Here is a 53623-nt window from a genome sequence, read left to right on the forward strand (position 1 = left end):
CATGTCATACGATGCATCTTATCAACTAGTTATTAAGACAGTTACCAAGTTATAGGAATGTATAGGCATGCTCATATCATACGCTTGTTTAGTAAACTAATATATCCCACATTTTTAAGAAAAGTGGTCGTAAGTGTTTACTTACCTTGTGCGCTTCTAAGTGACATAAGAAGCCCCTACCTAACTGAAAGGGGTAGTTAAAACCTTAAACTCTCATATTTGGGTTACTGGGCGTGCGTCCTTCTCTCTAGACGAATGCTCGGCCCCATGGGTGTATGTTCGGCCAAAGAGTGAAAACTCTTGGCAAGAAGCCCCAAACGTGGTCTTATGCTTCTAGGGTGTGGTAAATCTCATCCTAGGCTTTAAATGGACACATGCAAAGTACAAACGTGCTAACATGCAAACTTTAAAGAAATCAAAGGAGGGTTTAAAGCTTTTCAAAATCATTCTTGGTTTTGTAAGATAATGGGTGAAAGGACTTGCCAAAGCTTATTTAAAACTTGTAATCTAAGAAAGCAGTAATAACAACATAAAAGACAAAAGGGAAAGGTCAAGAAGTTACCTTGATGATGGAAAAACTCTACCAAGGCTTCCTCCTCTCTCAAAATCACTCATTACTCTAGAGTTAGGGTTTCTTGGTGTAAGGAGAGGTTGAGGTCGAAGAGAGAGGTTTTTAAACAGGGTGGAGGTGTGCCTGGTTCTAAAAAGGTGGAGAATTGGTTAAAATTGATTTTCAAAGTTGTCAGCGAGTGTTCAAGTACTATTACACAATGGATAAAAGGGTTCAGGCATACGTTTGAGGTATTGTCCAATGGCTTAAAGACTGGTAAATGAGCGCTCGTGGTGGTCCTCCTAATGTACGTTCGCACTCTAGGTCAAGTGCGTACGTTCGGGTTATCCCCTAACGTGCATTCGGTCAGTGAGTGGGTGTTTAGGGTTTTGCTAAAAAGGGTCCAAGGAGTTGGACTACTCATAAGGGGTTTGGGTCTGGGGTTATGTAATCTTTCTTTAAGGAAATATTAGATGCTTTGTAGTAAATTATTAGACTTTTAAAACTTGCGTTTTATTGGGATATTACACTTTCCCTTCCTTATAAAAATTTCGCCATCGAAATTTCAGGTTTCATAAAATCAAGGTCCTCCTTGCAGGGATGGTTTCAAAATAATTGAAAAAAGTCAAGATAGAAGTAAGTTTGAAAACATGCAAAAGACAATAATTAAGCTGAAACAATCATAACTACACCTAAAAGAAAATAGCCGCATACATACAAAATTGCTACCACCAAGGTGGACTTATAATGTAACAAATATATATAAAATACAGAAAGAAATCTGAGATATTGCTCTTAAGAGCGGGACCGTCTCGTCCTCCGAGGGCTATGCTCTATTGATCCTTGACCTAGGGTGCCTCGTGCTCTAGGGTTCCCTCTACCTAAGTTGATACTCGGGCTTTGGATGCTGTAGTCCCTCACATTGAGAGGGGGTCCCAACAAGTGGCTCTAGATCTGCAAGATTATGGCATGGTCTGCTGCTTGCACCGACTACGTCCCATGGACTGTAGTCGTCAAGTTCCTTATTGCTGCGGTGAGGCTCTTTACGGATTGATGGAGTCCATTGAGTGTACCTTGGATGCGCTCAAGAGTAGGGCCACTCGCTGGTGTGGATGAGGAGGCTCCATTAACTGCGCATCCTCTGGATGCTGCCTTCAGTGCTCGTGGTGCCCTCGGCCTTGGCTCGGCTCCAGGAAGATGTGACTTGCTTGCATTGAGGAATCGGGAGGTGATTCCCATTGGCTCCAGAAACTTATGGCCCTCTAGAGATACCTTGGTGTGCTCCGCTATCCGATTGATCAAGGCCTTGTATGGTAGGGAGGTGACCTGATTCGTTAGCCGTACTCCCATCATCGTCGAGAGTACAAAAGAGCCGAAGTCGATGGAGGTCCTCGCCAAGATGGCATAAAGGTAGAGAGCCCTCTCCTGGGTGACGGTGGCAAGACTCTTCAACGGAAGAACCAAATTGATTATAATGTGGTAAATGAGCCGGTCATCATTCTTAAGGGCATTGATCTAGAAGCTCCCTCTCCCTCCATATCCATTTGATGGGGGCACCCGTCGACGAAGTGCTCAACCGTATACCTGCGGGTAGGATTGCCGTCAATCGGCCATGGAAAACCTAGGTCGGGTACCCATGGCACCCTAGTGATGCTGCTTGTCTAAAGTCACTGTGATCAGCTTGCCTCTAAACCAGGTTCTTAAGGAGTTGCCGTCCCATTCATGGAGGTTTGTGTAGAACTCATAAAATAGGTCCATCAATGCCAGCCAGCGGTCCTCAACCATTGCTAACCAACCTTGAGCGTCAAGCAGCTCTCGTATTTTTGGGACGTGGTTGGCCACATCGGGCACATCCACACCCCTTTCAACTATAATCTTCTGACCTTTGTAGATGGATAGGAATTGGCGCACCGCCTTGTCGACCTTGAAGCGGTCGCTGTCGTAGATGTAGCTAGCACCTTCCCTATCGGTGTCGATGCTAAACTCGATGAAAGGGGTACCGCGATCGAGGATGCTGACTGGAGACTCATCAGAGGCGGCCTCCTCCATCTCGTAGTTGGAGTCAGTGTCGGGATCCTAGGCCTCCTAGATAGGGGCTCTAGCCCTACGGGATCGAGTCAGGTAAGCAAGAGATGAGGCTGTAGTGCTTGCCTTGGTCCTTGCCATCATCTTGCAATAGACAAAACATTAACATTACTATCTCTATGTGCAACCTATGAAATGACCTACCCTACCTCTAAAAAGTAGCCTAGTCCTAGGGACTGAAATTGCACCCCCTCTACCCCCCCCCCCCCCCCTCTGAGTATCAGGTAACATGCAATATGGTAATGTGAAGTATGGGGATGTATGAAGTTTAATGAAAGTTCGAGTTCAGTTGAGTTACGGGGGTTGGTTTACAGTTGGAGACACAGTCATGGAATAAGGTCAGAACATAACTGATGGATTAGGTTCTTAGGGCTATTTCAGTCATTTCTGAACTTAGTCAAAATGTCTAAGTCCAATTGGGTAAAAATGACGGGCTTTGGATGTTGGGTTTGGCCTACATTTCAAAATCATTTAAGGGGTCTCGATAGTTGGGAACAAGGAGCAGGTGAGAGGTGGGCATGGTTAGGCTATTTAGGGTAAGGGTATCTTCGTAAATTTTAGAATTTGGACCAAATCTCGAAATTCGATCTGGTTGAGGTTGATGGTACAAGGTGTTTCGCACCGCCCCAAGGGCAATTCCTCATAGTGGCGACCTCAAGGTGCGAGGTTACCAACATAAGAAAAAGTAGGGTTCTAAGGCTAGGGGCATTTTGGTCATTTTAGGGTTCAGACAAAAATGGCAACATTCAACTAGCTAGGTATATAGGTTAGGCTTTCAATTAAAGGAATTGAGGCTCAATTCTATAATTAAACCCAACCTATTAACAAATTGGGTAATCTTTGGATTAGGGCAAAAATTCCCCAAATCAAAACTTAGGGCTTTTCTTGGGAAATTTTGGATTTGGGAATTTTTTCCCAAATCCAAGTGGTCAAAAGGTAGATTGGGTCTCCAATTATGAGGTTTCAGTCTCAATTGGTTATGGGGCCCAATTGAGACCAAAAAAACTAGGAATTTCGAATTTAGGGCAAAAATATATAAATTCAAAAGCTAAGGTTTTGGGTGTGCCAAAATTGGCCAAAGAGGTTAGTGGGTTTGTTCATAGGCCATCATAGGGGCATTTGGGTCATAACCTATGCATCAATTGCATGGTGAGGTCAAAAAAATGCAAGGGTTTCAGATTTAGGGCAAAAATTTCCAAATCCGAATAGGTAATGATTTGAGAAGGAAAAGGTGTTTTAATACAACCACAGCTATTCTAAAATAATAAGAAAACACCTAGATTCTCAATCTGAACAAAAAAATGAAAGAAGAACGAAAATCCCAAATAAAAAATGCTAGAATCATAAAAACTGAAAATCTCGAATTTGAATCGGTTAAAATCACATACCTTGTTCAAAATGTGGGATTGGAACTTTGAAACTTGGGGAGACACAGCCGAAATGAGCTATGGGAATTTTTATGGTGTGAGAAAACGAGAGAAAATTGGAATGAATAGGGTTTGAGAGCGTTCGGCTGTTTTTAAAGAAACAGGGCATGGGGTTTTGGGTGTACATTTGACCTCGGGGATGAGCGTTCACCCACTTCAGTGCAAGCATTTTCCCTGAGCATACGAGCATTCAGCCAGAGGCGAAAACTTTTTCTCCTTTTCTTGAAATCAGCAATTTTAAAAGACAAGGTATTTTATCAAAACAAGTGGGGAGGAATCAAGGCAAGGCTTTTTGGAAATGACATGAAAATCGACTTTGTGAAATTCATTTTTTCTTTCTAAATTCATTTTGAAAAAGGAATGTGACAAGTATTTGCTACCCGTGTTTCGGTTCCTTTTTTGATTCAACTAATCTTGTAAGGGTTCGAATGCTTTTCTATGTTCAACTACATGGCTGCTACAAGAGCCTTGGAGACTATGTTCTCGCAACTCTCATTGTCAATGACAAGATTACACACCTTCTCGTTGATGGTAAAACGAGCTTTGAAGATGTTGTGCCATGGCATCTTCTCCTCTTGCTTCGGAGTTAGTAACACCCGTTGGACAATACAATTGACAAATTCCTCATCTTCACCTTCTGCAAATCCCCACTGTCATACTCTCCCATGTCCTCTTCTTTAACCTCGTCGACCTCTTCTGGCAGGTCTCGATGTTCATCTACCAACTCCACCATGTTCATTTGCCACCGGGTAGGGCATTCATTCGATTGATGGCCCGGTTGACCACAACAAAAACAATTCCCTACCATTGGGCGCGCATAAGGGTTATTGTAGTTAGGACCCTTTCCTTAAGATTGGCCAGTAACTCCCTTCGGCAACTGGGGATTGCTACTTTCACATTGTGACTGCCAAACTTGTTGGGATGGCTGATGGCTCGGTGGCATTTGAGATTCAATGGTCTTCATTGCTTGTCTGAATGGTTGTGGTCATGCAGGTTGTCAGGACAACTACATCTCAATCTCCATAGCTATATTGACCACCTCTAGCAAGGTCCAGAGGTGTGTAGGCTAACTTGGTCTTCAACGGCTAATTGTAGCCCACCGACGTACCGGGCAACTTGCTGCCCTTCTATCTCCGAAAGGTTATTTCATGAATCTAGCCGATAGAACTCCTCTATATAATCGGCAACAGACCAAGATCCTTGCCAATAGTTTTGATACCATTGGTAGAAAATTTTCTCATAATCCAGTGGTAGGAACCGAGTCCTCATCAACCTTTTCATCTTGAGCCACATACGGACTGGTTGCTTCCCTTGCCTCCGTCGATTACTCTGTGTTTGTTCCTACCAAGCTAAAGCACCACCGCATAGTTTGTACGCTACTAGCTTTACTTGCTACGCCTCAGGAGTCTGCATATAATCGAAGAAGTTCTCTACCTTAAGAAGCTAATCAAGAGAATTCTCAACGTGAAGATTGCCATTGAAACACGGAAGGTCAATCTTGACCCAAAAGTTGTGGGGGTTTTCTTGCCTTCTTTGACCACCATCATCCTCCTCTTCGAAGTCTTCAAGTTCATCCTCACTGGATAGCTCTTCGAAAGCTTGGAGACTTCGTTAAGGTGTAGGGCCACGATCTCCACGTGGATGGCCATGAGCCCCTTCATTGGCGCAATTTTGGTTGCGATTATGGTTCTCGTTGCTGCTAATCTCAAGCCAAACATTGGCTTGCTATATCTGCTGTAGTGAGCATTCAATACGTTCGAACCACTGTTCATAAGTACGAATGGCTGTCCGAAGAGGCTGCAGTCCACGCTCTTCGTCATCGGAGTGGTTGCCTATGTTTCCGTTGTTTGCCATCAAACCAAGATAGTCAAGGCATAGATACCAATTCACGTAGCTGTTGATGCACAGTTTTCCTGCTGGTGACGTGGCACACCTGCAGAGACTGAGTTGACTAACACTCAAGAGATTTGACTGCACAACAAAGACAAAGAGAAGGATCAAAGAGACTAGGGGTGAGCCGAAGGGGAGACTCCGATACCTAAGTTAGAATTTGAGAGAGAGAGAGAGTATAAGCAACAAAGGAAAGTTTAAGAGCCAAGGTTGCGCTTACCCAAATGAGTGGTAGTGATCTGTCTTTTATAGGCATGAAGTAGTGGAAGTCCCCTAACCAATGACTTACTCTTCCCTGAGTTTCTGCGATGTAGTTACTAACAAGGGATTTGAATGTTTAGCCTTACCGAGATCTTAGGGGATTAAGATCGTAGGATTTGGTGGTTACATGTATCATTTGATTTGAATATTTGTATGCGATCATTGGATAACATATCTAATTTGAATTTTAAATTGATGTGATAGCTTTTGTATAGATAAGGTCGTTTATCTATTAACAGCTGTATCTCCCAAGATATCCAAGTTATCCTTGTTATCGAGACTTGTGTGTCCTGAGTTAGTCTCAGACTTAATGGTCTCGGCTTAAAGGGTCTCAGATCTCATGGGTGTCGGATTTGAAGGTCTCAAATCTGTAGGTCTCAAAAATAGGGATTTTGGGCCTGGTTACCCAGAACCTTACTAGGCTTGGACCTTTCCATGCTTAGATTGGGCCTGAGGATTGTTGGGAATTTAATGGGTTGATTTATGACCCAACAGTTATCCCCCCAATTTTCATGCCTGCACAACTATGAAAATTTCATGTTTGAAGGAATGGGTCTATCTTCCGAGGCTCATCTCTGCATGAAAATGTCTGAGGTGACGGATGACCTTCCAAATCCCGTCTCTACGTGAAAATATCTGAGACGACTGATGATCTTCCGAGTCCCGCCTCGGACGATTGAAGTGGGAAAATTTTTTGAAAATTTTTGAAATTTGAATTTCAAATTTTGGGTGGAAAAATTTTTAAATTTCAAATTTTTGAGGGAAAATTTGAATTTCAAAATTTGAGGCGGCGTCGATTGGTATTCCTGAGACCCCATCGACTCATTAAGTCAGGTACTCGAGTACCTCCACGTGTCGGCTGCAGAGAAGCGCCCATCTCGGCGCATTTATTGCGCATGTTTCCGAGACGAACCTTTATAAAAGGTGGTTTCTTCTCTTTTTCCTTCACTTGATTTATTTTTTAGTGAGAGCATCTGCTTCTAAGTTTCCTTCATTCTCTGAAAGTTTTCTTCTTTCCCTTTTTCTTTTTCTTTCTTTCCAAAACCATGTCTGGTGACGAGGGATCGAGCTCAGATGATCTCGGTGGTAATACTTGTTGTTACAAATATCTACCTAAATTAATAGGCAAATAATTATATATTTTACCCGCAAGTGCACGAGGTCAACATAGTAGTATAGGTGCAAGTACGAGGTCATTCCCACGAGGATTGCTAAATTTTGCTTAAAATTAATTCCAAAAGTAAAACGAGACAACGATTGAATTTGGATTTGATGATAATAAAAAGGTAGGGCTTTGATATCCACCACTAATTATATTTAGATAACATATCAATATGCCAATGCTTTGATCATGTAATGAATATCTAATGTTTGTCACCCTAAGGGCATGGGTGTCTACTCCTTAAGCTATTGATTTCCCTAAGCAACGAATTAGGCATGGGTGTCTACTCTAATTCTTTTCTTTCTTAAAGGATTTAGCATGAGTGTTTACTAAGTTGTTCTTTAAGAAAGCATAATTCTGTGGAAATCGACAAACACATGAGGCCTAGGGCATGGGTGTCTACTATCGGTTCCCCATGTTGATTAACCCAAGAACTCGGTGTGGATTTCTTTTATTACTTTTGTTAAAGCCAGGACTTGGTCATCCAAATTGATTTAACTAACTAGTCCATACCACATGCATATGTTGATCAGGCACACACATATGAGGAACTCATGAAAGCAGGAATTAATCATGTTAAATACCACAACATGATCATCACAAAGGCGCCAATATTAAATATTAACTAAACATAACTAGGGCTTCATTCTAGCCCTACTAAATAAATTAGTTACACATGAGTTTGATGTTAGACATCTTCATGAAATACAATAAAAGAAAGGAAAAGAATAAACCCGAAACTTGAACTTGAAGAGCTCCAATTCTTCTCCTTGGAAAGTGTGTCTATTATAGAGGCTTAAGGGTCTATTTATAGGCCTTAGGAATACTCTAGAAACCCTAAAAATTGTAGGGTTTGAACCCTAGTTCACATTAAGTTACAAAACCCTAAAAGTTGCACTTTCTATAACAAGGCTGGTGGCTGACTTGCCCATCACGCACAGGTGCGCTCGATCGCAGCCCGTGTGCGATCGATCCTCTTTGTGCTGGCGCTCGATCGTGGATGCCTTGCGCATTATGGTCCTCACCTGTAGTGTGCTCGATCGCAGCTCCCTTGCGATCGATCGCACTACCAGAGCCTCTAAAATTTTCAAAATAGCTATTTTAAGTCCAAAACTTCTGAGATTGCTTCTTTTTCTTCCAATGACCTACAAAAGCAAGGAAAACACATAAAAGAACTAAAATGGCATAAATTAACTAAAACTAAAGGATCAACACATGCAAGTTAAGGTCTAAAAATATGAATATTTTAGCATTTAACAATACTTACCCAGCCTGCTGGCGGCTGAAGTTAACCAAGGTTGATGAGAGCAGGATCCGGGAAGAATGTTTTATTCCCAAGTCGGTGAAGCTTCGGTTTGATGACGAAAAGATGGGTGCTATAGTGCATGCTGATGTGCACGAAGTTAGCCTGTACGAGACCATGTTTCATGCTGGTTTTCGATTGCCCTTCCTACGGGTAGTACGAGAGCTCCTGAGCCATGTGAACTTGGCTAGACATCAAATTGTGCCCAACGCATGGAGGCTGTTCTATGCTTGCCTCATACTTTGGCGCATGGCTCTTGGACCAAGGTAGTTCCTCTCGGCACAAGAGTTTCTATTGGTATATCGGCTCCAGAAGAACTCAAAGTGTGAAGGCCTGTACAGCTTTCAGTCTCGGGAGGGAAAGTTTATCCACATGGACGGCAAGTATTTCAGCAACCATGGGTGGAAGAGTAAATACTTCTTTGCTACAGGTCAATGGGAGTTCTATCCCACTGAAGTTGCCAAAGGTCTGAGAGTGCCTTGAAAAACATGTGTTTCTACGGGAAATGCGGCTAGAGAACCAATCCTTACTGACGATAAGCAGCGCCGTGTGAACAAACTTTTGGCGTGGGGTCAGAAACATGAGAGTCTGATGAGCTACACCAGACTAATTAAGACGGCCTTAAAAGGAAAATGCCTCGAAACTCTTGAGAGAGGTGCTGGCAGAACAAAGAAAAGACTCGCTGCCGTGGTTGTCCAGGATCCAAAGTATGTCGCCTCAAACCCTCTAGCAGCAAACACTCGAAGGGCTACCCTTCGAAAGCCCATTCTTAATAAAGGCAAGAGTAAGATGGTTGAAATGCCAAAATAGAAGAATATTCCGCTTCGTACAGGTGGGCCTTCAAAAATAAGTGGGGGACCGGCCCAACTTGTGGCTCCACAACTGCAAACTTTGGGGCCTCTAAAGGTGGATGCCAAGGTCAAAAAACCCAGCACTCCACCTCTTCGAGTAGCCAGGGTTTTGCAGTTGGTAGATGAGCCCGAGGAGCCTGAGGCTCCTCAACTAAAAAAGAGGAAACTGGTGAAGGCAGTAGAAGCAAAGGTGTAGGATCAGTTTGTCAGCTTCTTGGCTGCTAGGAGGAGGACTGGTCCTAAGCCCGTGGTTAAACCTACAGCAGCAGAAGTCGAGGCCTTCCTTGCAAACAAGCCCATCCCGGGGCGGCCGTTGAATGCTACTCCCTTAGTCTAGGTTGGTGCTGTTGTCGGGACCGCAATCCCCATCGAGTCTGTGTCATTTCAAACCTTAGGCCCAAACATCCAACATATCTTGGATGAGATAAAGCTAGAGGAACACTCTGAGAGCTCCGTTGGGATGGTGCGTGAAAGGGCCGAGGGGCATACTGCAGTAGCGAAGGAAGGGTTAGGGCCTCAGCCTCTGTCTCCTATTGCTGAGGATGAGCCCATAGTTTAGGCTTCGAAACCTGCAAAGGCTCAGCTACCGACACCTTCCCGTGCTGAGAGGGCTTCTACTGTAGAGAAGGCTTCTGCTGCCGAGAAGGCTTCTGCTACCGAGATGGCTTCTGCCGCCGAGGCCTCGTCTTCTTCCGACTCGCTAATAAGGCCTCAAGGGGTGGATTGGATTGTCGGTGGGCCCCTTGCTAAGTTCAGTGGTGATATGAAGGGCAAGCCTTTCCAAGCCTTGGTGGATTTAATTCCCCATGAGAGCCTAAGAATGGAATGTGACACCTCTGCTCAAAGCATGACTGAGCATATGATTTTCTTCCAACTTTTTGTCAGTATATTATGTTTCTCCTCTTTTCTCTTATATATATATATATACTAATCAAATTTTGTTGCAGAGCATCATGAAGTCGTTGGTCTTGTACTGCTACTTCCGAAAGGTGGCCAAGGATTCGACTACCGAGAAAAACAACCTCAAAGACAAGGTTGCTGAGCTGGAAGCCGAGAATGTCAAGTTGAAAGAAACTGTGGCTAGACAAGATAAGGAGCTGCTCTGCTCTCGGGTCGACAATAGTCTATAATACAAGTTGAGGCCTCCGAGACTATTGCGGCTATGGCAAGAGCTAAATCTAAGGTCAATGAGTTGTCGACTGAGATTGAAGGTCTCCTAGCTGAAGTGAACCTACATCAGGAGGACAACTCTATGACTAAGGAGGACCTGAGCCAACTGGAAGAAACGCATGCCGGGGTCTCAGATCAGCTGAAATTGGCACAGGATAAGGTCTCGGGTTAGGAAGCCTTAGTGGTGAAGGCGACTGAAGCCAAGGTGGTCACCGAGGAGAAACTCAAATTCTTCAAAGGCAAGCACGTCCAGGTGAGGGCTCAGCTTAAGGAAGCCAAAACCTGAGCTGCCAACTATCTGAGCAGTTGTCCTTTACCTCATGGGTTTGAAACTCTGCCTGGGCCAACGGGCTTATTCTGGGCTTCTAAGCCTTCCGAGCCTGAGCTAAAGATTCGACATGCACAATAGATCTCGACAAGGTGAAGATTGAAGACATCCCTTGTTCAGATGCACCTATGGCACAGTTGGTTAACCTTGGCCAAGAACAAATGCCCGATGCAGAAGGCGTAGAAGAATTTTTCTATGATCCTTTCTCGGATCAATAGTGCCAAGGTACCGAGACTGTCCCGGGTAATGCAGAATCTGCCGAGGCCGACATTCCGAGTCCACATCTGCTGAGGCCCCCGATGTTGTTCCTGCTTTTGACCCCAAAGAGGGATAATGTATAATCCTTTAAGGATTTTTTGTATATATCTCAATTCTCTTAATGAAATGAGTTTTTGTATATTTTTTGTGTTAATTGTTTGAAAAATATCGTAAGTCTAACATCAGGTCTCGGAATAATAACACTTTGACGTTTGCTTTTTGGTTAAGGCTGTTAAAAGAAACTATAATTATATTTCTTCAAGTTTGGTCTCGGGAAAGCTTTTAGTCTTTAGTTTTTACTTAGATTTAACCATAGTTATGTTTCTCCGAGTTGGATCTCAGGAAATCTCTTTAGGTTTTTGACTTAACCCTAGATTTAACCATAATTATGTTCCTCCGAGTTAGGTCTCGTGAAATCTCTTAGGTTTTTGAACTCTGGGTTATGTTAAGCTTAGAGAGAGCTTTTTTCAGCTGCATCTCTTTAGGACTCGGAAAAGTCTCTTCAGCTGTACTTTTCGAGATTTATCTTTTTATTAGTAAAGCTTCTTCAGTTGTACTCATGAATTTTGAATGCTGCTTAACTCCGAGATACTTTATTCATTGGAATGAAAATAACGAAATGAAAAAGAAATCATATTACAGCATCTTAGGCATAGTACTTTTTAAGGTGCTCAGCATTCCATGGCCTCAAAAGAGCCTTACCTTTGGAATCTTCCAAGTGGTAAGCTCCTGCCCTTTTGCACTCAATCACCCTGTAGGCTCCTTCCCAATTAGGAGCCAGCTTTCCCTCAGCTGGGTCTCTAGTTGCCAGCGTGACTCTACGTAGAACCATATCTCCAACTTTGAAGCTTCAAGGCTTGACCTTTTTATTGAAATACCGAGCTATTCTTGCCTGGTATGCTGACATAGTCACTTGGGCTTGATCCCGTTTCTCTTGTAGCAAGTCCAGGTGTAGCTGTAAGCCCTTGTTATTGGTCTCGAACTGAAAGGTCTCTACATGATAACTGCCCAAGCCTACCTCGGCTAGAATGACAGTCTCGGTTTTGAATGCCAAGGCATATGGTGTCTCCTTGGTTGGAATTCTTTTGGTTGTCCGGTATGCCCGTAAAACTTCTGGAAGGTCTTCCGCCCAATCCCCTTTGCGATCATCAAGTTTTTTCTTCAAGATTTTGAAGATCATTTTGTTGGTGGCCTCTACTTGCCCGTTAGCCTGAAGGTGCCCCAGAGATGAGTAGTAATTCCTTACATTGAGTTTGGCACACCAATCTCGGAATGAGTCATAGTCGAATTGCTTGTCGTTATCCGTAATGAATGCATGGGGAATGCCATACTGGCATATGATGTTCTTCCATAAAAACCGTTCTATTGCATTGGCTGTGATATTCACTAAGGCTTCAATCTCTACCCATTTGGTGAATTAATCCACAGTGACAACTGCAAATCGTAACCCCCTTGCCACGAGGTAATGGTCCCACTATGTCTACCCTCCATTGTGAGAAGGGCCAAGGTGAAGAGATAGCACTCAGGTCTTCAGGGGGTCGGTGGGTAACATTAGCAAATTGCAGGCACTTGTCACAATCTCTGACTAATTCTGCAGAGTCTAAACTCATGTTGGGCCAATAGAAACCTACTCGGACTGCATTGTGCGCCAGTATTCTAGCTCCTGCATGGCTTCCGCAGATCCCTTCATGGATCTCTCTAAGGATATAATTTCCTTCCTCTCTTGAAACACATTTCAGGAGTGGTAACGTGAAACCCCTTTTGTAAAGAGTTCCATTTACCATTGTAACTCTTGCAACTCTTATCTTCAATTGAGTAGCCAACTTTCGATCTGAAGGAAGGACTCCCTTTTCCAAGTATTCCATGATTTCCAGTTGCTAGTCGAGGTCTTGGTTGCCGAGACTGACACCGTCTCGATAATGGATGACTGTGGAAGAATTTGGATAGGTGTTTCATCTTCAGTCTCCCCATCTACTGTCGAAGTTGCTCGAGCTAATCTGTTCGCTCTTTCATTCTCTAGCCTAGGAATTTTTACAATGCCGAACTTCTGAAACAACTCTGCATTTCCTGCACTTTAGATAAGTATAACTTCATCTTTTCTCTTTTGGCTTCAAATTCACCTCGAATATGTCCGATGATGACTTGGGAATCACTTCGTACCTCCACGAATTTGGCTCCCATTTCACGAGCTAAACCGAGTCCTGCCAGAATTGTCTCATATTCGGCCTCATTATTTGTAGTTTTTAATTTTAACTTCAAAGGACTACACAACTCTTCCCCATCGGGAGTAATTATCACTATTCCAGCTCCACCGTGCTTTTTCGTAGATGACCCATCTACATAAATTACCCACGTCTCATCACTAGGCCAGCTAGTGACATCAGGCAAATTAGTGAACTCTATAAGAAAATCAGCCAGCGCTTGACCTTTGAGAGAATTCCGAGGGAGAAACTCAATGTCAAATTCTCCTAGCTTAATTGCCCAATTAGCTAATCTTCCTGATAGATCTAGCTTTCTTAGTAGTCAAAACCATTATAGTATGAGCTTGAAAGTAGGGCCAGAGTTTTCTGTATGCTATCATCAAAGCGAAAGCCGGTTTCTCTATATGAAGATATCTTTCTTCGGCTCCCTTTAACGTTCTGCTAATGAAGTACACAGGCCTTTGAATTCCTTCTTCTTCTCGCATTAATGCTGCACTGACAGCTGTTGGAGATACAGCTAAGTACAAATACAACACTTCTCCAGATATTATCTTGCTTAACAAAGGTGAACTCATCAAATACTTTTTTAGTTGCTCAAAAGCTTCTTCACATTTATCAGTCCATTCAAAAGCCTTTTGCAAGATCTTAAAAAATGGAAGACACTTATCGGTTGATTGTGAAATGAACCGATTTAGTGCCACGATCCTTCTTGTCAACTGCTAGAGCTGTTTTAGATTCTTCAGAGACTACATATCTAGGATAGCTTGTATCTTGTCGGGATTGGCTTTTATTACTCGCTCGACACCATATAACCGAGGAATTTTCTTGACAAGACTCCGAATGCACATTTTGAGGGATTCAGCTTCATCCTATACCTCTTCAAGGTTACGAACGTCTCTTGCAAGTCAAGTGCATGGTTTTTGCGGCAACACACTTTTGACCAACATGTCATCAACGTAGACTTCCATATTTTGTCCGATCTGGTCTCAGAACATTTTGTTAACCAGCCTTTGGTATGTTGCCTTTGCATTCTTCAAACCGAAGGGCATGACTTTGTAATAGTACAGGCCTCGGTCAGTTATGAACGCAGTTTTCTCACGATCTTCTGGATGCATGTATATCTGGTTATAGCCAGAGAAAGCATCCATGAAGCTGAGTAAGCCATACCCAGCTGTCAACTCAACCAACGCATCGATGCGGGGTAATGGAAAGCTATCTTTTGGATAAGCTTTATTGAAGTCTGTGAAGTCTACGCACATTCTCCACTTCCTATTAGATTTTTTGACCAATTCTACATTGGCTAACCAATCGGGGTAATAGACTTCCTCAATGAACCGAGCTTTGAGCAGCCTTTCTACTTCTTCAGCTATAGCCATATTCTGCTCAAGAGCGAACTTTCTTCATTTTTGCTTCACCGGCTTCACACTCGGATCCACATTGAGTTGGTGGAGGATGTCTTCAGGACTGATTCCTGGCATATCATCATGAATCCTTGCAAAAACTTCCAGGTTCTGTCGAAGGAAGGTGACGAGACCTTCTCGGATCTTGGGACTCATCTGTGTCTCGATCTTCAAAATTCTGCCTTCACCAACCGCCACATCTTCCAGTGGCTCAGCTGGCTCACCCTTTGGCTCATTCTTGCCTTTACCACCTACTATACCGATTACAATAGGAGTCAGGTTCGAGGCTTTCTTGAGAGATGTATTATAACATCTTCTCGCTTGAGTCTGATCTCCCTTCACTTCTCTAACTCCCTCTTCTGTCGAGAACTTCATCATCAAATGGTAAGTTGAAGTTACGGCCTTCAACTTATTCAAAGCAAGACGACTGATGATGGCATTATAAGCACCGGGTCGGTCAATGACCAAGAAATCTACCATCACAGTTTTCTGCTTGGGTGCCGTCCCTGCTGTTACAGGGAGAGAAATAAGGCCAATTGGTTGGACTTTCTCCCTTGCAAATCCGACTAGGGTAGAACCAAATGGTTTGATCCTATCACGATCAATACCCATTTGCTTAAAATCCAACCAGTACAGGACTTCGGCCGAACTTCCATTATCTACCAAAATTCGATGTATCATATGGTTGGCCATTGTTACTGTTATTACTAGTGGATCATCGTGTGGCTGCATTACCCCCTGGCATTTTCTTCAGAAAAAGAAATGATCATTGAGTCTTTCCTTGCAACCTTAGAAGGTCTTTGCAACGAAAATACCTCTTCAGTCTGCGTTTTCCTCACGTAAGCCTTTCTGGCCGAGTTAGACTGTTCTCCACCAGCTATTCCTCTAGAAATAGTGTGGATTTCACCTACTACTCTTTGGTCCCGAGGTGCTCTCGGATCATTGTCCCGATCACATCTCGGCTCTCTTCCCTCTGCGCCTCGGTTCGCATCCAACATGAGGGGCTATTGGTGAACTGCATCTCGATTCCTCTCTCTTGCAAGGAATCTCACAAGCCTCCCATTTCTGATGAAGGTTTTGATTTCCTGTTGCAGGGTTACACAATCTTCTGTCAAATGCCCATGATCATTATGATACTCACAGAACTTCACTCGATCTCGCTTCCTTGGATCACCCCTCAACTTATTCGGCCACCTGAAAGCTAGGTCTCTTCTAATCTCCTCCATGAACACTTCATTGACGCCGATATTCAAGGACGTGAACCTTCGATCTTCGCGTCTCTGGGATTCTATCTTCAGGAAGGATGGTACAACCTTCTTACCCACTTTCTTTTGGAGTTTCCCCTCTTTTGGAGTGGACGTTGCGGGTAGTTTCTTCTTGTTGTCCTTTTTTGCTCGGTCTTCCTCCTCTTGACCCTTCATTAGAGCCCCAATCATTTCCTCCTGATTGGTGTACTCCTCCATCTTATTGACGAATTGGCGAAGAGTTATTTCCGTCAAACTCTTTGATATTTCAGCCATCAGAGGCCCATTCGGCCTGACTCTGTGCCATAATGCGGGTAGTTTCTTCTTGTTGTCCTCTTTTGCTCGGTCTTCCTCCTCTTGACCCTTCATTAGAGCCCCAATCATTTCCTCCTGATTGGTGTACTCCTCCATCTTATTGACGAATTGGCGAAGAGTTATTTCCGTCAAACTCTTTGATATTTCAGCCATCAGAGGCCCATTCGGCCTGACTCTGTGCCATAATGCGGATAGTACAGTTTGGTCATTTGGGCTCTCCACCAACAACTTCTCTCTATTAAACCTGAGCATGAAATCCTTCAGGCTCCCTTCCTTTCTCTAACGAAGAGATAGGAAGCAAACTGGGTGCTTCTTCGTTTTTCGAGTCACCAGGAATTGGCTTAAGTAAAGGCACCCGAGTTCGTTAAAATCATCTACCGACTTGGCAGGCAATCTGGCGAACCAATCCTTGGCAACTCCTGCCAAGGTAAGGGGAAATATTCTGCATGCAATTTCATCTGGAGTTCTATGAAAGGAAAAATGAGTGCGGATGCTTTCCATATGTTCAGCAGGGTCACCATTACCGTCATACTTGTCGACACGAGGCATCTTGAAGTTGACTGGCAAAGGGAAGCCCAACACTCGATTAGTGAAGAGCAAGTCGGTATTGTCCATAAGCTCTGCAGCAGTGCTTTTATCCTCCTTGATAGCCAACTTGCGAGTTAGCTCCTCATACTTCTTCTTGAGATCCTCCATATCAGCATTAACTTGGCCCACATTCCGCCCATCATTGTGTTTTTCTTAGCAAGATTGCTCTTGCCCAGGCCTAGTATGCTGACCTCTCCGGGTTCTCCTGCTCGCGATGTTCCTCATTCTGGATAGTCGTATGATGGCTAGCTTGAACTGAACTCGCATCCTCTTCGCGATGTTGGTCTGCAATCAGCTTTCCCCTGCAGATCTTAGCATGCCTCTCCTTCTCACGCCTCTCTTCACGCTTCTTTGCCCGCCTTTCCTCACACTCTTAGTCCCTCCGGCTATTGTGGCCTTTAGCAACCGTGAGCCTTGTGGCCAGGTCTTCATTCTGCTTCTTCAGGGCTTTCATAGATTCGGTCATCTGCTTCATGAACTCGGCTAGAGTGGGAGCCGGCGCGCTAGAGGCGCCTGCTTAAGTGGAACGGGTGGTCACCATGGTGGATTAATGGATGGTAAGAACTGATGAAAATCGAGTTCCCACAGACGGCACCAAACTGTTGATGCACAGTTTTCCTGCTGGTGATGTGGCACAGTTGCCGAGTTCGAGTCGACTAACACTCAAGAGATTTGACTGCACAACAAAGATAAAGAGAAGGATCGAAGAGACTGGGGTGAGCCGGCGGGGACACTCTGATGCCTAAGTTAGAATTTGAGAGAGAGAGAGAGAGTATAAGCAACAAAGGAAAGTTTAAGAGCCAAGGTTGCGCTTACCCAAATGTGTGGTAGTGATCTGTCTTTTATAAGCATGAAGTAGTGGAAGTCCCCTAACCAATGACTTATTCTTCCTTGAGTTTCTACGATGTAGTTACTAACAAGGGATTTGAATGTTTATCCTTACCGAGATATTAGGGGATTAAGATCGTAGGATTTGGTGGTTACATGTATCACTTGATTTGAATATTTGTATGCGATCATTGGATAACATATCTGATTTGTATTTTAAATTGATGTGATAGCTTTTGTATAGATAAGGTCGTATATCTATTAACAGCTGTATCTGCCAAGATATCCGAGTTATTCTTGTTACCGAGACCTGTTTAGTCTCAGACTTAACTGTCTCGGATCTCATGGGTCTCTGATATGAAGGTCTTGAATCTATAGGTCTCAAAAATCGGGGTTTCGGGCCTGGCTACCCGGAACCTTACTGGGCTTGGACCTTTCCATGCTTAGATTGGGCCCGAGGATTGTCGGGCATTTAATGGGTTGATTTATGACCTAACAGTAGCGAAAGCGATAATTGTGAAAGAGAAGTTGCGTCCTCAATGCACACACAATCACACACGTTGAAAGAGAATAGAAACCGATAATATTATTGATCAAAAGCTATTTATTCTATTACAACTGATACTAATTTATAATTAAACCCTAAAACTATTAAAAGATAAAATCTCCCAACAAAGGAAATAAAATAAAGAATATTAATATAATAATTATGGGATTACTTGGGCACAAAGGATTTCCAAATATATGGAAATACTTGGCCCCAAAGAAAGACTAATAATGGGAGTCTTCTAGATGGAAAATCATGAGAATTAAAGAAAGATATTATGCAGAATATATTCTAAACACAATCTGTCAATTAATCTCTTCTTTCTTTATTGGACTTCATTCTTGATGAGTAATTAATTAATTATTGTCCAGCCTATTGACTTGTCCTACATCAGTTGCTCTTGTTTTTTAGTATTTGGGTATTTTGATTATGTTGAACTTCAATTCAAGCCTTCTTCAATTTTTAATGGAAGAAGGTTTGAATTGTCAATTGGTTTAACAAAATGGGTGTTATAGAATCTCGATGGTTGATGAAATATCAGTTGTGAATTGGCTGAATGGCCGATTATGCAAAGCTTATGTAGGATAGTTTGCTAGGGTTTTCTATTGTGGAAACTTGGATTCTGATGGTTGATGAAATTGATTTGGCCGAAAATTTGAGTAGTAATGGCTGTGGGTTTTTGTGGTGATTTTGGAAGCTAACTGATTGGGGAGAAGGGGCAGATTGGCAGCTCTTTGTTTGGGTTGTGCTGTGGACAATTTCCTAGATTGGAAGAAAGAAAAAAAAAAAAATAATGGTTTTTTTTTTTGGAAAATTCATTCCATTCATCAAGAAACATGTATTGAGGGGAATATTACTTATTTCTCTTCATAGAGAAATAGCTACGAGAAGGAATAATGCAGACCCAAACAAAAGAATAGATATTTCATAAGAATAATTATTCTATTCGTGGGCCCTATTCTGCATACCAAACAAACCATACTTGGGTTACAAAAAAATTGAACATAAGATTGAGTAGAACGAGTGCAGAACTAGAATTTTAGAAGAGATGAGCAAAACTAAGAAAATAAAATTTGGGGGTCCATTTCTTAAAAATACTTAGCATTTAGAGAGAGAGAAAAAAAAAAATTCAAGCATCTGTGACTTTTTTTAAAAAAAATTGGGAGGGCGGGGACCTTCGAAAAGTAGGGCCACTGAGAAGGATAGTATGCTATACCATTAATTTAACCATTGCAGGACAAAGATGAAATTAGAAACCCCACGAATTAAATGAGAAAAATATATCATATAACCCTTGCTTTACAAAGATGAAATTAGAAACCCCAAGAATTAATTGAGAAAACCCAAACCATACGGGCCATTTTGATATATATATATATATATATTTTCATTTTATTATTCTAAAACGGGAACAAGACCCATAGCCAAAACAATTAACCAACATTATCCAAACTGTTTTTCGCACTCAGACCGGGACAGGTGTCACACCCACAACGCACCGTCACGTTTCCAAGTGCCCAACACAGAAACTAAAGACAAGCTTGGGAGAGCGTCTCGGGCTCAGCTTGAGATGAAGAAATCTCTGATTCACACAACGTGTCTGACTCCCTTTGCTTTGCTTATTAGCTTTTGTCATATAATTTCGTTCCTCTTCCTCGTCATCCCCATCCCCATACACAAACATTTCCGACCAGATATAAACCAGACACACAGAGAAAGTAAGGCCTGCCCTTTCTCTCTCTACCTTAGTACTACTATATTGGGTTGCCTTTTTTAACTTATTTTTATGTTTTGTTATTTTAGATGTATATTTTTATTATTTGTATGAATTGGGTAGGTGAAAAATGGCGAGCTCAGTAGAGAGGGAGGGTGCAAGAGAGGAAGTTGTTTCCGTGGAACTCCCTGCACCTGCTGGCTGGAAGAAGAAGGTCTTTCCCTTTCTCTTTCTCTATACTTTGTTCTGCTCTATTTTGCTTTATATGAATTTCACAGGTCTTCGTTTCTTGAATTTTTTGTGACTATTCTGCTTCAATTGATGTTTATGTGGAAATATGACGTGGGTTGGGTTTATTTTGTAAAATTGTGTGCTTTTGCGGTGGAATTTGGGAATGCGGGGATGGTATGCTAGCTAGGGTTTGTGGGTTTTTCATTAAATTGTTGGCAATTATGAGCAATTATACTTCCAGAGTTTATGTTAAATCTTCTGCGAGTTTATATGCTCCCAATTTTGTGGGAATTCCTGGTTTCATGTTCTTGTTTTATTTTGTGATGTATTCGGTCACTCTAAGTTGGTCCTTTCTGTAAGGTGTTGCGGAAACGTCCCAAAATTAAAAAGCTTTTTTTTGTTTTTTTTTAAAAGTCCTGTTGAAATCCTTTTTTTAAAATATTCATTATTCTTACTAGTTTTTTTATTTCCTTTTTTGGGTGGGGGCTTTGACAACTGGGCAGTGGTGTATTTGAAATTCTGCTCTTATCCCATTTACGAATTTTCATGTTTGGAACTATTTATGCATTGTTTTTTTGAACTGCTGCTTTCTGGGATTCTGTTTTGGTTCTTTTGAATAGGAAGTGCTGCATTTAAAAGCCTTTCGGATAACGTTTTTCTCAAAGTATATTGTTTATTTTCCTTTTTGAACTGATAGTTATGTTGAAAAACTTGCTTTTATTAACTATATATGGGAATATGAGCTGGTAATACTATGGTGCTCTCAGTTTCTTTCATGTTATACATTTGACTATTGGAATAAATGGCACTGATGCATTTGCAGCATCCAGTTGTTTAACATACTACATGTAGAACTTTCTGTTTCTTGGATAATCATGCCTAGGCTTGGGTGCTTACATTTTGGTATAGCTACGTGATAAAATAAGTGCTAGTCTTGTTGCTTAGATTTATTCTTGTGTGCTGGGGTTTAGTCTAATTTGTGAGAAAGATCACTGGACTAGTTTATCTTTTATGACAAAAGATGAAACAGACTTGTATTCATCACTTCATGCTTAAGAATTATTCCTTCCCCACCCCCTCCGAGCTTTATTACATGGCTGACAGGATTGACCTCAAGCCGACAAGAACCCCTCACGCTCAAGTTCCATTTGACTCTTTTGTTAGTGTATTTAATTCAAAGATTTGTAAGTTGGTCTTAACCCTAAGAGTGATGGTTTCCATTTGGATACATCCCTCTCTATCTCTCTCTCTCTCAGCTTATCAGTTATAGTTGATAAGCTGTGCTGAAATCTGTTTAAGAATTATTCCTCCCCCACCGCCTCCCAGCTTTCGTATGTGCTTGACCTCAAGCCGACATGAACCCCTCACACTCAAGCTCCATTTACCTCTTTTGTTAGTGTATTTAATCCAAAGATTTGTATGTTCGTCTTAACCCTAAGAGTGATGGTTTCCATAAGGATAAATCTCTCTCTCTCTCTCTCAAATTTGTTCTAGGAGGAGATGCGCGCCAATGAGCTTTGAAGCAAATGGTATCTCCTAACCCCATAACTAAGGGGTGGAGGATAAGGTCATGGGTTTAATTGCATATAATTGCATATGGGTGGATGAGCTATGCTTGCTTCTTTGTGTTTTTTTTTGTTTTGTTTTTTTTTTTTGTTTTTGTTATTGCAAAAAGTTGGTACTAATACAGTTGCGTGTGAGAAGAGTTGCATTTGAGCTTGAGCCCATATTAACCTCATTCTCAAGGTCAGCTTGAGCCATTCAGTTTGTTGCAAATATGAAACATTTCGTGTATATTTGTTCAGTCATAGTTGGTAGTAGCCAGTGTTTCAGGGTGAGACACTTGATCAAGTCCTTAAGAACAATTTTAGTAAAGTTTTTGCCAGTTTCAAATCATAGCCAATATTATGGAATGTAATTGATTTATTAATCTAGTTGGCCTTTTAATAATCCATTTGCTTGCTTCATGTTTGTAGTATATACCAATACTTCATAGCAATTGATAAAGGTATCAGTGGATGGAGAACCAACACTATCATAGCCAATTGATATAGGTATTGATGGGTGGAGAGTCTTGGTTCAACCCTTACCATTGATCCCAATGTGATGGGAAGGTCAAAATGTTGTGTATAAATCAGAATTTTAACTGCTCTTAAATGAAATTCACATTTCCAGACTTGGTGTGAGCTCATATATATTGTTCTGCACATATCATTGCCATAATTTGATTTGATAAGATTAGGTTGGATTGTGCTGCGATGAACATTTTTGAGATATTTAGTTTTTCCAAAATGTTATATAATTACTTGGCCAAAAAAAATGTAACTTTGACCTTTTATTCTAGGTCTGATGTATGTGATAAGTTTCATTTTGGCAATATATATATTGAGCATGTAAATTGCTATACAAGATGTGACGCAATTGCTTCAAATCAGAAGATCTTTTCCTTATTGAATAACTCATGGTAGATTTCATAGAAAGAGGGGATGCCTTGTCCATGGGCACTTCATAGAGATTGTACCACCTTAACCTTCCTTATTGACCAAAACAAGTTGGTTCTGTCCCTTATTCAATTCCACATATATGGTTCTAGCCCTCTAAACCATTGCAGAGCTGAATCAGAATCAAGTTAACATTCTCTGGCTGAATGAGCTCTTAATTTGAAAACGGGTGTAGCCTGCTTGACTATCATTGACATTGTTTACCATCTTCTGAGTATGATTTGGGCGGTTGGCACAACCATAAAATAAAATAAAAAGGAGTGTAATGTGGTGCGTGGAGGTTTGACTGGGATGGTTAACAACCTAACCACATTTGCACTATCACTCTAAAATGACTAGTCAAATTGCAATTGGAGCTCCCTAGAATCGCTCAGTTTCACCTAATAAAAAATCAACGTGGACTTAGAACCGATCAACACCTTTATAATTTACCAACTCAATGTAGGTAATTCATCGTCTCAATGTGGGACTAATTGCACTTTGCATTTTTTTTCTTCTAATCCACTGTTAGGTTTCTGTGCTAGTTAGTACGTGGTGCTCTATGTTCAGCTGCAGCATCGTTGAATCAGAATATTTCTGTTTGAATTTTAAGTGCATGAGCAATGGTCTATACTATAGTTTAAACTTTAAACAGCAGTCTAAATAGAACTGTCGATCAACTATGATATATAACAATCAATGAATTTAACTCCACCTCTCAGTAGATATTTTGAATTTGATCTATAATCCGCAGTTGTTTTAGCAATTTCTGTATCTAAGTTTTTATGTGCATGTTTGTCCAATGCGTTATTAGTTCTTTTTGTTGGTCTGTTAATTTTCTTTTTTCTGAGCTGTTGGTGTTTTAATTGAATGTAACATACAGTGGTCTGTGTTCATTTGCAGTTCTTTCCCAAGCAAGGTGGAACCCCCAAAAAAAATGAGATCATATTTACATCTCCAACAGGAGAGGAGGTTGTTAGCAAAAGACAATTGGAACAGTACCTGAAAGCACACCCTGGTGGTCCAGCAGTTTCTGAATTTGATTGGGGCACTGGTGAGACCCCAAGGAGATCAGCAAGGATTAGTGAGAAGGTCAAAGCAAGTCCCCCGCCAAAAAGTGAGCCACCGAAGAAACGGAGTAGAAAATCATTAGATTCAAAGAAGGATAACGAAGACAAAGAAGCTGCACCTGAAGGAGCTGAGGAGACAAAAGAAGTTCACACTCAAGATGCTGAAAGAATTGAAAAGGCTAATGCAGATACCAAAACAGAAGCTGCTCGTCCTAAAGATGGTAAAGTTGGAGAAGTTATTATACCTAATGATGCTGAAGAAAGCAAGAAAACTGCTGAAGCAGAGCTGGAAATTTCAAAAGGAACACTTGGTGGAAAGGAAGCTGAGGTTTCTGAAGTAACTCAAGATGAAAATGAGAAGTTGAAGGGTGCAAATGTTCAAGAGAAGGACCTGGAACCACAAGTTGAGGCGGAGAAAGAAGATGGGTCTCGGCAGCAGGACAAAACTGACACGGCTGCTGCTGGTGAGGGAGAGTATGAAGTGAAAGAAGAGGGCAAAGAGAAAGATAAGATAAGTCCTCTTGAATCTGAAGGAGAAATCAAGGAGAAATCAGTTACAGGGAGCAAGGATGAGCACAAAGCAGTTGTTAATGAAAACAGCAACAAGGTTGAAGAAGTTACTGAAAATGGCAGCCACTACACCAAGGCACGCGAGGTCAAGCCTTGAATATAAAGTTGGCTAACTGGATGCTGGCTTCTCTTCCCCTTAGATCTGCGGGAAGATAACTGTAGCTTAAATGTTGTTAATGCTGTTAATGCTGTTAATGTTAGTGATCTCATTGTTCATTGAGACATCCATCTATACATTCGTAGACTAGGCCTATAATGTACCATCTGTTGTTGTACTGGGAAACATGTAGCTTGCAGTGACCTTTTGTAACATTGTGTTGTAAAAATAATTGTAATGTGATACTGTTATGCAGTCTTGTATTAATATTAATGTAGATCCTGGAACCGTTTCTTCTGAAACAAGTTAGTTTAACCTGATGGGTGAGAATCTTCCACATTTTCAGGTGATTTGGCTGATGACTGGTGCAGGTTCAGGCTTCATAGGCAAGACAAGCAGCAAAATACAATGAGAAATGCTGCATAGACTGCATACTTTCAAACGTGGTAGTGAAAATTATTATTGAATTCATCTAAAATTCACTGTCATGTTAGACAATATACTTGGGAGTGCATGTAGTATTTCTCAAAGTGCTTTCATGTTTATTTTTGGATGAAGTTAGAAGTAAAGTAAATTATTTCTGTGCCTTCTTCTATGCATGAGAAGACTGGTTCAGCAAAGGGAGTCATTGTAAATTGCCTGATCAATCAGAACAAAGAAGACGATCTGGAAAAATGTAGACATATTTTAAACCGTTTTAACCCTAAAGTTTTATTTAGTAGTAATTTTGAATGGCCTTCTTCTGTTTTAGACAGCCTGCAAGTTTATTGGACAAGTATTTTCATTCTCCCCAAGAAGATTATAAAGGCTATAGAGCAGAAATTTAATCGGTTTATGTAGAATGGGAAGGATGTTGAGGCTGCAAAAGCAAAAGTGGTTTGGTCTGATGTTTATTTTCCTAAGAAAGAGGGTGGTTTGGGGTTGAAGTGTATTGATGTCTAAAATAAAACCTCTATACTTGGGCACATTTGGAGTCTGTTTGCTAGATCATGCTCTTCATGGGTGGCCTGGGTTAAGGAAAATTTTTTAAAACATAAAAGTTTTTGGAGTGTTAGTATTCCTCATAATTGCTCTTGGTGTTGGAGGAAACTTCTCAAGTTGAGGGATACTGCAAAGAAGTTCTTGAGATTTGAGGTTGGGGATGGAAAAATTATCCTTCTCTAGATGGATTTTGGTACCCTGTTGGCATTCTTCTTGAGAAGTTTGGTTTTAGAGTTGTTTATGATGCTCAAAGTAGTGTAGATGCAAAATTATCTTCTTTTATTCATAATGGAGATTGGGTTTGGAGGCCTGCTAGGTCTGAACCCTTGGTGGATATTCAAACTCGGCTTGCTGAAATCAGTTTGGGATCTTGTGATAAACCCATATGGACTGCCTCTAGGAAAGGAGTCTATGTCAGTTCAGATACTTGGGAGGCTCTTAGGGATAAGAGAGATCAAATTGAGTCTAGTCTGGTTTTCTCTAGCCATTCCTAAGCAAGCCTTCATCTTATGGCTTGCCATGAAGGATAGGTTGGTTACAAGAGTAAGGCTACTGAGTTGGGGTTATAAGGGAGATGTTAAATGCACTTTTTGCAGAAAATCAACTGGAGCGCCGCAAACATTTGTTTTTTAAATGCAGTTTCTGCTATAGAATATGAAAGTTTTGTATGACCAGATGCAAAGTGGCTAATCCTCCTATTATATGGGAGGATATCATACAGCTGGGATGTGATTCTTGGAGTTGTAATACTCTTAAAGGCTTGCTTTGACGGCTAGTTTTTGGTTCTGCAGTGTATAACATTTGGAGAACTAGAAATGATATTAAACATGCAGGTCATCCAAGCATAGAGGAGCATATTTTGAAGAAAATAGTGGGAAGTTCTTGCAAGAGTTGTCGGGAAAGGAAAGTCCCAAAGACTAGGGAGAATATGGTGCTCTGTTCCTTATGGAACTTGCCTGCAATTTTACTTTGTTGATGCAAGTTGTTGCCGATTCTTGTGCTTCTGGACCTTGCCTGCAATTTACTTTGTTGATGCAAGTTGCCTGCATTCTTACCTTTTCTGGTCTTGTTGTTTTGCTTCTGTTTTGAGGCTTTTGTTTAATCCTCTGTAAGGGCTTGGTTCTAGTCTGTTTCTGGGTTGCTGTTAGGGTTTATGCAGCTTGTGTTTTTTGTTTAGTGTGTTTTGGTTCTTTGGCCTCTGTGTAGGCTGTTTTAAGCCTGTTTAGCCAGGCTTGTTTTAGGTGTTGATGTGTAATTGGTTTTGTTTGTTCAATGAAGTTGCTTATTCATCAAAAAAAAAAAAATTGAATGGCCTCCATGATTGCAGATTTGTGTAGTTGGGTGGTCAGCAAAACCAACAAATTACCCTTTAATTAATTCCAAGTGTAAAGGATGATGATGTCAAAATTTGAAGAATAAATTACACTGAGCAATAAATTATATTGATCAGGAATTGTAATTAAGGACTAACTGATCTGACTTCATTACTTCCTCTCATTAAAATGAAAATTTGTGGTGTATCCCTAATCAAAGACCCTTAAGCTGTCCGACAAGCCCGGTTAAGGCTGTCCATTTCTGAAATGCGCTTGCTGACGACACAAAAGCAAGTTTGGAGGACTCAACATCATTACGAGTCACTGCAAAGCAAAGGCATAGGTTAGCACTGATCTTTTGTTAAAGAGATTCTAACACACCCATCTCATGTAAATTCAAACTATTTCTTAATAAGTGAGGCTTGACACGTCGAATATTTAAGTAAAATATAGGTTAAATTGATGGAGACCAAGTTCAAACTTAAGACTTCTGCATTGATATCATGTTAAATCATCGCTTATCTCAAAAGCTCAAGACCATATAGAGTGAAATTCATACACTGGTGTTTTGATGTCACCTAAAAGACTGCAATGGAGCATGTGAGAATGTAAGGCACATTTCATTGAAAGATAAACCCACCTGATGATATCAATGAAGATAGTGAAGAATTAAATGAATCCACTTGAGATTTCTCTTCGGGACTAGAGCTCAGCTGTTGGGAAGGTACAAAAAGCAAATAATCAGAAGGCTATATAGCATATAGACACCACTGGAAGAAGAGATCATGCTGTCCTTCACAAAAGATTCTCACCCTGAAAATCACAAACTTTGTGACAGCATTGCAATTTTGCAAGCAATTGAAGAAGGGTTGGTCATTTGGTTTACAGCTTGAATAAGTAACTAAATCGTCCACATGATTTGTGATTTTCATGAATGGGGCTTTTGTGAGGAATAATAAAGTTCTTGTCTAGACTACTGCAATTTAGTAATGCAATAATTCAGGGTGACCTTTCTGAAGGCTATATTGGCCTTCTTAACCCAATCTGTATCAGTGCTTCCCCCAAGAACTGAACTAGCTGTAGATAGATCGTTGTTGTCAATGGCTTGACCAACTTTGCTCAGCTTGTACACCAGATCCTGCAGAAACCCTGCAAAACATCATTTTCATCTGATTTGTTAGGAGTTGAAGAAGTAGTGGGGCACTCTTTGCAGCCGAATTTGATACCATCATGCAAAAGAATGTATAACCAGGCTCCATTAAATCAATGAGGTGAGTTGATTTACTTTGCAAATTTCACACCAACATTTTAATAATTACCATTTATCCTAAACGCTTAAGCCGATAGAAAATGGTAGATTTAATCAATACTTTAACAGTTTCCTCAATAATTAAAGTATTCAATTGGAATAGGATGTGAATTATGAAGATAATATTCGAACTCATAACCTTTGCTCTGAAACCATATTAAAACCACAATTTATTCCAACAGAGATAAAAAAGAATAAATTAAACCATACTTTATCACAACATAATCACTTTCTAGTTCTTGAGTTTACTTAGTTAGAAAGAAACCAACCAGGTTAATTCTATGCCAGATTGTCAAATTACTCCATCTTTTAGTGGAGAGAGCGCAATTCAATGGTGAATTAAATCATTTAATCAATTACCAGTTCTCGAGTTTACTATAGTTAGAAAGAAACCAAACAGGGTCCAGCTTAATTCTATGTCAGATTATCCAATTACTCCATCTTTTAGTGGGCAGAGAGCAATTCAACGTAGCGCACACAGTTTCAAACAGTTTTGCATGTAAATGTAATAGTTTCATTTCGATTTCTGAAAGTTATAGAATTAAATCCTTGAATTCAACAAAAACCCTATCCAACTTTCTTTTCCCTGAATTTAATTGTTAATAAATTAACAGCAAGTTATGCAGATAATGAGAGCTTTCTTGAAAGATAATAAATTTACAGAACCTGTTTCTTTGTTGGATGAGCTAATGACCCCTTGCCTTTCAAGCCTCTTCTTTCTGTCCTTCTTGACCTTCTCCAAGAGCTCCTCATCATCCTCAGCCTCCAGAATCGCAGCATTAGCATTGGAGCAGCCTTGACCAGCTAACAAGAAGGAAAAGCTGGTGATGAAGCAGATTGAAAGGCCTCGTTTGGTAAGATTTGGAGAGAGTGGTGTTGAATCGTTGACTGCCCTGCATATTGCTAATTTTCCCTTTGCATTGTGTTTGCAAGGGAAAATTAGTGATGGGGAAGAGGAAGAAGAAGATGCTGGAGAGGATAGATGAGATGGAAGGAAGGTGCTTGCAGTTGGGAGAAAGGCTGTTGCCATTTTTTTTCTTTAAATTTTACCTTATTTTCTGCTACTTTTGGTGGGAAACATCAGAGGTATTTGCAGTTTGGAAGTTTTGAGGATAAGGTTGCTGGATTCTGTTATCTGATCCAGTCATTGTTTGATTGCTTGAGAGCTTAATATTCATCTGAAAAAGAAAGCACATTAATAGTCATTTTTTAAAGTATTTTTTTTGATTGAGAAGTGTTAAAAGAGCCAAACAAATGTACGTAGAAATATTTTTAAACTAATGTAGCAAGGGTTTTTAAATTAAAAAAAATGTAATTTTTTATCCCTTGTCTACGCCTCATAGTTTGCCATGTTAGTTTGAAAATTTTTCTTAATTCATTTGTTTGGCTCCCTAGTACTTCTCTTTTTCATTTGTAATACTTTTACAGAGTAATTATGTTCAACTTAGGGTCTTTTCAAAATGAGAAGTGTTAGAGAGCCAAACAAATAAATCCAGAAAAATTTTTAAACTGATGTGGCAAGGGTTTCTAAATTTAAAAAAAAAAAAAAAAAAAAAAAAAAAAAAAAAAAAATTCTCTTCCTTATCTGCGACTCACGGTTTGCCACATTAGTTTGAAAATTTTTCTGAGTTCATTTATATGGTTCCCTAACACTTCTCTTTTAAAACGGAATTTTTAAAATTTCAATTAAGCATTTAATAAAATTGTAATTCGATCTCTAAAAATTATAATTTATCCTTTAAAATAGTGCATTTTAAAACATTCACCCATTTTGTAGTAATTTACAAACACATATTTCTTCTACATTTTCAAATTACAATCTTTTAAAAATACATTTCCAAATGATATATTTGATGTGAGTTGCCTTAAAATCACACTCTGGGCTCAAGTTGGGCAGGCTGGTTTAACGAATTAGTGGGTCAGTTTGAATTGCTGGGCTGGAGGCTGGAGCTTTGTATATAAGGAGTCTAGTCTTTCACTTGTATTTATTCAGACTTTTGGTATCAGATTAGTTCATTAGATAGAAACTTTGAGTTCTGTATAATTGTGGGTTGATCATCCTAGAAATTGATCCATTTTTTGTAATCCATCTTTTACATAACAAATCACCTTGATCATCGTCATTACATAATTCATCCATTCCTACAAATAAACCCAAAAAAGCAGAAACGGTACCAGGCATATTACAAGTGGTATCAGAGCACACGCTCAGTGCTTCCCACGTGGGGACCAGTTTCGTGCTCTGTTTGAACGAACTCGCCCCGGCTTGAATTATTTCAATAAAAACAAACACCTAAAAGCCACACAATAGGGTCAAGTCCTCTTAGATGAAAAGTAAAAGGGTCCCCAGAACTAGAGGGATATCAAGAAGCCAACCTGATCCAAAAAGAGAGCCTTGCTGTGACTGTTGTGGATTCAACAAACGAAAGATGTAAAAGTAGATTCCTCTATACGTGGATCTCACCATTTGGTGTGGAAAAAGCTACAACTTTTCTTAATCTTAATTAGCAAACTCTAATCTCTTGATCAAGCCAGCTCTAAAGAGAATCCTTTTAAGACAGGTGCAACAGAAATTTTCACAAATCCTTCTAGCATCATTACAGGTCCAAAGTTTCTTTTAGTACTAGCTTTTCACACCTTGTGTGCCCTTCCACAACCAAAGAAAGAACCTCCACCTCCACTTTTCACTGTCTTCTTCTACTACTTTCCTCTTCATATGTCATGACCCTTTTTTTTTGTTTTTTTGGTCCCCCATAGCTATCTATTATTGTTACTTTTGTGATCAAACTTGCTACTTAATTAATTTATCATGATTGTTTAAAGATGTTGAGTTGCAATAGTATCTTATGTGGGCGATTCTTAAAACATGAATTGTGGAGTACGATTTTGAACGCCATAAAAGGCTTTAGCTTTCTTCACTGGACACCAATTGATTTTCAAATAAGATGATCACAGGCATGATCCAACAAATGGTATCAGAGCCAAGGTCATGGATTTGAGTCGATGGAGCGTCACATTGAGGGATGAATTGTCGAGGTGCAACAATGTCACTCTGCTCACGTGGATGACTCTAGAACATGCATTGTAAAGTGCAATTTTGATTGTCATAAAATAATTTGACTTTCTTCATTAAACACTATTTAATTTTCAGATGAGATGGTTAAAGACATGATCCAACAAAAGAAATAAACAAACAAGACATAGCTTGATATAAAAGGCCTTAATAGTTTATTTCTAAATAGAAAGCTATGAAAAAAAAAATAAAAAATTGTTAGTTGAGGCTAAGAAGAGTCTTGCAGTCTAAGTTATCCCCATTTGCTTCCTTCATTATTCTATATCATTAGCCTTAGTGTACTATCATAAAGCAAGGTTATTAATTATAACTCAGGAGAGAGGAACAGGAATTTCTTTTTACCATTGCCCTAACAGAACAGCTCATAACAGCTAATTTATGACAATACTTCTAAATAATTAGCTATAGAGTGTACTTATTACTTAAGTATTATTTGCTTCTTTTCTTATTACTTAAACTTGTTTGTTACGGTATAAAATATTTTTTGGAAAGTTTTTTTCTTATATATTTTTTATTTTGGTTGATTAAGAAAAATGACATTCACAATGTGTAAAATGATTTACGCTTCTCATCTACGTAAACTATTTTTCGCCGCTCTCCCACACTCTCGATTCTCGAACATGCAATTGTGAGAAGGCCTTTTATGGGATCTATATGCCAAAACATGTTTCGGGCTACCCGAGACAATTGCACTGGATCCCAAACCCACCACCGAAAGCCTTCTATTCTCACACACTCTCTTTCTCCACAGTTCATCTTCGTTGTTTCTCTCTTCCTTCTAGCTTCTTAGATTATATGAAAATATAAAATCTATTTAGCAATTTTTCATTAGAGTTAAACACTGAAAATTATTTTTATACTACAGAGAGTGATTTGTAATTTAGGCCAATTACATGGATCTATAAATTATTTTTTATACTATATAGAGTAATTTATAATTTAGACCAACCACAGAGACCAATTTTACATTTATGCCTAAAATAAACATAACCAAATATCTATATTATCTCTCTATTGCTAATCCATCATTGCTTTTCATTAAATATCAGAATAAATATCAGAATAAACAAACAGAGCCAAGTAAACTTTTATTTTTTTATTTTTTTGCTTTTGTTTTTATTTTTTTCTATTTAATATGAGAGAGGGGAAAAGGGGATATCTAGTAATAAACTTGTTTAATCTGCAATCATCTTGCTTGGATTCAATAATTCAACATTCAAAAGTAGTTTCGCTTACGCGTCTTTTCTTTTTGTTTTATGGTTTACGTGTAAGATCGACTCTCAATAATTGACGACTCCCAAAGTCAAAAGTGATACTTCAAATATCTTCCCTTTTTTTTTTAAAAAAAAAAAAAAAACTTTATTTCTATTGAAATGCAAAACGACGGGAGATTAAACGGTGTGTTTCCTTTGATTTCCAACTCCTTCCAAGCAAGTCCCAAAGATTATCTTTTATATGACAGAGCTAGCTATCTACGAACAGCTTTTTTCTTTTTTCCTTTTTCAAAAAAGAAAAAATGTTCCAAAAGTTAATCAAAGGGCATTCACACTTGTGCTGAGTTTTGCCTTCTTGTCTTGTTCACAAATTAGATCTTGCTAGAGATGTACCCATACCGAAGAGTCCTACATCAAAGCAAGATAACAAGTTGCGATTAGATTCAAATATTGAATATTTAGATAAGCTTATCGTTCTTGCTCATCACAAACACTATTGTAATTATCTTGTATAACTGAATACGTCATATATACAAGTATCTTTAGTACGTCTCTCAATCATTATTATTATTATTTTTTTTCTCTCAATACTTCCGCTTTCACCATGACTCATGACTACTCACTACCAACCTCTGGCCCTTGTCACTTTCACCAATTTTAATCAAGTCAAATTGAACAAGGATAACTACCCAATCTGGCTGCCTCAAATCATTCCTCACCTAACGTCTATGGTTATGTAGATGGCTTGATCCCTTGCCCTCCTCCAACCATCACTACTACCAAAGATGGAGTTACCTCCACTCAACCAAACCCTGCCTACCTAACTTGGCAAATGCAGGATCAAATTATTTTGAGTGCTATCAATTTTGCAATCTTCGAAAAATTGTTGATTCATGGCACTCGTTGCACAACCTCGCGCCAAGCCTAGATGGTTTTAGAGACAATGTTCACGTCTCAATCTCGCGCACGCGCTATGCACGTGCATCTTCAATTAGCCACTTTGAAGAAAAGCCTCTCCTCCATATCATACTATTATCACCACTTCCAGACTCTCACCGACACCCTTGTTGTCCTGAGTCATCCCCTTGACGAACTTGAAATGCAAGACTTTCTCCTCGGCGGCCTTTGATCTAAATATGATCCGTTTGTGACATTCGTCACCACATGTGCTGATTCGCTATCCCTAGAGGATATTTATGGGCATCTTCTCACCCATGAAATGCGTTTGGAACAACACCAAACATCGCTGGATTTGACAATTGCTGGAGCCAATTTCACCTCTCGTGGCAGCGTATGTAAAACTAGTTCTAGAGCTAATTGGATCTAGTCCCCATATGTCTGTGTAGATTAAGAGTCTGTTTGGGATTGCATTTGAAAAATAAAACTTTTAAGTCAAAAAGAGATTTTGGGTAAAAGCTTAATTTTTAAGCTTTTTGCCAAAAGTGTTTTTTGGCGATTTTTAAGTTTTTTGGACCCTTAAAAGCGCTTTTTATTTTTTTACCAAATGATTTCAAAAAAAAAAAAAAAAAAAAAAAAATTTACCAAACAAGTACTTTTTTTTTTTTTTTTTTTTTCAAACGAATTTTTTGAGTATTAAAAGCACTTTTAAGCCCCTCAAACGTAATCCCAAACATGCCCTAATTCTAGTACCACGGTGAGGCTACCCACAAGAGGTGAAATTGGCTCCGGCAATTGTCAAATCCAGCAATGTTTGGTGTTGTTCTAGACGCATTTCATGAGTGAGAAGATGCCCATAAATCTCCTCTATGGATAGTGGATCAGCACGTGTAGTGATGGATGTTACAAACGGATCATATTTAGATCCAAGGCCGCCAAGGAGAAAGCCTTGCATTTCAAGTTCGTTGAGGGGATGACCCATGACAGCAAGGGTGTCGGTGAGAGTTTGGAAGCAGTGATAGTAGTCTGATATGGAGGAGAAGCCTTTCTTCAAAGTGGCTAATTGAAGATGCATGTGCATAGTGTGTGCGCGAGATTGAGACGTGAACATTGTCTCTAAAACCATCCAGGCTTGGGGCGAGGTTGTGCAGCGAGTGACATGAATTAACCATTTTTTGGAGATTGCAAAATTGATAGCACCCAAAATAATTTGATCCTGCATCTGCCAAGTCAGGTAGGCAGGGTTTGGTTGAGTGGAGGCAACTCCATCTTTGGTAGTAGTGACAGTTGGAGGAGGGCAAGGGATCAAGCCATCTACATAACCAAAGACGTTCTCACCTCGGAGGTGAAGAACAATTTAAGGCAACCAGATTGGGTAGTTATCCCTAGTCAATTTGACTGGGTTAAAATTGGTGAAGGTGATAAGGGCTGGAGGTTGATAGTGAATAGTCATGGTGAAAGCAGAAGTATTGAGAAAAAAAAAAAAAAAAAAAAACTGATCGAGAGACGTACGCTCCAACAGCCTCTAATCACCCCATGGTTACACGTGACCGCAACAACATTTCATAACCCAAACATCCCTCAGATGGCACAATACGTTACCCTCTACCCAGAGCCCTTCTTGCTGTAGTATCTGATTCGGAACCCACATGCTTCTCATCAGTCACCAAAGATGCAAACTGAAGATCTGCAATGAATATTGAGTTTGATGCACTACTGAAAAATCAAACATGGAGTCTGGTTCCCTCTTCCTCAACCACAAACATAATTGGCTACAAATGAGTATTTCGCCTAAAGTTGATGGCACGATTGATCGCTACAAAGCGCATTTAGTAGCAAAAGGTTTCCACCAAAAACCTGGTTTTGACTTTGGTGAGATTTATAGTCTTGTCATCAAGCCCACAACGGTACATATCATTTTATCCATTGCTCTTTTGGACGGATGGCCAATCCATCAAATAGATATTCATAATGCTTTTCTTCATAGGAATTTATCAGAGATAATCTACATGTCTCAGCCACCTGGTTTTGCTTACCCACAATACCCAAATTACATATGCAAATTGCAGAAGGCTTTATATGGCCTCAAACAAGCCCCCCAAGCATGGTTTTCTAGACTTAGTACCAAGCTACTCACACTTGGCTTTCATGGGTCTAAGTCCAACACATCTCTCTTCATCTACAAGTCTGCCAACTACATGATCTTTGTTCTTATATACGTAGATGACATCCTGATTACATGCTCCAAACTTGCACCATTGTTGAATTACTGGTTGCCCTACATCAAGAATTTTCCATTAAGGATTTGGGCAAGCTAATTTTTTTTTTTTTTTTTTTTTTGGAAATTAAGGTTATGCCTTCCACTCATGGCTTTGTCCTCTCACAGCACCATTACATAGTAGATTTGCTCTCCAAAACAAAAATGATGGAAGCAAAACCAGTAACGTCTCCTATGGCATCATCCACTCACCTCTTGGCTTTTGAAGGCGATTTATTTCCTAACCCAACCTTATTTCGAAGCACTGTTGGAGCCCTACAATACCTTTGCATCACAAGACTAGACATCTCCTTTTGTGTCAACAAATTATCCCAATTCATGCAAAGACCCATGGATATCCATTGGCAATCTGTTACGGGCCTCCGTAACGAAGGATGAATAATTAACAAGAACGATAGATTTGTGATAGGATAATTCGAGGAATCCTGGGCCTCCTAGTTTTAGGGTAGTTCGAGGAACCCTAAACCTCCTAAAACAACTACTAGAGTTGAATATTAAACTTCTCATATATTTTATTGATCACTCTTAGGTTTATATAGACTATTACATGGTAGAAATAGAAATACACATAAATAGAAAATATAATTCTAGTGAGAGACAAATCCCATATTTCCTACTAGAGATATTGCTTTATGAGCAAGTCTTCTTATTTTCCTAATAAGGCTAATAAATCTATTATTCTCTTAAGAGACAATAATCACTTACCTTATTCTAAAAGAGTTATGCTTTATGAGCAAAACCCTAATTCTAATGGACTAAATTATCTTATTACATGGTCATAGACCCGTAACACAATCTGTAAAGCGTCTTCTTTGCTATCTCCAACACACTGTGCAATATGGTTTACGGTTCAGCAAGTCCCCAACAACCTCCATTAAAGCCTTTTCAAATGTAGACTGGCTGGCAGCCGTGATGATAGACATTCCACAAGTGGGTATTGTATTTTTCTTGATGACAACTTGATCTCTTGGAGCTGTAGCAAACAACATACAGTTGCTCGTTCAACCATAGAAGCCGAATACAAGTCTCTTGCCAACACTACTGCAGAACTTTCTTGGATTCTTTCTTTATGCTCAGAAATTGGTCTACAATTCATGCATCCACCCACGTTATGGTGCGACAACATTGGTTGCACGTATTTGTCATCTAATCTGGTGTTTCATGCTCGGACCAAACACGTGGAAATTGATTTTCATTTTGTCAGATACATGGTATCCCGCAAAACACTCAACATCAGATTTCTCTTAAGCAAGGATCATCGATTTTGTTCTCTTCATGACAAGCTCAATGTATCTCCTATATTGTTGAGCTTGAGGGGGCGTATTAGAGAAGTACCCATACTGAAGAGTCCTACATCAAAGCAAGATAACAAGCTGCGACTAGATTCAAATATTGAATAATATTATAGATTGAATATTTCGATAAGCTTATCATATCATGTATCTAGATTCAAATATAAGCTTATCATAGCTAAGTGTTCTTGCTCACAAACACTATTGTAATTATCTTGTGTAACTGTATACGTTATATATACAAGTGCCTTTACCTGTGTTTGGCAAGGCAGCAACAATATACATTCTCAGATCTTATAGATCTTAGTGCTAATTGTGCTCTGATCTATTCTTGCTTTAGTTAATTGAAGTAATTAATAATTCAAGCACACGTATAATTTAGAAATTAAAACTATATATTTTAGTTTGATATATATGATTAAATCGAATTAGTTTATATTAGAAAACATAGTCACATACATTCAGGATCTTTGTCCGGTTATTTCACATTGGTTTCGTGCGTCTACATTTGTTGGGACATACTAATTTAGACATACTAATCCTAATAGAGGCTCATACCCAAGCCTCGGCCTTTTCTAGGTCCGTCTGGGGAGAAGACCCTTATTTACACAAAGCAAGGCTCAAGTCGCGCCTTGTGACCCACCAATGGCCCATCACGGCCTGTTGCAAGACTACCTACGAGCCATTTGCTGTTGACTCACCATCATTAGTAGAGGCCCTCGAATTGCTTCTCAACTAGGTGGAGGTCGCCTCTCCTGGCACCTCCTAAGCCTATAGCATTCCTGTGGCAACAATAATGACAGGGAAACACTAACCAGTAGTCCTGTCTAATCCCAGCTCTTCAAGCCCATTAATTGGCACTTGTCTCATCACCATGACTCAAGCCCCTCAATCGTAGTAATGCCCGGGTAGGCTCCTATCGACCGCACCTTGAGCCGTGCGTCTACACGACAACAAATCTTATGGGGATGACATTTCGCCGTTGTACTCTAAATGACTCTCCCATCACAATGCCTAGAGCAACTCCATGGCAGGGCTGCAATTATGTTTACTAGTAACACGTCATTGCTCGAAACTCCATACCTTGCTCCCTTAAGAGTTGGATATGAGTTTTTCATCTCCAACTAACTCTCTACATATCTATGCTGACTTAAGCATTGGAGTGCCTCCAGCTCCGATCGGGGGTCCTTTGATGCCCTTTTTGTTTGGCAAAAGTCCTCTGCCTCCTACCTCAACCTAGTCATGATGATAATTGTTTTGGCGGCATGTTTGCAACCCCAAAAGTGCCCCCAACAACGTTCAATTTTTTCTTAACAAAAACGTAAATATCCCAAGCCTCACATTGCCTAGAAAGCAAGAGAAATTTCTCATATTTTTTCACATACATCATCTCAAAACAGCATGCCCATGGTATCTTATACACTATTTAGCATGTAATTGACCGTAAGTTAGAGTATTCTTTGCAACCTCACTAAAATCAATTTTTGGTTATTTTGGTGAGGCAATTTGATGAAAGTGACTAAAATTCTCACTTTTCAGCCTCACCATTTTAACCCAAATAAATGTTGAGTGAATAGTATTCACTATATAAGAAATAATATAAATTTTCTCTTTCATTCTTTATTCTTTGAAAAAGTTAAAAAAGAAAATAAAAAAGTATTTGAAAAATAATATTTAAATGGAATAGTGAAAGTTGATAGTTAAAATAATGAGGCTGCTGAAGTGCTTTAAAAAAGTGAGCAGTTAAAATAGAGAAAATTGTACTTTTTTTGTGAGTAATATTTGGTGAGGCCGGTTAAAGAGTGCCAGAGAATATAAAATATTGTTAACAGTTTCAAACTACATATTTTGAGTAATTCAAGGTGGTCTACTTGTGTCCTACTAAGAATGATGTGGCTATTAAAATCACTATTGAGCTTGTAATTGATCATTATTGAATTTTGATCAAAGAATAATTTTAATAGTCACATCATTCTTAGTAAAATACAAGTAAAACACAAGTAAACCACATAAAATTACTCAGACATTTGACTTCTAAAATTGCGGAGCCAAACTCTCCCACACCAACATAAAAAATTATGTCATTTTTTGCGCAATGTGGATTTTTTAGTATAAAACAAAATAGTTTACGTCATCGTTTTGATGATTTCAGAATATCTAAATCGCGTTGGCCACAACAGAACCAGAAGAAGATTTTTGGACGGTGGCCCAACTCTGAGTAGCTTTATATATAGGATTCTAATAAATGAATGGTGGGGTGGACGTCTTAATCCTCCGACATAGAATTCATCGTTTTTCTCCCTTTTAAAATTCAAATAAGTAAGCTAACGAATAATATAGTGACACTTGGCAAAATCAAGTTGGACTTATCTTATTAATTAATACTTCTGAGATGGTAAAATACTTGAATTATTATACATAGAAAACGATTAGACATATATAATCAACTTATTGTTATTGAGCATATAATAAAATTATTGGAATAATTAAATGATTATTTTCAACCGCAACATACAATGTATACATGCATGCTAGCATGCTACTTGTGCCTATTCCTTATATTGTATTAATTTCATTTTCTCTACTTACAAACCAATGTTTTCTTTTGGGAATCATCAAATCATATGCGCATACAAATCCACTAAGAACTCATTTTTCTCCAATCTTTTGAGCTAAATTAGCTCAACCAAGTCAGCTATTTTAAGAATAAAAAAAGAAATGGTATTTAGTAAACTCTCATACGACTGTTATATAACTATGATAGCGTGGCAGTGAGTATCAGCCATTTTCTTTACAAGCCCTTGTTAATTCAAGGTTAATTTTAACTACTACATTATTATAGTTGTATGAGAGTATACTAAGGGTCTGTTCAGGATTGTGGTTTCAATAAGTACAATTTTAAAAATTGTGTTTTTAAAATCGATACTTTTTTAAATTTCATAGGCGTTTGGTAAAACATGTTTAAAAATATATATTTTTTTATCAAATATTTGTTATGCGAAATCGTAATTTTGGTTTAAATTTGTACTTTTTCAAATGGAAAGTGTTAGGGAGCCAAACAAATGAACCCAGAAAAATTTTCAAACTAACGTGACAGACCGTGAGTAGCTGACAAGGAAAAAGAGAATTACATTTTTTTAATTTAAAAACCCTTGACACATCAGTTTGAAAATTTTTCTGGGTTCATTTATTTGGACTCCTTAGCACTTTTCTTTTCAAATAAGCACATTATAGCTTGCTTATAAAAATCAAAATTTTTTTCTTTTTATTTTAAATTAATTACTTTTTAAGTCACAATGCTAAGCACTATACGTTTTATGATATATTTTAATAACACAAATTATTTTTACAAAACCGCAATATCAACGCAATTCAAATAGCATTACTTAAAATAATAATAATAATAATAATAAAAACAGATGTCCGAATTGATAGACTTGGTATTGACTTGATTTTTATTGGACTTGAAAAAGTCACTTCACAATTTTCATTTGTTTTTTCCATAGTACGACAGGTCAGTAATTAAGTAATAAGTATTCCTCGACTTATTACTGTTTTTAAATAAAATTATAAAAAGTATATGGTTTGAGATTGTACTTTTTAAAAGAGAAATGTTGTTCAATATACTTTCAAGTGCTCCCTTCTTTGCCTAAATCATGTTTGAAATTACGTTGAAAACTAGACTTTTAAAATTAAAATGACTTTTTTTATATATAAAAAAAAGACGTAATTTGATTTTTTTTTTTTAAAGTGCATTTTGAACATTTTTAAAATAAAAAAAATAATAAAAGAAATACTTTGAGAATCTTTTATTATCAAATAAATTAGCTGTTTAGATACAAAAAATATTTTTTTAATCTCATTAACACAATCTCAAATAGGCAGTAAGACTTGACGGTAAAAATTATCATTCAATTCAAAATACAATAATACTTTATCCAAAATTTATGGTAATTTTTACGGCCACATCAAAGAGTAAAAGACTTGAGAGTGAGTATTTGGAAGTATGTGTAATTTTTATTTTTTTTAAATAGTGGTTTGAAAATGTTTTTTTTTTTAAAAAATCAACGTTCTCAAATGTAAAAGGTGCTTTTTAAAAAACAAACCATTTTAAAAGCCGATAAAACATAAAAAAACTATGATTTTAATAACGAAATTGCAATTTTACTAAATGTTTTTACATTTTCAAAACTTACATTTTAGGTTTAAATTCATTTTACCCTTGAAGTTTTAGGGGTTTTATAATTCGAACCCCAATGTTTAAAATTTGGCAATATATCTCTTTAATGTTTCAAAAATTTTAAATTCAGACATTCCATTACTAATTTTTGTTAAATTGGACGAAAATCTATGAAATTACGTAATTACCCTCGATGCTTGTTTTTTTAATTTCCCTCAAATTAAATAGAAATTAGCAACAGAGGGTCTACATTGAAATTTTTTGAAATATTAAGACGACACATTGTCAATTTTTAAACATTATAGTTAAAATTGAAAAACTCATTAAAGTTAAAGGTAAAGTAATCTAACCCTGAATTTTAACTCTTTTAAAATCACACCTTTTGGAAATGAAACCGACCTCAGTCTATCAAACTTAAGCACTACGCTTTGTATGTTTCTTCCATTCTACACGCTACACGCTGACACGTGGACCAATTAAACGCACCGCAAGTAGTCTTCCCAGTAACACTGCCATTGCACTCTATAAAACACACTTCCCCCTCTCCCCCTCCCTCCCTCCCTCTCTCTCTCTCTCTCTTCAAGTCCCACAGAAAACGATCGCCAAAGCGCCCACACTTTCTTCGTTCTCTGCCTCTGCAGTCCCCTGCATACAGAAGGAAAGGGAAAGCAAGAGAGAGAATTTTTCAGCCGAGGCTTTAGAGGGGGATGGGAAATGGAAAGGGTGTAATTTGTTGAGAGAAAAGAAGAGGGAATCTTTGTCTTATGGCATGCCTGAGGAAGAAGAAGCAGTTCATTGAACCCCTCCTGATTGACGATTCTGCCCTTTTCTTGGCCCACCCCACCAACCCACTTGGAGATCTTTATCAAAAACTCAATCCTTTGTTTCTGATTTTCTCTCCGACGAAATGAAACGCTTGTGGGTCGTTCTCCGGTTTCTTACCATGCTCCTGGTCTCCTTCTTCCCAATTGGTACTTTCTGGTCGTTCTTTGTTCTTTGGGATTTTGTAGTAACTGATTTATGAGGTTTTCTTGCTATTGTAGTAGAGATTTTTGCTTATTTTGTTTGATGGGTTTTTGGGCTTTCTATTGTACTTCACTTTTTTTTGGGCTTCTGTTGTATTGTGATAAATTCAGATTGTGTTAATTGTTTTCTACTTGGAGTGATTAGTTTATCTTGAAAATTTACCTTTTGTTTTTATCTAAGTATTCTCTTCTTGGGTCGCTATCTTTGATCGATCATTTGAAATTTCATTTTATTTGGTAAAAGATTGGTTCTTATTTTGAAATTACATTAAGTTAGAATATTATTAATGGTTCTCTTGGGTTTTTTTTATGGATCTTAGTGACTTCTTCTTGTTGTTTTTATGCCACCACTATGCCTTGAATAATACTTGGCCGTACTTAAAATTTCTATTTATGTATTAATATGTTTTGAATGATACCTTTTCTGTTTAATGATTGAAGTACTCATTTTTTTGATGATTTGGAGGGATTATTGTCAATACTCTCTAATTTGTACTACTATACTCTTCCATCTGTTTTGTTAATGCCAATTTTCTATCAAATTCGATGTATTTTGTCATAAATGGATGCTAATCTTTGTTTCAATCTCTATCAAATTTTTAAGAAGAAAAAATCATATCTCATCTGTGATTAAGGTTTATTTCATAATTTCATGAATATACTAAACTTTGATAGTATTCATAGAAGGTTTTATTGAACAATGAGTAGAAGAAATCTGAACCTCTTACCAAACAAAGAAAGAGGAAGAAAAAAAAAGAGAAAAGAAAAGGAAAGTGGAACAAAGTGTGTCTTGTTAGCCAGAGAAATTGTTGCTGCTGAATCTCTTATGACCAATTTCTTTTGAAATGTTTCCACTGACTTTACACGCAATATATGGCGGCTTAGTTGGTTTTCAGCCACTTTTGAACCGCATGACAAAGTGTTAATGGAGCTCTTTCCAATTATTTTTTTCAGCCTCTCTTACAGTGCAAGGATTCACTGGAACCTATGGAATAAATTATGGGAGAATTGCAGATAACATCCCGTCACCTGATCAAGTTGTTACTCTTCTCAGAGCAGCAAAAATAAAAAATGTAAGAATTTACGATGCTGATCACAGTGTCTTACAGGCCTTCAGTGGAACTGGGCTTGAATTAGTGGTTGGACTTCCAAATGGATTAGTGAAAGACATGAGTGCCAGTGAGGATCATGCAATGACCTGGGTTAAGGATAATGTGCAGTCATTCCTTCCCGAGACACAAATTCGTGGCATTGCTGTGGGCAATGAAATTTTAGGAGGGACTGATTCTGAGCTGGCGGCAGCTCTTGTGGGTGCAGTGAAAAATATTTACTCTGCCATAGAGAAGCTTCATCTAACTGATGTGGTTCAGATTAGCACAGCACATTCAACGAATGTTTTTGATCATTCCTACCCTCCTTCTTCTTGTACATTCAAAGAAAATGTTGTTCAATATATGAAGCCGCTCCTGGAGTTCTTCTCGCAAATTGGTTCTCCTTTCTGTTTAAATGCTTACCCATTCCTGGCCTATGTGTATGATCCAGAGAATATAGATATTAATTATGCTCTTTTTCAGTCAAACCCGGGAATTTATGACCCAAAAACTGATCTGCATTATGATAACATGCTTGATGCAATTATTGATGCGGGATATGTGGCTTTGGAAGATGCTGGATTTAAAAAGATGGAAGTCATAGTTACGGAGACTGGATGGGCTTCGAATGGAGACACCAATGAAGCTGCAGCCACACCAAATAATGCAAGGATATATAACTATAATCTGCGGAAAAGGCTTGCAAAGAGGAAAGGAACCCCTCTTAGGCCAAAAAGGGTGTTGAAGGCATACGTTTTTGCAATATTTAATGAAAATTTGAAGCCTGGGGCAACTTCTGAGAGAAATTTTGGACTGTTTAAGGCTGATGGGAACATCTCATATGATATTGGGTTTCATGGACTTAAATCTTCAGCTGCAGATGCACTGCTTTTTTCGTTGAAGGTACGAGGTTTCTTAAAACCTGATGAAATTGATCTGTTCAAATGCTAATATCTTAGGGGTTAGGTTTGCTCAGTTTGAAGTATTTTTAGTTTTTTTTTTTTTGAAGAAGTCTATTAATAAAATGAATGGAATGTTTTAGGAGAAAATGCTATGGAAAAATCTACCTAAAATATAAAGTTATCTTAAAAAAAAAAAATCTTGTTATATTTGTTTGTATTGCGGTCTCTGAAATCTTTTACTTTAACTTGCTGGGCTTTTTTCCCCACCTTTTTTTTTTTGTTTTGTTTTTGTTTTTGTTTTTGTCTTATGATTTCGGGTGGAAATGCATATGAAGAATTTCTTGGGGTAAATATATGGGAAAGCTTATAAGGTGGATTTGAATTTGTATCTTAGACAAGCACTAAGCATCGGTTAACTCCGGATGTAACTTTTTCTTAAAACTGCAAATAAAGACTCAGAAGAGATAGACATAACAAAATAACCTTTATGTTAGGAGATGACAGTTTGGGATCTAATCCTATTCGGTTATCATGAAAGAAATGTTTTAAGGATTCTAGCTGCATTACATATTTAGGTTGCTAGGGTGATCAGTAATAGAAGAATTCTAACCCCAAGGGGTTGGCTCAAGTGGTAAGAGCCTCAGTCTTTGTGGTAGTCCAGGAGGTCTAAGGTTCGAATCCCTTTGAGTGCAAATAATTCATTGGGGTCAGCCCGCCAGCGAAGCTGGAATATTACCCGATCTGAATGGAGGGGACGCTTTACACGGGTCCGAGGTTTACCTAACAGGGTTGGGTACACGAAGTGGCCATGCCTTAGAGGGGTTCCTCGTTATTGAAAAAAAAAAAGGTAATAGAAGAATTCTGCAACAAATATATCTGTCCCTTCATAAGCCCTTTCCATACCCCAACCTATTATTTTTCTTCATCTTAGAGGATTCTCAAAGGATAGTCATTCTACCCTGCTTCTATGCTGATCTTCTTGATTAACTAACAATTATCTTCAATTGTAAGTTGAGTTATGAGAAATTACTAGTTGAGGATTGAAGAAGTCCAAGCAAATTGCCACCCTCTTCTTCAATTTCAAAGTCTAACCTGTTTAACATGTGGACAAGGAAATTGCCAATACACATGATCGTACACCTTCTTTGAGTTTGATTATAATTCACTTAGCCCCAGTGAATCTCATTTTCCCCTTCTATATAAAAGGTGACTAGCTATCACTCTGCATCAAGAATTGCCTCTCTCAACAGAAAAGCATTTTGATTCACTTATCACAAGGGATTTACTTGATTCAATCCAAAGAATGATAATGGAGCGTATAAGAGCGTATAACTATCTGTTTATGCATTTACTTGATTCATTATTCTATGCATACTGCTACCTAGCTCCTCAATTTTCTCTGTAAATGGTTTACAGGATATTCGAGCATGGGGCTGGTCCAGGTCCAACTTCGTGGTATCAGCAATCTCTGCAGTGGCACTGCTTCTTTTCTTAAGATAATGATTGAACAAATGGAAACTGTCCAGACCGGTGAAACCAGCAGGAGTGATTTGAACACACACTAGAGCATGAACAACAACAGTACACCATTGATTATAATTGTCTTCACATTTGCTATAAATTGCTGATTATTTTAATGTCTCAGCAAATGTATATTGGTTTTTGGCCTTATAAAACAACCTCTTCTTTTTTCAGTCTATTTAGCATTGATGGGCCATTTGATTCATGCTACTCCTTTGGCTTTCATCCATTACAACTCTTTTCTTGATGCAAAAAGTATGTCTTTGAATTTGATAGATATAGAACGGCAATTTTCTGATGGCAATGGATTGGTGACTGTACATTTATGGCTTCTTATTCAGAGGCAGATTTTGTAGAGTCTAGCTTTGTGGTGTTATTTTGCCCTTAGAGCACCCAAAAGACAAATAATATGAACTAGACATTCTATTGCATGAAATACGTCAATCTGTTCATCAAAAATCTTTGCTAAAAGTCGATTAGACACAGAAAGTTTACCCATTAGGCTGAGAATCTCTCCAATCTCTTCTACAATACGTGACCTCTCATTTTCCCCATTAGGCTGAGAATCTCTCCTTGAACAAATCCTTTTGAGGTCCAGTTGGTCTGGAGAAAAGAGAGATTTTAGACAAACGGAATCCAGTTGTGCCTTTGTATTTAGGGTGTAACATATGAAAATCACGACAGCAAAAAGAGAGAGAGAATGATTTTGAGGTGATTCTTATTCCACCGTACTAATGTCCAATAGGGTTACAGTTTTATTTTTAAGGGAAAACTTCATAAAATCTCTCTAAACTTTTATGCGTTTTGAAAGGTCTTGCCGTTAAATCTTGTTAAAATTTACCAAAATTTTAAATTAAAAAGATTGAAGTGTAGGTGTTTTTGTAAATTCAGTTAATTTTTTTTTATCAATGCCCGAATCTATGCAATTTTTTTATTTTATTTTTTATAATAAAAAAAGATGGGTATTTTGTAAATTTTGACAAGATTTAACGGAAAATTCTAACGGCTGGAATACATTGTAAAAAATTGAAAGTTTGATACTATAAATTGAAAGTTTTTGAACATTGAGAGGATAATGTCAAAACGTATAGAAGTTGAGAAGGGGTTATGTGAAGTTTTCCCGTATTTTTATTTTTGCATTTACTTTGATTATAATTATGGTAGAAGGGATCCTATTTATATTGTACATGGGGTAAGCCACACAAGGAAAATGTTGTAGATATGATAAGAAGTTTGAATTAGGTTAATATTATAATCATGAATATATAGAACCAAATCCTATGAATTTCTAACATAAAGCATGAATGAGATTCAATGGCTAGCTGGTTAATTTTGTTTGCCTTGGGTTCTCAAGTGAGAAAATTGGTTATTGTATTTGAAAATGCACAAATGGTTTGAGGAGGTCGTAACATACTAACATTTATGAAGAATCATTAAGCTCCAACAGTATGCTGGAGAAAATGAGGTGTGGAGAGTGATGGTCCAAAGGTAATTAAGGTTTCCAAGACGAGAGATCTGGGGGAGGTTTTTATAGATTTTAGATGACGAGAGAGCCAAGAGAATTAGGTTCTCAATAAGGTTGTCAATTTTTGATATAATTCGCAAATCCAATAGAATCAAACACGAAATTAAATAGTTAAGATCGAGAAGTCTGACAACTTTGACCTATTTAATTAAATGGGTTGGGTTATGGTTGATCTGTATAGTCTTATACCCATAATTTGACACAGCCCAAATTCTTCACACAACATAAAGATAGGCAATTTTTGACATGACCCACAAACCCGACAGAAACCCAATACAAAATTAGAGGGTTAGAGTTCAGGGGCAGAACTAGAACGTTTTGTGATGTCCCACATTGTCTGGGCATGGAAAAGATGATGTGTTTATATGGAATATACTCCATCTAAATGGCATGACGCCTTTTGGAGGTAAACCCAATAATAAAACCGTGCGGGCTTTAGCCCAAAGCGAGCAATATCATACCACTTGGAGCATGTATATTACCTATGGTATTAGAGCCATAGCCCAGTATGAGATGGGGGGACCGTGCACAAGCCCCATGAGGTTCGCCAGCGAGGACGCTGAGTCCTAAGAGGGGGTGATTGTGACGTTCCACATTGCCTGGGCATGGAAAAGATGATGTGTTTATATGGAATATACTCTCTCTAATTGGTATGAGGCCTTTTGGGGGTAAACCCAATAATAAAATCATGCGGGCTTGGCCCAAAGCAGACAATTTCATACCATTTGGAGCATGGGTGTTACATAAAATTTATGTCTAATCAACCATTAAAATTTATATGATTATGGTTTCATAAACTTTGTCTCCCAATCAACCATTAATTTTTTTATTTATTTATTTTTTTTTGTGGTCTTAGACCTCTCTCAATATTATACCATTATGTAATACCACTGTTCCAAGTGGTATGATATTGTCCACTTTGGGCCAAGCCCGAACGGTTTTATTATTGGGTTTATCCCTAGAAGACCTCATACCATTTAGAGAGAGTATATTCTATATAAACACATCATCTTTTTCATGCCCAGGCAATGTGGGACATCACATGTTTAGTTCGGAGGGAGGGGGAAGCAAATTTTTTTTTAAAAAATAATTGGGGGACAAAAGTTAATTTTTAAAGGTATATTTTTTATAATTTTTTTTTTTTTGAGGACCACCCTATGACTTGAGGGGCCAGTGGTTCCGCCTCTATCAGGGTTGAAGAGTTTGACCTGTTTAATTAAATGGCTTGAGTTGATCTATATGCTCTTATACACATGTCTCGATACAATTTGAACCCAACACGCGAACACAAATTGCCACCCCTAGATCCCAACCTCATGGTTTACGAGACAAGATAGATTTGTTTTCTCTACTTAAATAAATAAAAGAAATTTTTCTTCAAACCAAACATCTCAGTCTCACTGACAACAACCTTGGCAATAATCTAATAGTACTATCCAACGTTTGAAAAATGAAACTGAAAGACATAGAAATGGTCCTGGTTTCGCCTCAGTATGTCATCCAAACCTATTTTACTCCATTTATTTACATCCTTATAGCTGAAGATAAGATATTTTTGAATTTTTTTGGTCAGACAATATATATATATATATATATATATATATATATATATATATCCAAAAAGACTAGTTGCAAAAGAATGTACACTAGAAATTAAAGGGCAAGAAAAGCAACTATATTAAAGAAAAAAGTCATCAAAAAAAGCCTCGTTTTCAACGAAAGATTCAAGACTAGCTACTAGAAATGTTCAAGAGTTGCGGCTGAAAAGGATCAGGGTTTCTTTGAAAAGATTAAAAAAATTGAAAAAAAAAAAGGGTTTGCAGTTGATTATGTATAACAGGTGCAGGCAGGTACTCGCTACTAGAAATGTTCAAGAGTTGCGGCTGAAAAGGATCAGGGTTTCTTTGAAAAGATTAAAAAAATTGAAAAAAAAAAAAAGTTTGCAGTTGATTATGTATAACAGGTTCAGGCAGGTTCATGCTTCTTCGAAAGAGTAACGAGGGTGGGACTACTAGTGTAGGTTGGATCCATAGCATGCTGGGGACACGCTATTGAATTGGTGTCATGCACTTCACGTATTAAATTATTTTAATTAGTCTAACTAACGGGAGTTGTTTAGAGACCCGATTTGATCAAATTGTTATGCTATGATTTCATCTAAACCGGTTCATGTGATCAGTTCATTAATTATTTGTATTAATAAAGTTCAAAGAACACTATATGATGTAATGGCTTTCCTACCCATCTACATGGGTATTCATTGATATATATAATAATTCTTTACAACAAGATTTCCTACAATTTCTCAATTACAGCTAGCCATAAGATTACATCAAATAACAAGAAATATTTAAACTAAGATATTCACAAGTGACAGATAAGGGATAAGATTATCCCTTATCACGTGAATTCAACTATGAACTATCTTCAATGATATTTGAATTCAAACTTGAAGCTTTATCTTGTGCTTTATCATTCCCCTGCAAGTTCAATGGGGAGTTACGAACATTGAGCTTGTAACAGAACCATTTAAACCGTGTAGATACAATCGGTTTTGTTAGAACATTTGCAATCTGATCTTTACTTGGAATAAACAAAACTTGAATAGTTTTGTCAGTTACACGTTCCTGACAAAATGAAAATCAATTTCTACATGTTTTCCATGGAACACTGGATTAGCAGAAAGATAAGTTGCTCCAATGCTGTCGCACCATAATTTCAAAGGTGTGGAAAGTTGTATACCAAGATCACCGAGTAAGGCCTTAATCCAAATTAATTCTGTGACAGTGTTAGCAACTGACTTGTACTCAGCCTCAGTGCTAGACCGTGAGACCATAGGTTGTTTTCTCGAACTCCAAGATATAAGATTTAAGCCAAGATACACACAATATGCACTTACGGATTTTTTGTCATTTGGGCATCCAGCCCAATCCGCATCCGAATAGGCTTGAAGTTGAGATACAGTTGAACGAGTTATTAGTAATCCATAAGATATAGTATGCTTCAAATACCTTAAAATCCGTTTTACTGCCTACCAATGTAGATTGGTTGGGTGATGCATAAATTGACACACTCGATTTATTGCAAAAGCAAGATCAAGCCGAGTGAGAGATAAATATTGTAAAGACCCCACAGTGCTTAAAAAAAGAGTAGAATCCTTCCTTGAATCACCTGTATTAGCTGATAAACTATGAGAAGAAGACATTGGTGAAGAAATCGGTTTTGCTTCATGCATGTTGGTTCGTTTGAGCAAGTCCATATTGTATCTTCTTTGTGACAAAAGCAACTCATCCGGTCCATGGAGAACCTCAATGCCAAGGAAAATGATAGTTGTCGAAGATCTTTGACTACAAAATCCATCTTCAGTTGTTTCAAAAGATCATCAACGTAGATCAAAACAAAAATAGTAACAGATTTAGACTTGTATGTAAAAAGTGATGAATTTGATTTGGATCCAATAAACCCGAAATGAATAAGTCTGCCACTAAGTCGTGAAAACCAAGCGCGGGGAGCTTGTTTTAAGCCATATAGCACCTTATTCAATTTACATAAATGTTTTGGCAGTGACAGATGCTCAAAGCCAGGTGGCTGGCTCATATAGACCTCCTCAGACAAAAACCCATGGAGAAAGGCATTTTGAATGTCAATTTGTCTCATTGTCCATCCAAGACTGTAAGCAATAGATAGAACAGTGCGAATAGTTGTGGGTTTGACTACCGGGCTGAATGTCTCACCAAAATCAATCCCAGCTTGTTGATGAAATCTTTTAGCAACCAGCCGTGCCTTATGGCGTTCTATCGTTCCATCGGCTTTACGTTTTAGTTTGAAGACCCACTTGCATCCAACCACATTGGCAGCAATTGACGGAGGAACCAAACTCCAAGTATTATTTGCAAGAAGAGCATTGAACTCACTTTGCATGGCTTAACGCCATTCAGGGATACGTATAGCAGTGGAATAACACGTGGGTTCTTGAAGAGCTGATGCTTGGATTGCGAGAAGAGCATGTGGAAGTGGGTATCTTACGGTGCCATCTGTAAACTGACATGGACATCTTATATTATGCTGAGCCCGTGTTGCCATAGTATGAGTTCGAGTGGAGTCATGTGGCGCAAGTATAGGACTTGGGATATTGGAATTATCATGAAGTGTAGGAGATAAGGATGACTCAGTGTTTGGGTGACCTGAATCCGAAACTAATGGAGGAGATTGAAGGGATACGGGTAACATGGTATATGAGGAAGTGGATAAATATGATGATGCCACATTTTTTATTTTTGAAAAAGGAAAAATTGTCTCATGAAATACTACATCACGTGATGTATAAAATTTTTCAGATTCAATGTGGAAACAACGATATCCTTTGTGTTTTGAACTGTAACCCATGAAAACACACTTTTGATTGGAATTCAAACTTGTGATTATTGTAAGGTCGAAGATTTGGAAAGTAAGCACAACCAAAAATACGGAGGAATTTATAGTCAGGAATTGATTTAAATAATTTTTGGTAGGGAGACATGTAACGTAGAGTTGGAGTTGGTAACCTATTTATGAGATACCATTCAGTTTTGAAAAATCTATATACGACTCCAAACGACACTTATTCTGAATGTATAGGTGTTTCACACAATATTATGCGGAAATAGATCTGGCCTAACAAATAATAATTAACCAAAAATAGATATGCAATGAATAATAAAGAACACAGATATTTTGGTTACGAAGAGAAAACCAATTAGAGAACTCTCTAATTGTAAAACCTCTCCGGGGCAGTCAAACCCAGGAAATTAACTAACTCAGTAAAATAATAAAGGATTACAAGATGTTCACACTTACAAAACCTTTGCAATTAACACAATCTTGTATAAGACAAGCGATCCACTTGCCTTCTACCACAGTAGCCCTTTCCAGAGACAGTTGGCACAATCCTTCTATGTGATCTCCCATCACCGGAACTCCGGTTGACTTCACTTCAACAATCAACAAGTAAAATCAAACGATCACTCTAAGAGAGAGAACAGACTTCTTATATCACAGGCTCTCTTAGCACGCAACGGCGAATTCTAGATGCAGAAATTTGTGTTTTTACAGATCTGTAGAGATCTATATATATATATATAATACAAAGACCCCTAGTCTAATTAGGACTCAATTACATTTAAATTAAACCTAGCAGACTAAGGGCCGTCCAGACGGCAAATGGGCTCGTCCGGACAGGCTCTAGGGCAACATCCCTTTCTCCGTTCTTTTGGCGCGGCGTGTTCGGACGGACTTGTAGACGGGGTTGCAGACGAGGCTCTCGGGAGAAATTCATTGTGCGATTTTGTAATCCCGTTCGGATGGATATGAGTCCCGTCCGGACGCCATAGTGATTTGGCACACTTTGATTCCATTTTGATCACCGAACATTTAGCCAATAATTAAAACTTACAAACTTCCCCTTTGGCAATTTCGGAGACAAAATCAATCGGACGAGTCACCATCCTCTCCCCAATTTTATACTCCCTCTTTTTGTCACAAATTGACAAAAGGTATCATGTTTTCTTAAACACTCAGCACAAAAACATCAAGGCATATGTGGAACAGGAAAAACAATAATTAAATACTCATGATCACATATAGGAAAATGCATGAAGAATACAACAAGATCATGAATAATAGAAACTCCCCCTCAGTATAAGACATAATAATCAACATGAAACTTTTTTAAAAAATTTCTCCCCTTCAAAAGTCAAATGAACACCTATGATACGCACATCAACAACTCACGTATTTTAGCAATGAATATCCCAAACATACTCCAAATATGCAAAATATACATGAGACTAGAAATGACAAGAAACTCAAATTGTTTAATCCAAGCCAAGAAAAATGATCCATTCAACCCATGCTTGTGTGTTGTGTGTGTAAGCCATTTAATGAGAGAAAAAAAAAAATACCAATTTACAAAAAGAGGAGAAAGTTTCACCAACACGAGGTTTTAACAAGTAAATTCAATCAAAAGTCAAACCTTATCATACTAGGGCCTAGCCACTCTCATCCAATACAATCCTCTTTTGAAAAAAATAGCACAAGTTTGACACAGTGAAATTAAATTCCATAAGGAACATGTTCTTTTGATTTTGTTTCACTATTTTTGATTCTTCCTCTCTTTGAGAGAGTGTCCTTAAACAATTGGTGCTTTATACAAAAGAAAGAATGTAGGAATTTTTAAGCCCTAGGTTCAACTAGCATATGGTCAATTTGAAAAAAATATAACTAGTCAAAAACACCTCATGTAGTTATCTAACATACCTCACTTTTAAAAAAATTACCTCAAATTAAGCTTAAGTGTGCATAAGAATTAAACATAGGTAAAACGTATCACTTACACTCAAGCTTTAGGTAACCACAAAAACAAGTCCATTAAAACATTTTTTTTTATCTCATGCATATTTAGAATATTCCAAGAT

General features: G+C 38.4%; 6 protein-coding genes across 6 annotated transcripts; 2 read left to right on the top strand and 4 right to left on the bottom strand.

Annotated features, from left to right (window-relative positions):
- Positions 1-11931: 11931 nt before the first annotated feature.
- Positions 11932-14862, bottom strand: LOC148583024 (uncharacterized). Its single transcript, XM_088511782.1, has 5 exons — positions 14526-14862; positions 13406-13783; positions 13110-13352; positions 12164-12686; positions 11932-12103 (listed from the first exon to the last, which is right to left on the bottom strand). The coding sequence occupies exons 1-5, from the start codon at positions 14860-14862 to the stop codon at positions 11932-11934; spliced, it is 1653 nt and encodes a 550-aa protein (XP_088367908.1).
- A 24-nt stretch (positions 14863-14886) lies between these two features.
- On the bottom strand, positions 14887-15579 carry LOC132165150 (uncharacterized). The gene has a single exon (XM_059575645.2). It carries the CDS (start codon positions 15577-15579, stop codon positions 14887-14889), a length of 693 nt encoding a protein of 230 aa, XP_059431628.2.
- Positions 15580-15890: 311 nt separating this feature from the next.
- On the bottom strand, positions 15891-17141 carry LOC132165149 (uncharacterized). The gene is made up of 2 exons (XM_059575643.2): positions 16824-17141; positions 15891-16724 (listed from the first exon to the last, which is right to left on the bottom strand). The coding sequence occupies exons 1-2, from the start codon at positions 17139-17141 to the stop codon at positions 15891-15893; spliced, it is 1152 nt and encodes a 383-aa protein (XP_059431626.2).
- A 2807-nt stretch (positions 17142-19948) lies between these two features.
- On the top strand, positions 19949-24837 carry LOC132166027 (methyl-CpG-binding domain-containing protein 11). The gene is made up of 3 exons (XM_059576768.2): positions 19949-20126; positions 20246-20336; positions 23737-24837. Exons 2-3 carry the CDS (start codon positions 20253-20255, stop codon positions 24568-24570), a joined length of 918 nt encoding a protein of 305 aa, XP_059432751.2. The 5' UTR covers positions 19949-20126; positions 20246-20252; the 3' UTR covers positions 24571-24837.
- A 2107-nt stretch (positions 24838-26944) lies between these two features.
- LOC132166043 (chloroplast thylakoid lumen protein) lies at positions 26945-29317 on the bottom strand. Its single transcript, XM_059576792.2, has 4 exons — positions 28840-29317; positions 27874-28013; positions 27505-27577; positions 26945-27188 (listed from the first exon to the last, which is right to left on the bottom strand). Exons 1-4 carry the CDS (start codon positions 29201-29203, stop codon positions 27079-27081), a joined length of 687 nt encoding a protein of 228 aa, XP_059432775.1. The 5' UTR covers positions 29204-29317; the 3' UTR covers positions 26945-27078.
- Positions 29318-41663: 12346 nt separating this feature from the next.
- On the top strand, positions 41664-45950 carry LOC132165869 (glucan endo-1,3-beta-glucosidase 14). Its single transcript, XM_059576559.2, has 3 exons — positions 41664-42078; positions 43087-44126; positions 45542-45950. The coding sequence occupies exons 1-3, from the start codon at positions 42015-42017 to the stop codon at positions 45623-45625; spliced, it is 1188 nt and encodes a 395-aa protein (XP_059432542.2). The 5' UTR covers positions 41664-42014; the 3' UTR covers positions 45626-45950.
- The last annotated feature ends 7673 nt before the right edge of the window (positions 45951-53623 follow it).

This window comes from Corylus avellana, chromosome 11 (assembly GCF_965113065.1).
Source record: "Corylus avellana chromosome 11, dhCorAvel1.hap1.2, whole genome shotgun sequence".
Classification (NCBI taxonomy): domain Eukaryota; kingdom Viridiplantae; phylum Streptophyta; class Magnoliopsida; order Fagales; family Betulaceae; genus Corylus; species Corylus avellana.

What these genes read in the sequence shown, in the direction of transcription:
- LOC148583024 (XM_088511782.1), bottom strand. Translation starts at nt 14,862, where the DNA reads ATGGCTATAGCTGAAGAAGTAGAAAGGCTGCTCAAAGCTCGGTTCATT. An exon ending in TTACAAAGTCATGCCCTTCG is followed by an intron (nt 13,784 to 14,525) that starts GTTTGAAGAATG and finishes TAGATCTATCAG; the next exon opens with GAAGATTAGCTAATTGGGCA. An exon ending in CATCATCGGACATATTCGAG is followed by an intron (nt 13,353 to 13,405) that starts GTGAATTTGAAG and finishes TCTAAAGTGCAG; the next exon opens with GAAATGCAGAGTTGTTTCAG.
- LOC132166043 (XM_059576792.2), bottom strand. Translation starts at nt 29,203, where the DNA reads ATGGCAACAGCCTTTCTCCCAACTGCAAGCACCTTCCTTCCATCTCAT. An exon ending in CTCATCCAACAAAGAAACAG is followed by an intron (nt 28,014 to 28,839) that starts GTTCTGTAAATT and finishes GATGTTTTGCAG; the next exon opens with GGTTTCTGCAGGATCTGGTG. An exon ending in ATCTTCATTGATATCATCAG is followed by an intron (nt 27,189 to 27,504) that starts GTGGGTTTATCT and finishes TTTGCTTTGCAG; the next exon opens with TGACTCGTAATGATGTTGAG.
- LOC132165869 (XM_059576559.2), top strand. Translation starts at nt 42,015, where the DNA reads ATGAAACGCTTGTGGGTCGTTCTCCGGTTTCTTACCATGCTCCTGGTC. An exon ending in GGTCTCCTTCTTCCCAATTG is followed by an intron (nt 42,079 to 43,086) that starts GTACTTTCTGGT and finishes TATTTTTTTCAG; the next exon opens with CCTCTCTTACAGTGCAAGGA. An exon ending in CACTGCTTTTTTCGTTGAAG is followed by an intron (nt 44,127 to 45,541) that starts GTACGAGGTTTC and finishes AATGGTTTACAG; the next exon opens with GATATTCGAGCATGGGGCTG.
- LOC132165150 (XM_059575645.2), bottom strand. Translation starts at nt 15,579, where the DNA reads ATGGCCAACCATATGATACATCGAATTTTGGTAGATAATGGAAGTTCG.
- LOC132165149 (XM_059575643.2), bottom strand. Translation starts at nt 17,141, where the DNA reads ATGGAGGATCTCAAGAAGAAGTATGAGGAGCTAACTCGCAAGTTGGCT. An exon ending in CCAGATTGCCTGCCAAGTCG is followed by an intron (nt 16,725 to 16,823) that starts GTAGATGATTTT and finishes TCTCTTCGTTAG; the next exon opens with AGAAAGGAAGGGAGCCTGAA.
- LOC132166027 (XM_059576768.2), top strand. Translation starts at nt 20,253, where the DNA reads ATGGCGAGCTCAGTAGAGAGGGAGGGTGCAAGAGAGGAAGTTGTTTCC. An exon ending in CTGCTGGCTGGAAGAAGAAG is followed by an intron (nt 20,337 to 23,736) that starts GTCTTTCCCTTT and finishes GTTCATTTGCAG; the next exon opens with TTCTTTCCCAAGCAAGGTGG.